Source organism: Xenopus laevis, chromosome 7S, assembly GCF_017654675.1.
Source record: "Xenopus laevis strain J_2021 chromosome 7S, Xenopus_laevis_v10.1, whole genome shotgun sequence".
Classification (NCBI taxonomy): Eukaryota; Metazoa; Chordata; class Amphibia; order Anura; family Pipidae; genus Xenopus; species Xenopus laevis.
The window spans coordinates 31,369,692-31,441,780 of NC_054384.1; the positions used below are offsets into that span (position 1 = coordinate 31,369,692).

The 72,089-nt window shown below is 38.6% G+C and overlaps 1 protein-coding gene and 1 long non-coding RNA gene across 2 annotated transcripts; both read left to right on the forward strand.

The window, feature by feature from the left end:
* Window positions 1–13,380: 13,380 nt before the first annotated feature.
* On the forward strand, window positions 13,381–42,795 carry scd.S (stearoyl-CoA desaturase (delta-9-desaturase) S homeolog). Its single transcript, NM_001094340.1, is given in 7 exon segments — window positions 13,381–13,591; window positions 24,328–24,588; window positions 26,870–27,000; window positions 27,218–27,423; window positions 31,429–31,661; window positions 35,687–40,798; window positions 40,825–42,795. Coding segments are annotated over 5 exon segments (1,020 nt in total). The 5' UTR covers window positions 13,381–13,591; window positions 24,328–24,338; the 3' UTR covers window positions 35,887–40,798; window positions 40,825–42,795.
* Window positions 42,796–65,909: 23,114 nt separating this feature from the next.
* LOC121396135 lies at window positions 65,910–67,879 on the forward strand. Its single transcript, XR_005962852.1, has 2 exons — window positions 65,910–66,923; window positions 67,711–67,879. It is a non-coding gene; the product is annotated as an uncharacterized LOC121396135 (long non-coding RNA).
* Window positions 67,880–72,089: the final 4,210 nt, after the last annotated feature.

Sequence of the window (72,089 nt, forward strand, 5' to 3'; positions counted from 1 at the left end):
GAAATTGACAATATGTCTCGCCCCATGTCAGATTTCAAAATTGAATAAAAAAATCTGTTTGCTCTTTTGAGAAATGGATTCAGTGCAGAATTCTGCTGGAGCAGCACTATTAACTGATTCATTTTGAAAAATTTCCCATGACAGTATCCCTTTAAAACTATCTAACTGCCAAAACAGTCACTTTAGACTGACCACACCTTCACAGCTCTTATTGTGAAGAAAATCCTTTTGCAAATCTCTCAATAGTCAAATCCAATAGCGATGCCCTCTGGAAGAGGCTTTTAGGATTTCAGCCACATCATGCTAGAATTGATGCCAATATTTTGCATATTGATGCCATTTATTAAAGGTACTTGCATGCACAGCTACTGTATGTTTTGTTTGATGCATTGGAGCATATGCATGATTCAGCGCTCAGCTGCAATAACACTGGAATGTAAGGGGGAAAACACTACATTTTTGGAAAATAACGTGACAATTATGGCACACTTCAGTGCGTTTGTAAATGGGACTTCTGCTTTACATATGCATCAGAAAGTTGCCAAGATGGCAGCCGCAAACTCTGCATCAGTGATTTTTTAACAGGTGCCTGCACAACTAAACTAAGGAATTTCATTTAAAAATACATTTTGTTCTCCTTTGTGGGTGGGGGAGGAACAATGGGGTCTGTTGTATGGTAGTCCCCCTACCTGGCCCTTTCTGCAGTTTAAACTTCGTGGCCCACAACAAACAAACAAGCAAGCAGACGGCCACCTTCTTTTGTTTGCTGTTACTCTTACTTTAAAGACTCAGAACTGGCAATGAGACCATATGCCAGAATTTGCAGGATATATGCACAGTACACTCTCAGTTTATCTGTTCTCTGCTTAAAACAAGGAAAGTGAACATGCCACCAGTGTATTTAGATGCCTAAAAACTGGTCCTGGTCAGATTATTTCAGATAGTCCAACTCTATCCAAAAAGTGGCTCAAACAGAAAACAATGTCAGATAAATGAATGAATCCATTGGACAGGCTGGGGCTGTACAAATCTTGAGAAGGAATGCATTATGGCTATGAGCCTGCAGTTTTACAGATCTGATTCAATCACAAATTTCAAACAACCCCACTGTATCCATTTACTATATGGCACTCAGATTTAAGGGGAAAGCAAGAATAACATTTAAATACTTAAAGGCAGGGAACCCTAAATATCTGCAAATAATTAGTGGGGCAAAAGAAAGTTTGTTGCTAAACTTACTGCTTAGTAAGTATCCCCCATATACGCATTACAATAATTGTGTCGGTAAAGCTTGTAATGGCCAGTAGGTGGCAACCAAGCACCATCTCTTGTAAAACACCGCTGCCATTCCTTCATAATAAAGTTCCCATAATCACGTTATCTATCATCTCACCAAAAAGAGACTAAAATATTACATTATACAATAATCAATACAATATTTAGAAAGAAAGAAGCAGATCACCTTGAAATAAAAATTCAGATTATGGTCAGTCGTATTCTAATATAATTTGCAGTTTTTATTTCACTTTTTACTCTGCAGGAATTTAATATGCATTTAAAGGGGGTCACTTAAATAGACCCAGGGTAGAAGTGCAAGTGCACTAGGGGAGTGCAACAGGCCAGCCCTGTCCTGTAGCATTGGGCAGGGGTTAAAGGAACAGTAACATAAAAAATGTAGTGTTTTTGAGTATTATATAAATATTGCAGTGTTGCCCTGCACTGGTAAAACTGGGGTGTTTGCTTCAGAAAGACTATTATAGTTTATATAAACAAGCTGCTGTTTAGCCAGGGGCAGCCATTCAAGCACAAAACAAATTGTAGATAACAGTTAAGTATGTAGAATCCCATTGTATACTACAGGGATTATCGGTTATCAGCTGTGTATCCTGTGCCTTTTCTCCTTTTTCAACTTTGAATGGCTGCCCCCATGGCTACCCCCATTGTCCAGTTTTTTGAGAGACAGCACTGACTGTATCAACAAACTACAGAAAGTTGTTTGGAAGGCATCATATAGATGGGTAACTTTAGATGTATCTACGCAATATTCCTCTATAGACCATCAAAGAGGTACATCTGCTGTTCAATTTTGGCTGGCTCACTATGGATTGTACTCAAGTACTCAGAATGAATTTCTGATGGAGGCCTTACATTACCTCCTCAGTACAAATTACTTCATGTTTAATGGGCCATTTTATTTACAAAAAAGGGGTGCGGCAATGGGGGCGCGTTTCGCACCCTCTTATGCCAACCTCTTTATGGGCCTATGGGAGCGTCAATTCATTTATGATGATTCTAATCCCTTTCGTGATAATATTGTAAGCTACTATCGATTCATTGATGATTTAATTCTTGTTTGGGATGGCGACTCCTCTACTGTGGATGAATTTGTACGTTATTGTAATAATAAGGGTTGGGGCATCTCCTTTACCAGTGAAACATATGCCAATACAATAGCATTTTTGGACATCAAATTTACATCTGAAATGGGAACTATAGATACAGATTTATATCGTAAACCAATTACCCGTAATACTCTATTACACGCTGATAGTAGTCATCCTAAACATGTTTTGAGAGGTATACCTTTTGGTCAGTTTTTAAGGCTGCGCAGGATTTGTACCACGTGGGATTCCTTTAACTCTCAAGCGATGGATTTGTGGGATCGCTTTTCTGAAAGGGGTTATGCCACTGCAGATATAAAAAGAGCGTATGATAGAGCTGTGGGTGCGAACCGCAATGATTTACTAAAAAGCCGACCAAGAGAAAAATTTGGAACACGTGGGTTTAGGAACTTGTATTCAAATAGATCTAATAGATCTGTAGCTCAATTTGTAACAAGCCAAGCTGATTTTCCTAAGATCATCACTACATACTCAAGGGACACCCCCTCTTTGAAGAAAATTATACATAAGCATTGGGGTGTATTGACACAGGATCCTGTTCTTCAAAGGATGTTTCCCCCCCAACCAGGTTTTGTCTTTAAAAGGGGTAAAACTATTGGCTCATTGTTATCTCCGAGTTTGTTTTTGGAAGAGAAACCAATGGGCCCCTCTAGTTGGCTTAGTGTTAAGGGCTGCTATAGGTGTGGTAAATCACGATGTCAGGCCTGTACCTTGATGAATCCGTCAAAGATCTTTGTGTCTAAAAATAATTTGTACAAACATAGTATCAGGTTTTATGCCAACTGTGGAACCAAAGATGTGATATATTTGGCTATTTGTGGCATTCAGTATGTAGGTAAAACTAATAGGCCAGTGAGGAAACGCATTTCCTACTTAACTGCTTTATAGATTGAATTTGGAATTTAAAGTTTTAAAAATTTAAATTTCTTCTTTCTTTTCTTTTTCAGTTCTATAGTATCCATTGCATTGCGACAGCAGCACTTTTTCTGTGTGTTTTTCTGTGTGTTTCTCTGTGTGCTTTGGAGTTGCTTATTTCTCATAGGCAACTTTATTTATTTGTCTATTTACACTATATATAACTCATCAATGTTGTATAGATATCAATATATATACATATACATATTCCCCTTGAATTATATTATTATATTAGAATATATCATACTGACTAGATATGTTTTCATAATATATACTGGGATTTATGTTATTGCGATATTGTGACTATGATGCTTTTAATCAGATTGGATTGATTGAAATCACTTGGTGTTTTTAACTAATATGTATATATATGTTGCCAGTAGGGGGCGCTTCTGGCTTCTGATGAAGTGACCGCTGTAGTCACGAAATGCGTTGAGCCATGCACTCCCCTGCCCTGCTCATCCGGATTTCTGTGTTTTAAGTTTATATAATAAAAGAAGATTTTATACAGTTCATTCATCTAGTGTCTCTATCCAAAGAAGAATCCGAGTTATGCGCCTTCAATATAGTGTCATGTATCTTATTCACAATCAATTTGGAAAGTCCCATGTATAGTTTTGTTTCTGACTTAGGTCATAAATTCCCAATAGTACACTGCTACATTTTCAAATCACTGCTGCAGAAATCTGCATATTTTAGATTTTAAAGAACCGGCAATTCTAAGAAACTTTTTAATTGGTATTCATTATTAATTTTCTATAGTTTTTGAGCTATTTGCCTTCTCCTTTCAGATCTTTCCAGCTTTCTAATAGGGGGCACTGACCCCATCTAAAAACAAATGCTTTGTAAGGCTACAAATTTAATGTTATTGTTACTTTTATTACTCATATTTCTATTTAGGCCCTCTCCTATTCATATTCCAGTCTCTTACTCAAATCAATGCATGGTTGCTAAGGTAATGTGGACCCTAGCAACCAAACTGCTAATATTGCAAACTGCTGAATAAAAAAATCTAAATACGGTAACTTAAAAAAACACAAATAAAATTAAATGAAAACCAAGTGCAAATTGTTTCAAAATATCACTCTCTATATCATACTAAACGTTAATTGGAACAATTGGAATGATATAAACTCACATACCTAGCCATAGGCTGCACAAGCAATTTTGAAAATATATGGACTCCATGACTTGAATCGCCAGCCACCTCCTCCAACTAACGGACAACAAATACAACCAATTTCCCCTTCCCTTTCCTTCTTTACACTTTTCTTTCCCTTCTTTTAACTGTTAAAATTCAATAAAAAGCATTCTAGTAAAAAAAAAAAAAGTTAACTGGAAGGTGAACAACCCCTTTAAGGCCATTCCACGAATGGGTTGTTTATCAAGGGTCGAATTTCGAATTGAAAAAACTTCCGAATTGGAATTCGATCGAATAGGTCCGTATTCGGCCAAATCGTTCGAATCAAAGGAATAATGCATTCGATTGAATTCAATTCAATGTTTTTCCCAAAAAAAACTTTGATTTTTCAAAGTTCACCAATTGACTCCAGATAGGTTCTAGGAGGTCCCCCATAGGCTAAAACAGCAATTCGGCAGATTTTAGATGGGGAATGGTCGAAGAATTTTTAAAGAGACAGTACATGATAAATTTCGATATTCAAATTTGGACTATTCCCTAGTCGAAGTACACATAAAATAGCTTGAAATTCAAATATTTTTCATTCGACAATTCACCTCGACCTTTGATAAATCTGCCCCTAGGTAGCCATACATTTTAAAGAGAATACATTCTGATGAATGCAAAATAGGTAAATGTTTATTTTTACTCCAAATCACCCAATTGCAATTCTTCCTACAGTTATCAGTGTTTATTACAAAAAATCACCCAAAGCCTCCAGTTTACTGGACCTTATATCCCACATATTATTAGACTCCAAGATAAAACAAAACGTAACTGCCAGGAGTCTACTAACCAGTTTGCTGCCCATTGGGCCTAGGCATTTAGCAATTAGAGAGCTGCAGGTAGAACATTTCCTCTAGCATATGAAATGCACTCAGATTGTTAAATACAAACTGTCTGGGTCATCTTTGTTGCTTCATTGTTTGGTTTTCATCATGGTTTTCATGCCAACAAAACTCTTGTTCAATCATTTTTTTTTTCAAACTTTTTTTAGATGGATTAAAATGATCAAGCTTTCCATTCCAACATGAACTGCTAAAATAGGAAGTTATGTGTGTTCTAAAATATATAAAGCTACCTATATGAAAGATTTTTTCCAAAACAGTTCATCTTCACCCAAATAAGCACATTCCAACAGTAAAAAACGTTTTTTATGTATAAATAGTAGGGATGCACTGAATCCAGGATTTGGCCCTTTTCAGCAGGATTTGGCTACATCCAAGTTCCTGGCCGAATCAAATCCAAATCCTCAAAATCACATGACTTTTCGTCACACAAACAAACCAAAAATGTTATCTCTTTAGCACTTGGTGGCTTGGTACCCATTGCTCTATTTCTAGCATATTTCTATTTTTCTAAGGGTGCAGTGGTTAGGTGTACTTACTGGTGTCTTGAAAGGAGCAACTGACACCAAATATTCTCAAATTAGGCACACTCGGCCAGGCACTTCTATCTATGGCTTAGTGGCAAAAGAAGCAGCTTTATAAAAAGAAACATAGGTGGTTCTTCACAGTGAGGACAATGAGGTTGTGAAATGCACTGCCAGCTGATGTTGTGAGGGCTGATTCTGTTAACATCTTTAAGAGGGGCTTGCATGATTTCATGGACAAGCATAATATCCAAGGCTATAGGGATACTAAAATCTAGTATAAATATTGGTATAGAGATATATATATATATATATATATATATATATATATATATATATATATATATATATATATATATATATATATATATATATATATACATTTCACTCTGATACTGGCACTCTCGATAACTGAGGTAAATGTGCCTGGGTGCAGAGACAGCAAAATAAACTAAATATATTCAGTCAAAATATGTGTTTATGTGACACTTTGAGAAAGGTGGGTCGGCGAAAACGTCAGACCGTATTTTAAAAATAAAACTTAAATTTTAATTAGTAAGACCTGTGAGTGCGGATTTTTCTGCACACAGCGAAAGGCATTTATGCCTGTGTGCAAGTTCAAAAAAAACATATATAAAGTTCAACTCAAAGAACCGCACCATCCAGGACTTTCAATGTTCAAAAAAGTGAAAAATTTATTATCAACGTTTTGGATCTGCTTCTTGATAGTTTCAGTGGGTGTGTGGTTTCATTTGAAGGGGTTGAACTTAATGGACTTTTTTCAACTTAACTATGTAACTATGTAAGAAGGTTGTGATGTCAGTTACTGCTATTTTCTAACATCTGTGGCTTTAGGATGGTTTGCTGACAGTTACCTGTTCTTTATAAAGGAGCACCAAACACTAAAAATGTCACCTCGATAACTCTCATTTGTTAGGTCTCCCGTGACTAATGAGTAAGTCTCCCATTAAAAAATCTAATAAAATCCTTAACTCATCTGTTAAATCTCTTACTCTCAACTGGAATCTTTTCTTCCCAGCTTAAACATGCACTTGTCTCCCCTATTTTGAATAAAACCCTCTCTTGATCCCTCCAATCATGGTAACCTACAGCCTATATCTCTGCTACCATTCACCTCAATGAGCGCCTACTTTATAACTAACTTGTTGTTGTTGTTGTAGGTAACAACACTCCACTGAAACTGCCCTAACCCGATTAACTAATGGCTTCTTAACAACTAAAGTCACTGCTCACTACTAATACTGCTTGATCTCTCGGCTGCATAACCCTCCATTCACTCTGCCTTTTTGACCTGTCCTGGTTCTATTCTTACCTCACAATTTCTTCGTGCAGTGTCTCTTACAATGGAGTAACATGTTTTCCCCTGCTGTCTCCAAACTTCTTTCACTAACATCCTCCCGAGGTTTATCTTTTTTAATCCCTTTCACTCCAATGGTAACTCACTGGATCTTATATTTACCAGATCATGCTAGTTTCCAAATATACTAACTCTCCATTACCCCTCACTGATCAGAACCTGCTTACAATTCAGCTCTCACTAAAGCTGGCCATAGATGTAAAGATTTTTAAAAGATCCGATGGCCATCGTGAGACCACGATTATCTTGAAACAATCGTCCGAATTGTCCATCAACTAAAAAGACCATTTCAGGCGATATTGCCAGGAAAACAAAGGGGAGCTGCCTGCTTGTCCCTGCAAACATAGATAGATTGCACTGGGACCGATAAAGATTTTTTAACCTGGCCAATCAATTTTCTGACAGATGTCGCTGGATAAATGGTAAGATGTACGATCATTCGAATCCCAATAACCACACAATAAAATCGGTTCGGCAAGAGAAATCTTTGCGTCCAAGGGGGCCTTAACGCCCTCAACACCCCCTGCTATTCCCCAAACACAAACTCTAATATATCGGCCACCTCCTGTCCTAATCTGGCTACCTCTGTCTACTACAGCACACTCACCAATGCACTTAATGAGCTTGCTCCTGCCAAAACTAAACCCACTAGACCCAAACTGCTTCAACCTTGGCATACTGTTCATACAAAAGCTCTCCAAAGACATTCACATGCACTTGAGTGTCGCTTGCGAAAATCCAGTTTAGAATTGGACTTCTGGAGTTACAGATCTGCCCAACTCTCCTATAATTCATCCATTCATTCACTTACATACATATTATACATTATATAACATATAATTACATGCAAACATACTTCCACACTCATTAACTTCCTTTCAAAAAAACCTGCACAACCCTTCTCTACCTTTATCACTCTTCTTTCCCCTTTCCCACCCCCTCCATGTGCATCTGTCTCTGCTCAAGACATTGCTGAGAACTTCAAAAACAAAACTGACACCATCAGAAGTGACATTACACTACTAAACTCCCCTAGATATTCACCACCCTCCCCAGTCTCTTCAGTGTGCCTTTTCTCCTGTAACTGAGAAAGTCGCAAAACTTTTGGCCTCCTCTCACCTTACTACCTGCCCACTTAATCCTATTCCTTCCAAACTTCTACGCAATGCCAATCCCTGTCGAATCAAAGCCTTAAATCCTCCATTTAATCTCTCTCTCTTGCTCTCAACTGGAATCTTTTCTTCTCAACTAAAATATGCACTTGTCACACCCTATTCTGAAAAAAACCCTCTCTTGATACCACCAATCTTAATTACCTCTGACCTATCTCTCTGCTACCTTTCATCTCTAAACTGCTTGAGCACCTAGTCTATAAACGACTAACTCTATTACTCTTTGACAATAACCTACTGGACCTCCTAAAATCTGGTTTTAGGCAACAACCCTCCACTGAAATTGACGTAATCTAGCTAATGACCTCTTAATGGCTAAAACCAATAACCACTTCTCACTAATGCAGCTTGATCTCTCAGCTGCATTTCACACGGCCCTGTCCCGGTTCTCATACCTAACCAATCGTTCCTTTAGTGTTTCCTACATTGAAGTATCATCTTGTACCCTACCTCTTTCTGTTGGGGTTCCTCAAGGCTCTGTGCTGAGCCCCTTATTATTCTCTCTCTCCTTACTTTCTCCCTTGGTATGCTAATCAACTCATATGGTTTCCAATACCACCTATATACTGACGATACTCATATCTATCTTCTCCTGATCTCAACACTGAGCTTTTAACTCGGGTCTCTTTCTGCGTGTTTTCTCCTTGGATGTCAAAACACTACCTTTTACGAAACCTCTCTAAAACTGAGATGTTTCTCTTTCCTCCAACTAACACCCTTATCATCCCAGAAGGATCTATAATAGCTAACAATTCCACTATCACCCTGTTTCCTCCAGTGCCATAGAGTTATCCTAGATTCTGCCCTGTCCTTCACGCCTCATATCATTTATATATTTATACATAGTTATCAAATCACCCCTTAATCTCTCTAATGCTTTATTTACCAGTAGGTCCTTCCAATTGACACAGGGGCATCCATTCCTATTAGTAAAAAGGAGGCCCCATATACATTTTCAGAAGGTTTTTTTTAAAGGGTAAGCTGTGAAAATGTGGAATTCTTCGGTAAGGATCCAGGGATCATTGTTGCTATTGAGTAGCTAAAACTTTAGGCTGGTGCATTAAGTTCATTAAATAAAATATGGCATTTTTAACCATATTAATTTTAAGGGTTTAGTTCTCCTTTAAACCAGGATGCATAGTTGGCCAGTTGGACATTAGGAGTGATTTGCATGTGATCACCCATAATACCTTATATGAATTTAAAGGATATCTGTGTATGGTGTCTGCCCCCTTTACAGACTTTTGCATTTATGTATATACTTTTGCTTATGTTATGTAAAGAGCACATTGCACAACACTTGCCACTTAAAGATGGCACTTAATCGTGCCGAATAAAAAAAGACGGCAGTTATCACAGAGATATACAATTGTGGAATTCATATAGAGGTAATGCAATGCTGTTAGCAAATTCTGCTCAGCAAACAAACATTCCATTGAAACATAGTAGAATTTCTGGTTTAAATAATATATATATAATTGAAAGAATTACATGTGAATCATTAATGTTTAACAAACAATCTATACCTAAGAACAAAAAGCTTAACTGAAGGAGAACATAGTAGCTGCACAAAATACCAATTTATTAGCTAGCACAGGCACAGGAGTGTTTGTACATTGGATGCAGGAAGGATCATTCTCATTAGTGCTCTATAATTAATGGAAGCACAAAGCATTGAACACAGAGGTGCCTTACACGTCTCCCTTCACAATCTCTTTATGTGACCTCTAACAAGGTCATAGTTACATGCTGCAATTTTATGAGGATGGACTTTTAGATCATGGACAGATCACATGCAGACAGCAGCTTATAAATTGTACTGTATAAAAAGAGCTCTTGGTGGCAGTTGTTTTATATCTGTCATCTGATTCTCTTTACCTGGGAAATTACCGGTGAGTTAACAATTGCTTGAACTTTTATTTATGCATGTTTTAACACAAATCAATTTGTTAACTGTATATATATATATATATATATATATATATATATATATATATATATATATATATATATATATATATATATATAATTAATTAAATTCTGACGCTAGTTGCACTGGGTTCTGTGCTTTTATGTAGTAATTATCTGCATTAATTATTAATCAGCATATTGTGAGTTGGTCCCTAAGCTCAGTAAGTGACAGCAGCACAGAGCATGTGCAGTGAATCAGCAGAAAAGGAGATGGGGAGCTACTGGGCCATTTTTGAAGACACAGATCTTCACTGCTAAATGGCTGTGGTTGCCTTGGGCTGGTACAGAAGCCCAAAACATAATGTACAACATTTCTAGCTACTTCTTTAGTTAAAGTTTAATTCTCCTTTGAAGAAGTAAAGCTCCAATCCAGCAGGATGCTGAATGTTAGGGCACCCTCAAAAGACTGTAATGACATACATGATACCCGGGATGGTGCTCCTGTTAGCAGAAAACTGCACTGACCCAGGGTTCTTGTGAGAGATTTATCCTCTTCCTCCCTTCTTTACTTCTTATAATACAGCGCATGAGCAGTAGAACAAAAAAGCTGGCTTTTTTTTGTTAAAGTCTGGCTTTTAACTCTACTATGCATGAGCACTGGCGACCCTTAACAAATAAGGAAGCAGTTTTCTGCTAACAGCAGCACCAGCCCGGGGTATCAGGTAAGTAATTACAATCCTTGGGGGTGCCCTAACATTGTTTTGGACTTTACTTCTCCTTAAGGGCAGAGACACACGCTGCGATTCAGGGAGATTAGTCGCCCGGCGACAAATCTCCTCTTCTTCGGGGCAACTAATCTGCCCGAACTGCCTCCCCTGCCTTCCCATTGGATTGAATAAAAATCGCCAACTGGATAGCACTAGGAGCGCTTTGTTTTCCATTCCTCGTTTTTGCCACACGAGGAAACTTCTATGGCATCTTACAGCAGCCCCTCTGGCATTTGCCACAACCCACAGATTGCCAGTCCGTGCCTGGTAACAGTGGTGCGGACCATGGGTGCCTATTCTATATTCTCATTTTTTTAAAAGCACTTTCCGCAGTATCTGGCAGCACAGTTGAGGGGAACAGGAAGGAGAGGGGCATGCCTAGAGCAATACTGGCTATTAATCTGGGGCTGGGTAGACTCTCATGTTCAACACCCCAATTTTACCTGGATTGCTCACAGTGGGTCAGCGGTAGGGATGATGCTTTTTTTTTTTACTTGCCTGATAATGACAATGTTTTTTTTAACATGGAAAAAAGATAAAAATATAGTAATTACACCAGTATTTTTTTTTTTCGAAAAAAGTGTAACATCTTAAGGGGAGTATAAACAGACTGAGACTCAACTTAAATACAGAAACTCCTGCTGTAGCTTTTTCCCAGAGGATAAAAGTGCGGGACGCCACTGCTGCACACCCAAGCACTTTCCTCTGCCCCACATGGGACAACAGACTACACAGGCAGGCAGGCGGGTTTTGCACCATCTCGTACTGTCGCAAGTGATAAGCTCATAAGCAGGGTTGCCAGTTTGGTGGTTTTCCAGCCAAATTGGGCTACTAATGTAAAGGTAGGGATTTGGGCTACTTTTTGGGCTTTTGGCTGGTTTGTAAACTAGGCAAAAAAATTTCTTGCCGTAATGTGCCAAGCCTGAGTCTCCTAATGCGTGTTGGGCAATGTAGTTTTTGTTAACAATTTGCCAACTGCCAAATTTAATGTAAGACTACAGTCAGGGGCGTTTCTGCCATAAGCACCTTGCCTCAGACGGCAGCTCCCCAGAAGTTACCAAGGGTGGCAAAAAGCCGCTCCTGGCAACTTTAGGAGCCGAATTTCAGGTTTTAAACCGCAAATTCGCCTTTTTCTAGCGCAGAGAGCGCATGCTGAAATTCGCCTGACTACAACACCAAGCATGCAATGAGACCAACTTGCGTAGAAGTCAGGAGTTACCAGATTTTGGGCTCTGTACCCCAGTCTCCCGTCACTCTTAAGCATTCTCACATTTTCCAGTGACTTTCCTCAATTTCAGACAATGTTGGGGAAAAAATCTGCTGGCCACCAAATGTCTAGAGGTTGAAAAGTTTTACCGATATTTATTGAAATTGTATATGTATTAGGGCCTTATGGGGCCCCTATACACCCTGGGCCCCTCTGTACTTACACCCCTGGTGAATCTGTCCCATTTTGCTTCATGGAAAAATCGGTAAAAGCAAAAAAGGCCTATTTTCACACATTTTCATTTTTTTTATAGACTTTTTTTCACTGCACCTATTGTGCTATTTTTTGGCTACTCTTGAAAGCGTCTCTTGGCTAGTTTTGGGCTGGTTCATGTAGCTGACTGGCTGGTTTTGATGGAGTGTCCCCATTATAGACTACAGAGAGGGAAATGTAGAGCTGATGTCAATCCACATAGGCAATGGACGAGCATAAAAGCTGGACAATTTAGTACACATTGCATTACCGGCTGCAAGCGATGGAAACCCGATGACAGACGTTTTACCAGAGAAATCTCACGGGGCCATATCTGCGTCACCCATGGTGCGCGCAGGAGAAATTGCTTCTCTCAATTCATTTAATAATGCGTGGACAAGGAGCTGTGAAGTACCCACGCAACAGTATGCCATATACTAGCAACATGCTACAAGGCAGGAGTACTTTATTTTCTGTGTGTCTGGGAAACATTTATCAGTGTCCACGACCCCATAATCATACTTGTTTATGAGGTAACTGTAAGACACTGTGACGCATCAACGCAACAAGCCCAACCTGCTTTCTATTTGTCTCGCAACAAACGTTGGCTCTCGTTGCCTTTCATTCAATCGGGGACTGACAGTGCGCATGCGCGCCGGCTGCGGCATCGCAACTGAAGAAGAAAAGTCAGCAGATTGCTGGGGCCCAATGACAGGGGACGGAATGTTGCGCTACCAAATTCCCGTCGGCCAATAGAATTAAGGGGCTCTGATGGAATAAATGAATAGGTATCTTCACCATTTTAATCTTTTCGTCGTTGGAACGGAAGATTAGCAGGGTTCTATAGGGGAGATTGAACTTCATTGTAATTGAGACCAAGCCATTCTGCTGCCTTTCATCTGATAGACTCCCCCCCCAAGTGCTGCAAAGTGTTCTCATCTTCCCAGCAGAGCTGCAGTAGCACCAGGATCCCTGCAGGCGAGAGCTTTCCGTTCTGCACTCACTGCGTAGGCACCGGCTGTATTGCTTCTACAGGTAGGGAGTCTATTATCTGCAATGTTGGGCTTTTATGGATAAGGGGCCTTCTGTAATTTGGATCGCTAAATATTAAAGAAAGCTGGTAAGAAATCCTTTGGCAGTAATGTGGCATTTATCAGCTTAGTGCAGAGAAAAATAAAATGCTTTGCTTATTTATGAATTATTTGCTTAAACGGGCCTCTTTGGAACATGTTCTGGATAATGGGTTCCTGGATAAGAGATCCCATACCTAATAAAAGATAGTGACAGCAATAGACGCAAACAAAAACTGTCATCATTATGGCAGTTTATGGATGACAGTGACACTGTAGCTGCTTTTTATTGAGCTCATTGAATGAATGTTAATTGGTATAGTGCCTCGTTTGGTTCTTTTTATTTGTTTCCATACACTGCGAACTGGAGGTTTATGGGTGAAATACACTGTATCTATAATATAACAAAAGACTTTGCCTATCACTCTTTCTCCCTCTGTTGTTACTTGCTATTTTTATATGCCTTTTAGAGACCATGTAATTGCAGAGACGCAGGCCTTTTTTTCATCGAACGTCTACAGAAGACTGCTGTGTTGCAGTTATTGCAGCAATTCTTGGAAGAGCTGTGATGCAGCTTGGTCGTCGTTCAACCCAACTCAATAAAACCAATCATATTGTCGAAGGATTTTTTTTACTGCAGGAATTATAATGCAAGCGTTGGTCTGCTTTGTTTTACAAAATACCAAACAAAGGGTGTTTGTGATTCCCAGCATCTGCTGTGCTGCAGTTTGTTGGAAGGATCACCTTTATTGCCACATGTTTAATATCTAAATGATTATATCAGTATGCATTGGTATAAAGGCCAATTAAACGCCAACACCTTTATAGCGCAGGTATGAAGTATACAGAGCTGCTTTACAATTCCAATCATACGTCAGCATTATGCAATGTAAATAAAGGCCATTCTGAAGCTTCGTTCCCTTTGCTCCTTTTTGTAAAGTGCTGCCATTCTTTGAACCAATAGCAAAGCAGATTAACTCTGGGGTACTTGGATTTTGGAGGGCGGTAATTACACTTTGCAGAACTGGTATATAACCTAAAGCATGTGTCCCATTGTGGTTTATTTTGAAGGTTGGTTAAAGCAGAGTGGTATTACGGTAACCCCATTTTCAAGTGACATCTATTTTTAATTTTCAAACAGCATCTTTCTAAAACATATAGAAAGATGATAGAGAGAGAGAGAGAGAGAGAGGTACCATACAGAAAGATGATAGATAGATAGATAGATAGATAGATAGATAGCTATGTGATAGATAGATAGATAGATAGATAGATAGATAGATAGATAGATAGATAGACAGACAGATAGCTATGTGATAGATAGATATTGATGTATATGTGTATGCTGTCCTGTATATAGTTATTTAGACAGTTTAGATCCAAAGCCTACTTCACTTCCTCTTTTTATTTTTTTCTTTCAACTCCTTTAGCTTTGTTATTGCCTTCTGTATCTCACCTTTCCAGTCTTTCTTCTCATTGTTTCGATTTGGTTGACCTCCTTCCCTCCTGCCTTTTTATCTTTATCCGACCCCTTTTCCAACATTTTTCAACTCCTGCTTTTGTAGTCTACTTTTTCTTTATATAGTGAATAAAGTACCCCCTCTTGTAAAATATAAGGATATTATAAGTTACCGAGGAGTTTCATGACCATATAAAAACACGAGGCCGAAGGCCGAGTGTTTTTATACAGGTCATGGAACTCCGAGGTAACTTATAATATCCTCATATTTTACAACTGGGGGTACTTTATTTATTATAATACACAAATTTTAGTGACTCATGTGACAGAAATTACATCACTACTCACCGTTTATAACTGATGTCATCACTACTCACCGTTTATAAGGATATAATTTACAAGATATTCATGGCTTTTGTGTATTATATCTTAATATCTTCTGCATCCCACGTCTGTTCTTAATCTCCTCATTCCCCCTTTTCTTCTTTTTACATGTTATGTTCGCCCCACATTCTTTATTCCTTTTTCCACATTCCTCATGTCTCACCCTTTTTTTCTTTCCCTTTTTAATGCTCTCTTCTTTTCACATTCCCCCTCTGATCTTCCTACTTTACCTTTATTATTATTATCTACCCATTTCTGCCTTTTTTCTACTGTGCTATCCTTCTTTCTCCCTTTTCCGTTATTATCTTAATCGTCCTGTGATGAGATTCAAAGCATAAATCCTAAACTGTGAAAGGGACAGAACTTGTGGGTGGGGTTAGGGTGGTTCATGGGTGGTGATTTGGCATTATTTGGGAGTAGCTGGGGCAGATCAGGGGTATGACTGTGCATGCAAGGAGCATGCTTAGGTGACCAGTGTGTCAATAATTTGGGTCCCATGGGGGAGGGACCTACTAACTTATTGGTATGGGGTCTTGTGATTACTGAGGGGGGGGGTCCTAGTGCTCTGGCTCAATCCTGATGTGTGAGGCAACGGTAGTTAAATTGTGCCATGTTCCACTGAAAATTCTTTGATTTACAGTAATCTGTAACTGAATTTCAGGTGTGAAAAGAAAGGTAGAATCAGAAAAAAAATCCCACGTCTGTTTAAATTGTACTTTGAACAATGGTACTTTTCTGTTCTCCTTTCTTTGCACCAGATGTCCCTCTTGATTGACTGCAGATGTCCCCTTTTTCATTGAAAATGTGATAATTGTTTTGGTGGCCTGATAATATAGGCAGGCAGAGCCAGGCCAAGTAGTATTTCCTACCACACACAAGCCCTGCTTACTCATAATTTGTTTCCCCAGTGCAATTGTGCTGGTCATTTTTTCTTTCCAACCACTGGATTCTCACCCACAAACACTCTTCCCTTGTCTTTAGTTCATTCATTAGTATCATTTATTCATTGCACCTCTACCTAATTAAGCACTAAGCCGCTAATTTTAGTTCTGGTCCTGTTCATAGGGTATAGCAAAAGTCATATATCCCTCCTGGATTGTTTGCAAGTTGCCTATATTAAAGTATATGTGGTTGTGGGTAAAAGGGTGTGTCAAGAAAGTGGCCAAAAAATCAGCCATTTGTTGCTTCCAGGAGGTTGATGCCTCTGATTCCCAATAACATTTCTTACCTATTGAACCTATCAAATTGGTCTGCTTAACTACTTAAAGAAATATCATTATTTTCCTTCCTGTATCAGGTTGAATGTAGGTTTTAGTCTTCTCTATAAAAGTTATTCTTATTGCTTTTATTTTAACAATAGTTATTTTTCGTTACCCGCTGGCAGGTGTCATGCAAGTAGGGGAGAACAAGGTGCTCCAGAAGTGTAAAGTAACTCACCAAACAGTGAAAGTGGTCCGGTTGCACCAGCAACAGACCCCCAGCTTTAGGGAGTGGTACAGCAGAAGATAAGGAAGCAGAGTTGACCCGCACTCGAACAGATCCACTGGACCAGAGATATTCAGTTAAAAAATAATTTTATTGGTAGAAAAGTTAAAAATATAGCTGCATCTCCATCCACCCTACGCATTTCGCACCTCTCAGGGTGCTTAGTCATGGGCTCAGACAGAGCCCATGACTAAGCACCCTGAGGGGTGCGAAACAGTGCTTCCATATTCTCAGGTGTCATGCAAACCTGCAAGATTGAGCCTAGGGGTATTGGCAGTAACACCTCCGTGGCTTGTTGTGTTTACAAAGCACTTCAGAATTAAATAGGGAAGGATGGAAGTAAGAATTGCATTTAAGAAAAAAGGCTTTTTTGGCATAGAAGAGGGAAGCTAATTGATTTCTTTTGGAAAAGGTATTAAAAGAGTGTCATGTGAATACATTTAATCCGTAATTAAGTATTTTATTGATTTGCAGATTATTTCTTGTATGTTTTCTTTGGTGCTGTTCCTAGGTGACTAGGCCCCCTTTGATTAACTCATTGAAAATGGTTAAGTGTCAGGTCTCTTGGCATGTTGGCCCATAGCAGAAGTCGGAGCACAGCCATGTAAATGCTGCAAAGGTCTCCTTGTATTACTGTACATGCTACCGAGAGGGTGGAAGCTGCCTCCAGAAATATTAATTTGAAAGGGGTGAAGTATTCACTGGTTCAGGCAGGAGACTGTTGACTACTTGCCGGAGGGCAGTTTTTTTTAGGATACACTGGGTGGGGAAGAGGTTAATAGCAGTGCACTGCTCTGTTGGGGTCAGCTTCGGGGATAACTAGTGGAAAATAGTTCATTTCTGAGGCTGGAAGGAGGGACACACTGCTGTTAGGTGGCCCTTTGCGGTGGCATAGGAGGTGCAATTCAGACTAGGAGATGGGAGCGAAAATCTTCTGCTTGGTGGGGGACAGACAGAGAAGATCCCATACAAAGGACATTGTAGGGAGGAGATACTGCTGTTAAATGGAAACTTGATGTTTCATTAAAGGGAGGCATGGACTGCATACCTATATGCAGGTTTAATCTAGTGCTTTGTGGTAGAGACTGGGTTTTAAAGGAGAACTTAACCCTTAAAATCAATATGGCCCAAAATGCCATATTTTATATACTGAACTTATTGTTCCAGCCTAAAGTTTCAGCTTGTCAATAGCAGCAATGATCCAGGACTTCAGACTTGTCACAGGGGGTCACCATCTTGAAAAGTGTCTCACATGCTCAGTGGGCTCTGAGCAGCTGTCGAGAAGCTAAGCTTAGGGGTTGTTGCAAATCATCAAGCAGAAAATTAGGTTGACCTGTCATATAAGATGATGCTACCGGGCTGATTATTTAATTCTTATGCTAGTTGCACTGATTTCTGTGCTGCCATGTAGTAATTATATGTATTAATTACTAATCAGCCTTATATTGTGACCGTTATATTTGATGTGTACTGTATATTTTGAGTCAGTCCCTAAGCTCAGTACCTGACCCGCAGCACAGAGCATGTGCAGTTAATCAGCAGAGAAGAAGATGGGGAGCTATTGGATCATCTTTGGAGGCACAGATCTTCCCTGCTAAAGGATTGGGCTGGTACAGAAGCCAAAAACATAATGTACAACATTCCTAGCCTACTTATTTAGTTAAGCTTTACTTCTCTTTATGCTTATGTTATGCTTTATACAGTATATTTAAAGGGGTTGTTCACCTTTGAGCTAACTTTTAGTATGATGTAGAGAGTCATAATCTGAGACAATTTGCAATAGGTTTTCCATTCTTTATTTTGTGTTGTTATTGAGATATTTTGCTTTTTATTCAGCTTTTTATCAATCTGGTTGCTAGGGTCCAAATTCTCCCAGAACCATATATTGATTTGAATAAGAGATTGGAATATGAATAGGGGAGGGTCTATATAGAAAGAGAAGTAATAAAAAGTAGTAATAACAATAATTGTGTTGCCTGACAGAGCTTTTGTTTTTTAGATGGGGTCAGTGACCCTCATTTTAAAGCAGGAAATAATCAAAAAACTAAAAGTCAAATAATTAAAAACTATAAAAAATACATAGTGAAGACCAATTTAAAAGTTGCTTAAAAGTGGCCATTCTATAACATACTAAGAGTTACCTTAAAGGTGAACCACCCCTTTAAATAGAGCCAGCACATTTACACAGTGATTCGCAAAGGTTGTTCCTTATTCACGCCATCCCCTGCCACAATGGAGTACAAACTAATACCCCCCACACACACACACAGGTAATAAAATACTTAATGTTTGCATTTACCAAATGCGGGTGACCACTAAATCCTACCTGCTGATACTATAAGTGATTAGACCTGTGCAAATGTTACAGTTTGTTACATGACACTGTAAAAGTTCCCAATCACAGTCACACAGCATAAAAACTAACGGCTAATGGTTTCATCATGCCAGTATATTTTTGGTGTGGGAGTAGCCAGAGGAAATCAATGCAGACATGAAGAGAACAAAGACTAGAGATAGTGGTCAGATAGAACGGAACAGAATACTCCGGTAGTGTCATACCATCCCAATTAACATTCTTTGACTAGTTATTAGTAGGTACAGTATATGAGAGAAAACTGGTTAATTAGGGTCCCTTTATGACCACTACAAGTTCCTAACTTAACCTTTCCCTAGCCACTAAAAATCATCTTAAATATGGTCAACAACAGGTCCATTGTTTAAAACATAGATATACAGATCACAAATGATTACAGTAAATAGAAAACATAGTAACATAGTAACATAGTAACATAGTAAGTAAGGTTGAAAAAAGACACATGTCCATCGAGTTCAACCTTTTTTTTTTTTTGTTTATTAACTACCTATCTGCCAGTTGATCCAGAGGAAGGCAAAAAACCCATCTGAAGCCTCTCCAATTTGCCTTAGAGGGGGAAAAATTCCTTCCTGACTCCAAAATGGCAATCGGATTAGTCCCTGGATCAACTTGGACTATGAGCTATTTCCCATAACCCTGTATTCCCTTACTTGCTAAAAAGCCATCCAACCCCTTCTTAAAGCTATCTAATGTATCAGCCTGTACAACTGATTCAGGGAGAGAATTCCACATCTTCACAGCTCTCACTGTAAAAAACCCCTTCCGAATATTTAGGCGGAACCTCTTTTCTTCTAATCGGAATGGGTGACCTCGTGTCAGCTGGAAAGACCTACTGGTAAATAAAGCATTAGAGAGATTGTTATATGATCCCTTTATATATTTATACATAGTCATCATATCACCCCTTAAGCGCCTCTTCTCCAGCGTGAACATCCCCAATTTGGCCAGTCTTTCCTCATAGCTAAGATTTTCAATACCTTTTACCAGCTTAGTTGCTCTTCTCTGTACCCTCTCTAATACAATAATGTCCTGTTTGAGTGATGGAGACCAAAACTGTACAGCATATTCTAGATGGGGCCTTACAAGTGCTCTATACAGTGGAAGAATGACCCCCTCCTCCCGTGACTCTATGCCCCTTTTAATACAGCTCAAGACCTTATTTGCCCTTGATGCTGCTGACTGGCATTGCTTGCTACAGCCAAGTTTATCATCTACAAGGACTCCAAGGTCCTTTTCCATAATGGATTTGCCTAGTGCAGTCCCATTTAGGGTATAAGTGGCTTGGATATTTTTACATCCCAGGTGCATGACTTTACATTTATCAACATTGAATCTCATTTGCCACTTAGCTGCCCAGATTGCCAGTTTGTCAAGATCCTGTTGCAAGGATGCCACATCCTGGATGGAATTAATTGGGCTGGATAATTTTGTGTCATCTGCAAACACTGATACATTACTTACAACACCCTCCCCTAAGTCATTAATGAACAAGTTAAATAAAAGTGGACCCAATACTGAGCCCTGGGGGACCCCACTAAGAACCTTACTCCAAGTAGAGAATGTCCCATTAACAACCACCCTCTGTACCCGATCCTGTAGCCAGTTTCCTATCCATGTGCAAACGACTTCATTAAGCCCAACAGACCTTAGTTTAGAAAGCAGTCGTTTGTGGGGCACAGTATCAAACGCTTTGGCAAAATCCAAATAGATCACATCTACTGCCCCCCCACTATCCAGAATCTTACTTACCACATCATAAAATGCAATCAAATTCGTCTGACATGACCTATCCTTCATAAAGCCATGCTGATTGTTGCTCATAATGCCATTCATTAGGACAAAATTTTGTATGTGATCCCTTAACAAGCCTTCAAATAATTTGCCCACCACAGATGTCAAGCTTACTGGCCTATAATTGCCAGGCTGAGATCGTAATCCCTTTTTAAATATTGGAATAACATCAGCTTTTCTCCAATCCATAGGCACCATACCAGATGACAGTGAATCTGAGAAAATCAGAAATAAGGGCTGGTCTAAAACTGAACTAAGCTCTCTTAGAACCCGGGGGTGTATGCCATCAGGCCCTGGAGCCTTGTTTACATTAATTTGTATTAAAGCTTTTTGAATCATATCCTGAGTCAGCCACTGACTAGATTGAGCTGAACCATTCGTGCAGTTATTAAGTGAGCCTGTGAACCCAGACTCCTCTATTGTATACACTGAAGAAAAGAACTGATTTAACACATTTGCCTTATCTGTATCTGTTACAACCATACTGATACCATTATTTAATGGAGCAACACTCTCAACCTGCATCTTTTTACTATTAATATATTTAAAAAACTTTTTAGGGTTAGTTTTCACCTCCACCGCAATTAACTCTTCATTTCTTTTCTTAGCCTTCCGGATTGCTGATTTACAACATTTATTACAGTGTTTATATTCATTAAATGCAGCTTCTGTCCCTACAGATTTGTAGTTTTTAAATGCCTTTCTCTTCTTTCCCATTAACATCTTTACCTCTGTATTAAGCCACACAGGATGATTCTTAGAGCTTCTACGTTTAGTCCTTAAGGGAATAAATTGAGAACAGTAATGATTTAATATCATTTTAAAGGACAACCATTTCTGTTCTGTGTTTTTAGCTGAAAACCTAATGCCCCAATCAATGCTCTGTAGGGCAGCCCTCAAGGCACTAAAATTAGCTTTGGCAAAATTCATGGTTTTTGTTGCCCCAGTATATTTTTGTTTTTTGCACCAGACATTAAAAGATATAACATTATGGTCACTATTACCCAGGGGTTCAATGACTTGCACATTTGCTATAAGTTCTGGGTCATTTGAGATCACTAAATCAAGAATAGCATTTTTTCTGGTAGGCTCCTCAACAACCTGTGCTAAAAAATTGTCGTGCAATAAGTTTATAAACTTGCTCCCATTAACTGATCTAGCAGTACCGTTGCTCCAGTCAATATCTGGGTAATTAAAATCCCCCATTATCATTAATTTACCTAAACTAGCAGCCTTTTCTATTTGCATTAGGAGCTTTGTCTCTTCCTCCTCACTTACATTAGGGGGTCTATAGCATACTCCTACAATTAATTTGCTGGATTCTTTACAATTGGTGAAGAACTCCACCCATACGACTTCTGGCCCCTCATTTTCTAACATAACCTCCTCCTTTATATGAGCTTTTAAATCCTGTCTAACATACAGTTGTACAATTAAAAACAGTAAATACGGTGAGATCTAGAAATATTCAGCCTCCAAGGCCAAGCCCACGGTATGCTTTTGTCCCACACCTAACTAGTGGTGTAATAAATAAGAAGTCTTTCAAGTTTCTTTGTGAAGGTGATCAAGTTACTTTATTGTGACAACAACACATAAGCACACACAACCTTTAAGGGTAAACTTAATTCCCTCAAGGTTAAATATATTCAGAATCCTTTAAAAAAAACTTAGATTTTGTGACTTATTTTCTGACTTAGGGAATGTATTTAACCTCTCCTTGCTTCAGGTCACTACATACTTGACTATAAATATGGGCATACATTTATTTGATCTTTACCTTGTGGCCCCCATGTCAGTTATGGGACTATAATGAGGGCTAGGGGAAACTGTGGAGACAGTGGCACATGATACAGTTCTGTTTCAACAGGCAGGCAGGCAAATGGAAGGGCTCTATCTACGGGCAAATAAGCTGCCATCTTGGTCTGGCAGGACTGAGTCTGCTGATTTTATTCACCCAGGTATGGCCACCATAAGTCACTCTGGCCTAAATAATAATATGCAGTTCTGAACAAACCGTAATAATAATATATAAAAGAAAATTAGGAATGCACCCAATCCATGATTGAGACAAATCCTGGCACGTCTCTTCAGCCAGGCTAGATTCTGGGGTAATGTACTAAATGGTCTTAAAGGTATACTGTCATGGAAAAAAAAAAAAAAATTTTCTTCAAAATATATTAATTAATAGTGCTGCTCCAGCAGACTTCTGCACTCAAAAGAGCAAACAGATTTTTTATATTTAATTTTGAAATCTGACATGTGGCTAGATATAGTGTCAGTTTCCCAGCTGCCCCCAGTCATGTCACTCTTTACTGCTGTACTGCAAGTTGGAGTGATATCACCCCTCCCCCCCAGTAGCCTAACAATAGAACAATGGGAAGGTAACCAGATAGCAGCTCCCTAACACAAGATAACAGCTGCCTGGTAGATTAAAGAACAGCACTCAGTAGTAAAATCGAGGTCCCACTGTGACACATTCAGTTACATTGAGTAGGGGAAACAATAGCCTGTCTGAAAGCAAGTCCATCCTAAAGTGCTGGCTCTTTCTGAAAGTACATGACCAGGCAAAATGACGAACTTGACCCGTTTCGTCACGCCAAAAATTTGCCGTTGGCGAAATGTCGCCATCGGCCATTAAAGTCAATGGGCGTCAAAAATGTTTTGACACGTGGCGAAAGTTTTATTTGATGCACGACGCCATAAAAGTCTATGGGCGTCATTCTACGGCGAAACAAGGCAAAAAAATTTTCCCATCCCTAAAAATTACCTGAGATGGCTGCCTACACACCAATACAACTAAAAAAAAAATACATGCTTAGTGACCCACCAATTAACAGCATTTACTGGTCAGCTGTTTAAAAACAAGCACCTGATTGGTTGCTCTAAGTTACTAGATGTGGGCAAACTCAAGACTTTGTATAGATTTGTTTTTGGTTTGTGTAATGGCTTGATTTTTTTCAAATCAGAATATGAAAATTAGTGTTTGGCTTAATTTTTGTGGAGGCTTGCTATTATGTACCCTATTTATGGTTTTTATATATGTTTACTACAGGATAATTAATGCAGAGCACAAGATTTAGGATTAATCTTGCTGAATTAAAATTGCTCAGTAGGTTGCCAGTCTCTGTATTTCCCACTAAATAGTACTAGGCTTTGTAAGAATCATATTGCATTATGATTATTTAAGTTCAATTGTTTTTATTTTCAGACCCTACAAAAATGACCTTCAGGAGCAGTCAAACGGTGTCAACAATAATTGAACAAAGTCCTTCCTTAAAACATGATGACATTGGGGCTGACCGAAACATGACAGATGACATACTTGATACTACATACACTAAGAAAGTGGATCCGAAGCCACCCATTAAAATAGTTTGGAGGAATGTAATCCTGATGTGTCTGCTGCACATTGGAGCATTTTATGGACTGTTTTTTATACCTGCTGCAAAGCCCATCACATTGGCATGGGGTAAGACTTTTTTAAATTCAGAGTTTAATATGAGAATTAAAACTGTCTTGGCACAAACACAAATTTGCAGTATGTAACAGTAGTAAACAGTCAGCAACAAGCTTTGGCCAAATATGTACACTTGTAATAATGAAACCTAACATCTAGTTGGTTACTCTGGTTGCATATTTTCTCCTAATCATCAGGGGAACAGTTGTTATGTTTGTACAATACCTGTGAAGTAGAATAAAATACTCATCAAAGCAAACTAAAATACATTGAATTTTTTGGGAACACAAACCTCATTTGTAAAAACATCTTACCATAGGAGTTACTAAAGCATTACAGCATTTTACTAGTAGCCCAGAAGGTCATAAAGTCACAGTAATAAAGAAGCAACTTTTTTTCCAGCTAGCACAGTGAAGGAATAGAATAAAGAAAACTTCTAAAAAACTACTAAAAATCGTTCGACTATTCGACCATTTGATAGTAGAAGTACTGTCTCTTTAAAAAAAAAAAAAACTTCGACCCCCTAGTTCGCCACCTAAAACCTACCGAAGTCAATGTTTCTTTTTTGGCCGAAGAAAAATCGTTCGATCGATTAAAATCCTCCGAATCGAACGATTCGAAGGATTTAATTGTTCGATTGAACGATTTTTCAATCGTACGAATTGCGGTAAATCCTTCGATATTCAAAGTCGAAGGATTTCCATCCGGCAGTCGAATATCAAGGGTTAATTAACCCTCGATATTCGACCATAAGTAAATTTCCCCCTCAATGTTAAAAAAAAAAAAAGTATCTACTGTATGTTTTGCTAGATATGAGCACAATTTAATTGTCACTGTACAATAAAAAGGACTAATTATTTAGCCACAATAGCAGGTTAGAGCTCGGTCAGGTGAAAAGGATCTAGGGTTTCAATTTAGCCAGTTTTTTTATGTGGACAGGCAATTTTTACCAGGTGCTGCCCAGTTTGAGTGTCTGGGTTTTATAGGTCTGAAAACCGGATGGTATAATATTTACAAACTTCCTGCATTGGGTGTGTACCCAAAGTGTAATCGCTAAATATTGAACTGCTAGGTAAACTGTTACCATATAATGGCCCTCTGATTGCAGTTTCCGAGGCCTCTGCATAGGTTCTACACATTTTGTGGTTGATCTTGGTGATCACATTATGTGACAGATCTGTGATGCAACTTTGGGAGCAATGAGACATTGAGCTACTGAAATGTAAAGGCTGACTGGTATTCAGAATCATGTATGATCTTACTTGCATCACATGTTGTCGGCTAAAAATAGCTACCAGTATATTCTGTGAGGCCCAAGCCTTTATTTTTCCAGTTTATCACATTTTTGCAAAAGCAGATCTGAGATCATACTGTGATCCTCAAAACAAAGGTTTAGGATTACATAGATGTGTAATTTAGTCCCTTCTAAATAACCTTTCTTGGAACCTATGCTTGGGACACACCAAACAGGGCTGCTTTTAAAAGACAAGGAAAGTCTTCTTCACTGGTGGGGGTGACAATTTGTTATACACTCCTAATGGTGATGGCAGGGTTTATTCTGAGGATTTCTGACGCCTGCATGTAAAGCAGCAACTGATCTGTGCATAATGTTTAAGCGGACTCTTAGGGGCACATTTACTAAGGGTCGAATATCGAGGGTTAATAAACCCTCGAATTCGCCCCTCGAATTTAAATCCTTCGAATATTCGAAGGATTTAGCACAAATCCGACGATCAATCTATCAAAGTAAAAATCGTTTGATCGAACGATAAAATCCTTTGAATCGAACGATTTTAATCGATCGATCGAAGGATTTTTCTTCAATCAAAAAAAGCTTAGAAAAGTGATGGCGAAGGTCAGTACTTCGACTATCGAATGGTCGAATAGTCGAACGATTTTTACTTCGAATCGTTTGAATCGAAGGTCGTAGGAAGCCTGTTCGATGGTCGAAGTACCCAAAAAAAATACTTCGAAATTCGACGTTTTTTTCATTCGAATCCTTCACTCGAGCTTAGTAAATGTGCCCCCTAACCTTTACAGTTTGTCTGCAGTTATTAAAAAAAATGGTTTTCTCCAGTAGGAAGACACCAAGCTGGATATAATAGTTATAATAAAAATTTGAGATGTAATTATAACTGCTCCTCATAGCAATTTTACAGCCATTTCATTTATTGATGATTGTGATTACAAGCATTACTCTGTTTTAAGACACTGCACATGTTCCTTTGCACTTTGCTACATTTGAACCCAACTTGCTGCCTTACTGGAGTCATTTTTTTTTTTATTCCTACAGCAACTGTGTGCTTCATGTTAAGTGCTCTTGGGGTAACAGCTGGTGCTCATCGTCTCTGGAGTCATCGTTCCTATAAGGCTAAACTACCCCTTAGAATATTTTTGGCAGTTGTGAACTCTATGGCTTTTCAGGTAGGAAGTGTATCATTTTGTCCCTAAATTATTTCCATTTTCAGGCTTTAAATCTATATTTATGTGTGGACTTTGATGAAGATGTGTGCCAGTAAAGGCCCTGTGGGCGTAGATCCTTCATATGGAAAGGCTGCTTATTTGAACTAATAGCCTAGCCCTATGGGTGGCAGAAAGTTATCTCAAACTGTTACTAATACCTACTTTTTCCAAATTGTAGAATGACATTTATGAGTGGGCACGAGATCACCGTGTTCATCACAAATTCTCTGAAACTGATGCTGATCCACATAACGCTACGAGAGGTTTCTTCTTTTCGCACATTGGTTGGCTTCTCATACGCAAACACCCCGATGTAATAGAAAAAGGGAAGAAGCTTGATCTGAGTGATCTCAAAGCAGATAAAGTGGTCATGTTCCAAAGGAGGTGAGCCTCAAATGTTTTTTTTACCAGATCTACGGTTCACTGCCTGTTGAACAAACACAGATACTATACTATACTTTACTAAACAGATAAAGCTGGGCATTTTCACATGGCCCATCTGGATATGGATCGCCTCTTCAGCTGCAGCATCCTCTAGGATTGACAAAGCAATTAGTTCAATCAGATGGAAGAGATCTATGACATTTCCTTTTTTTTTTTATTGTCTTTATTTTTAGCTCTTTTGTTTGAGTTAATTTAACTTTCCATTTTAAAAAAAATTTGGGAACATTTTAAATTAGTTCATTTTGACGCATCAGGAGCAACTCTCTGCACTATTACACTTTAATTATGGGGGGGAACGCTGCATTATGGATAATGATTTGTGTATGAAATTGCACATTGCACACTGCATCTATGGTAGTAAATAACCCTACAGATTTACTTTGCTTAGCTGTCTTGCAGAATTGTTTCCGAATCAGAGCCAGGAGCTCAGAGAATATAGACAAATACTGTGTTTTACAGCAATTACATTTACAAATAACTTGTGTAATTAATGTATAATGGAAAGTTGCTTAGAAATCCATTTTCTTTCACTACGCAAAACACAGTTTTTGGCAGTTTCCTTATGAGACCATGATAACTATGGAAATCTTTTTCATCTCCAACTATTGCAAACAGCAGTATAATATTATACATTGTTATATAGGAACTCAGGTACCACTATCTGGAAAATATAATGAAATTAACAGTTGCCAATCAGTTTGATGATTATAAACAAGCCCTGGGTCACATGTGACATCAATAAGCATCAAATATAGTCTGCAAACCACATTTACAGACTATTTGTGTAATTGACAAATCCATGCCATAATGTTATCATCCTATGTGCTCCAACTATCTAATTTATACAAAACATGTATTACTGCCTAGAATGTACAGCTGGCAATTATTATGCCTCACATCCCCTGTCTCTTTTCTCTTTCCTGTATTAGAATTGATTACATGCATTCTAAGCAAAATTTTCATGCTGTCATGCACCGGGTGGTTATATAATACAGAGCACCATGGCAATAAATAGCTCAGAATCAATCCCTGTTACCAAGTTTCAGCCTGCTATAAGAATGCTCTTTTAACTAAAATGCTAGATTCAACCAAAATACACAACAGTTGTGATATATGCTATTTGTTAGTGTACACTATTTATTTCAGTGGTGAATAAGAAAAGGGTGCTGATGTTTTATTTAGATAATTTATTAATGCAGAACTATTTATTTTCTTTTTGTGCCATCTTGAGGGGGTGTTAGCTAAGAATCACTGCCAATGGCAGAAAGGAAACATTTGATTCCTCGAAGCTTAGCACTTAAACAGGTTTATGTCTTGCTGTACCCATTTAGGAGCCTTTATGATGTACCCAGTACAGTTTTAATTGCTACTTTTCTCTGCCCCAGAATCCCAGTGGTCAGAATGCCCCTGGCAACCTGTCTCAAGTGAAAGTGTTTAGCCATTAAAGGCATAGTGTCGCGGTAAAACATGTTTTAATAGTGCTGCTCCTGCACTGAAATTCGCTTTTTAAAAGAGCAAACATTTTTTAATATTTAATTTTGAAATTTGGCATGGGGATAGACATTGACATACTGACTGATAAACTTCAGTCATTCTTTACTGCTACACTGCAAGGAGTGATATCACCCTCCCATCCCTCCTCAGCAGCCTTTCAATAGAACAATGGGTAGCTAACCAGATAGCAGCTATCTGATACCTCTGCTGAAGGATTTGTTTGCACTGCAAAATGTGCTCCCAATAGCTGTTCTCTGAAGTACGTGCTCCTTCTCAAAGCTCAGAATCAGGCACAATGCATGAGATGGCTGCCTCCACACCAATATCACAGCTAAAAAAATACATTTGTTGGTTCAAGAATAACATTTTAAATGGTAGAGTAAATTATTTGCTATGTAAAGTTTAATTTAGAAGTAAAAACTAATATTTCTTGTTATTTCATAATCAGTTTATACTGTACGTTCAATTCATATTGAGGTTGAAAGCTACTACAGGTATAGGATCCCTTATCCGGAAACTCGATATCCAGAAAGCTCTGAATTACGGAATGGCTGTCTCCCATAGACTCAATTTTATCCAAATAATCCAAATTTTTAAAAATGATTTCCTTTTTCTCTGTAATAATAAAACAGTAGCTTGTACTTGATCCAAACTAATATATAATTAATCCTTATTGGAAGCAAAACCAGCCTATTGGGTTTATTTAATGTTTAAATGAATTTCTAGTAGACTTAAGGCATGAAGACCCAAATTACAGAAAGATCCGTTATCCGGAAACCCCCAGGTCCCAAGCATTCTAGATAACAGGTCCCATACCTGTATACATAATTCTTAAATTCCACATTATCGCTTATTTACAAATTTGCTCATTACTTGAAGTTTTCTAAGAACAGTTTTTAACGATGATTTCATAATATCTAGGGGATCCATTAATCGGAAACTCATTAACCAGAAAACTCCGAATTACAGGAAGCCTGTAAACCATAGATTCAATCTTATCCAAATAATCCTACATTTTAAATATGATTTCCTTTTTCTCTGTAATAATAAAACAGTACCTTGATCCAATCTAAGATATTATTCATCCTTATTGGAAGCAAAAACAGCCTATTTGGGTTTATTTAATGTTTACATGATTTTCTAGTAGACTTAAGGTACCAAGATCCAAATTATGTAAAGATCTGTTATCCAGAAAATCCCAGGTCCCGAGCATTCTGGATAACAGTTCCCATGCCTGTACTCTATGTCTTCCCTTTAGTAATTATTATGCTTAGTTTTATAACAGTCTGGTTATTTTTGTTTGCCGTGTGGGGGTTTTTGTTTGCAACAAAGATGTTGTTTTTCTCAAGAGAATAATAGAATTGAGGAATGTTGCCTGAACCTTAATTTAAAAGACGCTGAAGAATAAAGCTTTCATTTATAATCTCTAGCAATCATTTTTAGAGCCAGCAGATACCATGTGATCTATATTTGGCTTGCTTGCCATAAAGGAACAGTAACACTAAAATGTCTAATGAAACTAGAATTGAAGCTGAATTATAAATACTTGGTGCTTATACTGCATGTGTTAATTAAAAATCGTAGGTTTATACCTTGTTTGTGTTTCCTTAGCATTGGTTTTCTTAAAGGGGAACTGTCAAGCTAAGAAATATTTCCAAATCCTATTTTATGATGTTAGTCATGCAAAATAAACTTTACTTACACTATATATATAATTTAAAATCTTGTTTCCTTCAGTCTTGACATTCTCTATCACAGGAAATAGGCAGCAGACATTTTGTAAAGACTATTGTTGACACAAGCCTAAGGCATAGAGAAGAGGCAGGCAATATATGATTGACAGCTGAGACTTTTAAATGTGCTAATAAAAAAAAAATAATTTGGGTATTGTGTTTAGTTTTAAAATTACTTTTATTGTACAGATTCTTATGTGACAGTCCCCTTTAAGTGAGAGCTAAACTTGCTCAACCAAACTTTACTCAGTTACTTGCTCAGACTGCAAATCACAGCATACTTTAATTTATTATAATAGGTTTAAGCATGCTGGGAGCTGCAATCTCTCAACATCAGGCTTATATTCTTAAAGCTGTGTACCTCCACAATGCTAAGAAACCCAGTAATGTGCAAAAGAATACTCCAAAAATCCACCTGATCTGTGTAAACTTGGCTCATTTGTCTTTGCACCTGCAGTCTGAAACAATAAAGAAGAACTAGTGTCAAATTTTAGTCAGGGATCCTCTTTACTGACCCCCTTCCTGCTCCCCAACTGCTTCAAGAAACCTCCTAGGATGACCCTGCTCCACCTATTTTGGAAATGTTGAGTTGTATGGTGGATTTGATAGTCTGCTTGTTGTCTGGTCCTCTGCTCTGAGAGTGGTTGAGTATGTGCACTTGAAGTGCTCACCTTCTTTTTAAACTGTTAACATTTTTTTTATCTTTTTTTTTTTTTAGAAACTATAAACTTTCTATACTGGTGATGTGCTTCATTCTCCCAACTGTGATCCCATGGTACTTCTGGAACGAGTCTTTCTCTGTTGCCTTCTATGTTCCTTGCCTCTTACGTTATGCACTAGTGCTCAACGCAACATGGCTGGTGAATAGTGCAGCTCATATGTATGGAAACCAACCATATGACAAGACCATCAATCCCAGGGAGAACCCATTAGTCGCCATCGGAGCCATAGGTATGCCTATCTCTTATCTCATTAAGAAATACAATGCAAATCAATTCTATTGTTTTTAGGTCTTCATTAATGTAGGTGGCCAGAGCAGAAAAGATTTTATTCTGGGACAGTCTCTCGACAGATGTTTGGCCAAGAGTTAATATTTTTTACGGGTTCGTCGTTTCACTTTTCACTTCAATAAAAACAACATTAGTATAGTCTTGGAAATAAAACAGGAATTGAATTTAATAAATAGTGTTCAGTGAAAGATATGTGGAATGCCATGTATTCTTTATAGATTTAATCTTTTCATGCTCCTCATCTAGAGGCTACGGTATAGTGGCATATTTTCAATGATCTTCTATTCAGAGCTAAATAAAGGGAAGCCTAAGGCAGTGTTCAGCGGCAATCAAAGAGTTTATATACGCTGTGATCACATCTGGCAATTTTTAAAACCCCATTGCATGGGCTTAAGGCGATTTATGTAGCATTTTTACTGAAAAGAGACGGTGACCTAATGTTCAGTTGATATAACATGTCTACCTTATGCCTACATTTGACTAAAGTGACTAAATAACAACATACGCAATACTGTATTTTGAATAGTGTAGGCATTTATAAAAACATGGTAATAGCAGCAGGTTTATATAGAAGCAAATATGTAAAAGTTCACAACTGCAGGATCTGTACTTCTAATAGTTTTTTTTATTGTAGTAATTGCCCATATGCGAGTCCTGGCGCATTTCCTTGAACATGAGTGTTACATTAGCAATTATATTACAATTGGGATTTCAAGCGCATATTTGTTCACTTTTAGCTGCTAGCTTTTAACCTGGAATGTTGGTTAGTAGACATGAGGATGTGCTCTGTTGTACTAAAGATTGCTGTTTAGTAGAAGTAGTAGAACCTTTAGGGATTATAAAAATACAAAATTTAAACGTGACATATTCTATTGCAAGTTTATCCAACTGCAAGCATCCCAACAAGAGGGAACGCCTGAGATTCTACACTGGAGGGCACATTTAAGAACACAAGTGCAAAGGGCAGATTTGTGTATTTAAATGCTGTTCCCAAAGGTGGTTGAATCACTACATACTTCTTGCAAATAGGACACTGCAGCAAACCAGTTTAGCCTACTTTAATGATAGACCTGTACTCTTTACTTGGCCATCTGCTGTTCTCCCTGTGTAGTCTCTCTAAAGACCTTATTGCTTCATTATCCCTTATCCCTTAAATATCTCATATATGCAGATGACTCCCCATTATTAACCTCTGACACTCAAACCTAGATATGTAACTGCCTTCTAGGGATTTCCTTGTGGATGAAAACAGTACCAGCTCAAACTGAACCTACCTACAACAGAGCTCATGACCTTCCCACTCAAACCTGTCTCTTTGCCTGTTTTTACCATTACTGTTCATGGTGTAAACATTAGGGCAAGGCCAGACGTGGCATTTTTACGTTGCTTTTTTAAAAAGCCTTGTCGGACATAAATAAGCATAAACTGCACAACCACTGAAATTAATGGAAAATTCACTATGGCAATTTTCACAGGGCGCTTGCAAGCCGAAATCCGCCAGGGGACGCCAGTATTGGCGTTTTTCAGCAGAAACGCCAATACGTCAAGAAAGGACCAAATCAATAGACTATGGGATCTGCTCGTTTGAAACCACACTTTGCGTAAATACGCAGCGTATTTTAAATATGGCGTCCAAATTCTCGCAAGATAAATAACGTTTATATGTTTTTACGGCGTATTAGGCCGGTGACGTAATTACGTTGCGTATTGACGGTAATTCCTGCTCCATTTTGCATGTAAATAGCTTTTCTATTTTCTTTTTCTTGCCAGCAGAATTAGGAAACAAGAAAAATGAGAAGTGCATGTTGGGGAAAGAAACCTACATGCTGAAAAACTAATGTTGACGTTGTGTATGGTTTCAGTGGCGTATTTACGTTTGACCGTGCGTTTTTAAAATGCAACATAAAAACACCATGTGTGACCTTGCACTTAAGCCTGTTAATGCAGCAACCTCAGTTTCCTTTTCTAACCATATTAATGTTTGAATTGCCCCTTTTTCCTATGTGATTTTGCTAAACTATGCCCCTTTTTCACAAGCAACATCTGAAACACTAGTAATCTGTCACTTTATCCCAGTGGCCCACAACCAGTGACTTTTGAGCAACATGTTGCTCCCCAACCCCTTGGATGCTCCCATGGCCTCAAAGCAGGTGTTTTTTTTCAATTTCTGGTTTGGTTGTATAAAAATGATGTGTACTGCCAATCAGAGCCTCCTGTAGGCTGCCAGTCCACATAGGGCTAACAATAGCCAATCTCAGCCCATAATTGCCACCCCCAGGAACTTTTTGCACGCTTGTGTTGCTCATTTCTACATTTGAATGTGCTCACTTGAAAAAAAAAAAAACAAGGTTCAGGATCCCTGACTTATCCTATCCTGCTTAGACAACTACAATCTACTACTAACTGGACTTCTCACATCCCTGCAATCAGTCTTAAACTGCTAGAATCCTCTTGCTCTCTTCTAATAGGGAACCTGTTCATCAACTGATAAAATTCCTATCATGGCTGCCTGTTTAGCAAAGAATAGCATGCAAAATCCTTCTGATAACATTCAAAACCCTTCACTCCTCTGCTCCTCACTACATTTTTTTCACTTGTCTCACTGTACATTCCTGACTGTCTCCTCAGCTCCTCTCAGATCAACTGTCTTTTTACACCATCCACACCCACTGCCATATCTTGTCTCAGAATATTCTATTCCTGAATTTCTCCATAGGGAACACTCATTTTTTTAAAAAAAAAAAGTCAGATCCTACCATTTGGAGAAGTAATGTGGCCATAGACGTAACAATTACTACCTTTCCTGCAACCATTGTTCGCAGTAAATATTTTTGTTTTTACACTTAGGGGCCCATTCACTAAGTTCGAGTGAAGGAATAGAATAAAAAATACTTTGAATTTCGAAGTATTTTTTTGGCTACTTCGACCATCAAATTGGCTACTTCGACCTTCGAATCAAAAAATTCGAACTAAAAATCGTTCGACCATTCGATAGTCGAAGTACTAGGGAAGGTCCCCATAGGCTTTCCAAGTTTTTTCTGATCGAAGGATAATCCTTTGATCGATGGATTAAAATCCTTAGATTCGTTCGATCGAACGAATTGCGCAAAATCCTTCGACTTCAATATTCGAAGTCGAAGGATTTTAATTCGCCAGTCAAATATCGAGGGTTAATTAACCCTCGATATTCAACCCTTAATACATCTGCCCCTTACATTTAAATCATCTGATATACAGGTAAAAACAACAGAATGCTACCTGTATCTGACGATTCAGCACTGACAATGGCTGGTGTTTGCAGTGCGATCAAAATTGTGCCCACCTGTACACCATATCTGTCCCAATCCTTGTACTTAATAGTCAGTGCCCAAAGCTATAAATGCTTTTCCCTTTGATTTGTGTCTGTATGTTATTCATCCTCTTAGATCAGGGATCCCCAACCTTTTTTTACCCACGAGCCACATTCAAATGTAAAAAGAGTTGGGGAGCAACACAAGCATAAAAAAGTCCCTTGGGGTGCCAAATAAGGGCTGTGATTGGCTATTTGGTAGCTCCTATGTGGACTGGCAGCCTACAGGAGGCTCTACTTGGCAATGTACTTAGTTTTTATGCAATTAAAACTTACTTCCAAGCCAGGAATTCAAAAATAATCGCCTACTTTGAGGACACTGGGAGCAACATCCAAGGGGTTGGAGAGCAACATGTTGCTCACGAGCTACTGGTTGGGGATCACTGTCTTAGATTGTTAGCTCTACAGGGCAAGAACCTCTGTGTAGGACTTTATAAATAAAATAATGTAACACAGTAATGACACTATTCTGGTTCTGCATGCAAAATTTATCAACACTGATTCTTATTTTTCCAGTGCATGTTATTATGCTGAATTGTGGGGGAAACACTGTATTATATATTAACAAATATTATACATATATATAATACATATAAACTTTTTTTTTCTTTACACAGGAGAAGGTTTTCATAACTACCACCACACATTCCCTTTTGACTATTCTTCCAGTGAATTTGGGCTGAAGTTCAACATTACCACCGGCTTCATTGATCTTATGTGCCTGTTAGGCCTGGCTAGTAACTGCAAGAGGGTATCCAAAGAGACCATAATGGCTCGGAAGATGCGCACTGGTGATGGGAGCCACAGGAGTGGCTGAAGAGAAGGGATATTTAGTGAAAGATTAACAAAAGGCTGAGAGGAGATATTAATTATGATTACTTTAATACAACCCAGCACAGCGTTCTTTTCAATTACTTAAAGTAATTATAACTCCATGTTTAATGGCTCATCCCTTGTTCCATTTGCCTTCCTTTACATATGTTGTTCTGAAACATTTGTTTTGTTTGCTTTTTGGATACTTTCTGTACTGTATAGCTATTTAAATTGCTGTCTTTTTCTCTCTTCATTTCTCACTTGCAGTTGGTGTTTCGGTCTATGACAAGACCCAATACCTTCTGTAAATGTTGTCTTAAGCACTGACCAAAACTCCAGCTCTCTCTTCAGAGGAATTTGACTGTACTCAGGCTCTCTAAAACAGAATTATATCTAATAAGTGGACAACTTTCAAGTGCCATTTTTAACAGTTTGTACCTAAAGGGAAAAAAGCTAAAGATTTTTTTTTTCTGTTTGTGTATCTATTTGATTTACTCTAACAAGTACAAACAGAGTGCTTTTTCAGCAGTTTATTTTCCAACTGGCAATTACATGAGCTATTGGCTGTGCATTGACGAGATGAGTTTGCATTGGCTGCAGTTGAGGCATTAACCCAGGTCATTGTGACAAAGGCAGTGCTCTATGTATGTTGTCGCTTGTAGTTCCTAAGATGATAGAAATGATTTTCTTCTTCTATCCATAGAAAACAAAATACCCAAGCCACACAAATATAGAAGGCAAATTCTTTTCTCATGGGCTGTCACTTTAAACCCTTGTTGGTTATCAAATGAGATTTGTAGTATTTGTCATCCGCAGTTACCAGCCAGAAACGTAGGTTTCATAGTAGGGTAAAAATGACTGTGAACAACAAATATATATATATGGATATTCATATTATGCATGGTGTGTTTCCCCGCCTGGTATCATATTGTAGCTTTGGTGGAGGAAGTGCTAGTTTATTTGACACTGTGCCCCACTGTATGGGTTTGATTGCCTTCTTTTTAAGTTTTTGATTTGTGAGCAATTTACAGAAACAGTAAGAGCTTATGGAGCCATGTCTGGGATAATATATATACACTTGGGCTAGATAAAAATGTAGTTTATATTATAAATGTGAAAATCTGCATTTACAACTTTGGTTGCATTTGTCGCCATTACACTAGAAATTGTATAGTGGCCCTTTTTTGTGTCTGGAATATATGTTTAGTTTATTTGCCATTTTCAGCAAACTTGTACAATTTCTGTAATCATTTTTACATTATTAGTATATTTGGCAAAGCCACCTGTTTGTTTTTTACTAAATATTCCCCAATGTGATCTACATAGCTTTATCAGTCACAATTTGTTGCTGCAAAGTCTGGTGTTGCCCCACACATACTGCTTTTTGGTGCCTGCAGCAGTGAGTAACTTGATTTCCAACTTCTTGCAAATTTTACTTTGCCAATGGATTCTGGGAATTGTAGTTAAACTCAGCTGGGGTAACTGGTCAGATTATTAGTTCATTGAACCAACATTGTAAATGCTGGGACATTGCTGCCTTTTGATACTGTAATCATATCTTATTGTACTGTAAGTCTCAGTAATATGAGGAATAATGTAAATTGCTTAAGTTTATATCCTAAATGTTCTCTGGACTGGAAAACTGCATAGGCAGCCTACTGCATTGCCTATTATATATCAGGCAGTGTCTATGTAAATAATGCTTAGCAAAGTCTGGTCATGGCCACTATAGATAAGACATACAGTGCATGAAACAGTTATTGCAGGTACAGTATAGTCTTTTTAGAGTACTTACTGACACTCATATTGACTAATTGGAGCTTTGACATTATTATTTCTTTATACAGAGTGTTAAATCGCCCTCATTGCCTGTTGTAAAAATCATATGTAAGCACTCGTACCAGTGTTTTGCCCAGCTCTTAGAAACATGTTTGTCAATATTCCAAGCAATAGTTAGCTGGCAAAACTTGCATGAGAATTTTAGTTGATGGCCTAACAATGATGGCAATTATACTCTCCCATCCTACTAAAAAACATGGGCACCAAAGTGCCTAAAAAAAGCCCTATATGCTATCAACCTAATATCCGGGCCTTTATGCCAACAATATTCTCATTCCCAAAATGAATTAAAATTAAACTATGATTTTAATGGGTAGTATGTTTTGGCTGACTTAGGCAAAGAGCAGGGTGATGATGGATATTACATACAAAACAACCCAGTTTCTAAGCCTCTTAATAGTGTTTCCCTCAAAATACACCCCCTTGAAACCCCACTCACACAAGAAGTTTGGCTTATTTCCTAGCCGTCCCCCCAAAAATAGTTTTTTATGAATATTTTCAATATTTTGCTGTTTGGATGTAACGAGTGAGTAATGTAGTTTTGAATTGCTTTAAAATATTTATGGATTGAAAATTTGGTTTGCAGCGTTTTGAGGAGAATTTGCAGTGAAATAAAATTGCCTTAAAGCTTTTTGATGGTTAGTTTAAGTATGAATGGCCAAGAATGGATGGCATTGTATAACGGAGGAGCACTTACACTGCATTCAGAGAACAAAGAAAGATTGCAGTTTTCTGGTTTGACTCAAGTAGTTCCCTACTTTTATGTTATATATGTATGAACATCAGCACTTAGACATTAAGCACTTATTTGGAATTCTGTTGGGGATAACTGAAGATTGTGAACTTATTTGGAATTATATTTGTTCATGATTTCTCTATAGAAATAGAAATAATTGGTAATATGTTGGCCATATAATATATACAAGGCTAGAATACTCTTGTCATATCAAAATTAACATAATGGGTTTGAAGGCAATGCCATAAGCTATAGCACACAGGACCTTTAATACAATAGGAAGTACTGTAAGTATCTCAATGCCTACAGTCACAGGCCAGGAGCTGATTTTGGCCCGTTTGTCATTGCTTAAAAAGGATATGAAGTGATGTAGCCCTTAATGTTCTAATGAATATACCAGGACTGCAAGAAGGATAGTAGTTACCCATGACCTCATATATTTTGATATTCTCCAATAGAGTTTGAGCTATGTATTCATACAAACGCATTTAATTAAACACTGTAGGAATCAATGTTGTACCTCGTCTTAGATGTTCTGCAGTACGTTCACCAAGTTCCTCATTTACTTTGATATGTTCCCAGTGCTGAGACTCTTTGCTTCTGGCACAGCATTGGAGCTTTGTGCATTGTCCTGTTTTGCACAGAACCCTGGGACATTTGATACCTGGGACTATTAAATCCTTGTTTAGTTGGCCAATAAAGATATCGCTTCTGTACCATTTGCAAGATCTTTCATATAACAAGAGTGTTAAGCTTTTGATATATTATAGGCCATACATTTGAATATTTAAACCAAATATGTTTTGTTAAAGTTAAATGGCAAATAAACGATAACCAGACAAACTTTTTCTGTCGTGTTACTGACAGCGAGAGAGTTTACTGTTTTTATGATTTATTAATGCTGTGTTGAGTAAAGAGAACATAGCATCAAAAGTGGCAAGTATTTACTGTTTACCAGCAATAAATATTGAAAATAATTTGGTGATTATAAAACAATTCTGAGTGTAGCTGTCATTTGGTCCGATGGGGCCCCGTACATCTTGAGTGTAGTTGCCATGTGCACAGGTGGGGCCCCAAACACCTGCCTGGTCATGACCTTGAACCACCCAAACCCCACCTCAGATTTGTTCAAACCCAACCCTTTCTTGGCAATCCAGAACAATAACGATAAGAAAGGTGCTTGCCACACCTGTATTTTCCCAACATATGAAGAACCCAAAGCTAATTAGAACAGATTCACTTGGACACAGAACAAGTGCAGCAGGGAGTGTTTATTTAGAGGAAATACTTATCCCCACGCAAGGACTCTCCCTGCTGCACTTGATCTGTGTGTTCTATTCTAATTGGCAGTCCAGAACCCCATTTACTCTGTGTCCCACCCAGTGGCAGCACCTGAATAATGGGATCAGATGAACTTTGAATATTTCAGATTTTCAGCATATACAGATTAATAAAAGTCTTTAGTTTTCTAGAGATCAGATGTGAACAAGTATAATTCTATTAGAACTTTAAACTTCCTGAAGGCCTCTTAGACAAGGGTTTGGAAAAGGGCAAGCAGTAAAGAAAACTAAAATCCCCCAATTTTTTTATTTTTTTTGGCTTACTTTGTTTTAGGGGCAGTGGCACATGTCTGATATGGTACTCCTGCCATAAATAAGCTTAACAAAGATTTTAGATTTTTGAGTGCATTTTAATGTAATGACAGAGACCATTAGACCCTTTTGAAAGGTTTTTATTATCTGTGATGATATATCTTGGTAATAATTGAGGACTAATATTTAAGTTAAAGGGGACCGGTCACCCTAAGAAATAAATTCCAAATTCTTTTCCGCCATATTAGTTGAGCAAAATAAACTTTACTTACACTACATTTATTATTTACATTTTGTTTCTTTCAGTCTTGGGATTTCACAATCACAGCAAGCAGGCAGGGGCCATTTTGTGGCAATTTGTTATTAAGACAAATTTTTTATCACTCCAAAAATCTTGTATGCACCAGAATGGGGGACCTAATGCCCATGCACAGTGCCCTACATAATTAAAGAGCGTTTGGAGAGAGGGGGAATGTGAGGAGGTTAGTGATATGTAGGAAGTGCTGAATGAAAAGTGAAAGTAATTGACTTCCCCACTTCTATGCCTCAGGCACAGAGGTGGGGCAGTAATATTTGATTGACAGCTCAGATATTTAAATATCTTAACAGGTATGGATGTTTCAATGAAGAAAAGAATTTAGGTTCCATGTTTAATTTGCAAAGGACAATTAGACAGATTTGTATGTGTAGGTGACTATTCCTGGATTGCTCTATCTATTTATATTTCTATCTTTCTCTATATATACAGTGTATGTATATATATATATATATATATATATATATATATTTAAAAAAAAGTAATTTTATATAGACAGTTAACTTAGCAGCCGGGGTATAAATAGAAGATGAATAAGGGAGGATCTTAATAGAAAGGCAATTAGCATGTTGGTTGTTAAAGTCTGTGATACGATCTTAAATTGCTAGCTAAATTGATGTGAAATAAAAAGACAAACAATTAAAAAGCTATATAGAAATTGAAGACAAATTAAAAGCTGCACAGAATAGGTTAATCTTTAACACACCATGGGGCCTATTTATTCAAACACCTTAATAAATTTGCCATTTATTTTCAAACCGTTTTTTGAAGAATGTTGTTTTACACAGCATAATAAATATGGCAGCAAATAAGTGTTTACCCAATATAATAACCATTTTTACCTTTGAACTGGGCTTCCAGGAAAAGAGTTTTCCAACCCCAAATATCTCGCTAATTGAACCCCCTTTAAGCAATTTGCTGTGCTCCAACTAAAGCGTCATTCCCACAGTTTAATAACCGTAGCTTTTTTAAGTCTACAAAATAATTTGCATGATCCAGCTCATGTGTACCTTCAAAGGGGTCAGAAAAAAGTATTAAGTATATGAGAGGACCCTTAACCTGCCTGCTTGATACTGCAGACCTAGATATAATAAATCTGACCACTTATCCCTTTAATAACTTCTCATGTTGCAGATTTAAAATCTGCTGAATAAAAAACGAAATATTTCAAAAACCACAAATAATAAAAAATGAAAACCAAATGCAAATTGTCTCAGAATATTACTCTCTACATCATACTAAAAGTTAACTCACAGGTGAACAACCCCTTTAAAAAAAATGGAAGGCCTTAACCTTCAAGGTATTAGGGGTGAAACATGCAAATTACTCATTTATGCCCATTGGCTCTCTGTGCTATTAAAGCAGCAGTTCTGGATGCATAGTTGGGGACAGGGATATAAGGGAGTCATTTTCACTTCTTCGCACATGAGTTTTCTAGCAGAAGCCAAGAAGATACATAAGTGGCTCCAGATAAAAAGTGACCCTAGTGGATGTTGTATGAATGTCATAGGGACCTTAAGTTATAAACTCCATTGGGCTTAGAATGATGAATTTCTGTATTAGATCCCATCAGCGACGACAAAACATAAGAAATCGCAATAAAATGTGAGTTTAAGGGAAATTATCAAAGCATTCTCCAACTAATTTAAGCAACGATGACCGAAATTGTAAAAAAAAAAAGTGCCGGAATAGAAACAACATAGAATTCTTTTTTGTTGTGCAAAATATTGGCGTGTTGTGTGAATACTATAACTTGGCACCTCGGCAGAACATGCCATGTTGCCCTTTGATCAACACCGCACTTCGTAATAGTAGTTTTGAAAGACAACATCAGAAAATTGAAAGGAATTCTTATAGGAAGAACCACTTGGGGTATTATTTACAAAAGGGATGCCCAGTCTGTGGCGTGCTAGCTGTAGTAGGGGATGATCAAACAGTAACATCTGGAAGGCCATAGCTTGGATCTGTCTGACTTCAAGTAATCATGAAAGCTGTATATATTCAGAAATCAAATAAGACGGAGTACAAGGAGCTCTAGTGCATGCTATTCACCCATTCATGATCATGTATTTATATTGTATGTCCATGCTGTTGTTTAATAATGACTTCTGTTTTTCTCTCTTTCTAAAAATCTTTATTTCATGTGACCACAACCCATATAGGCTGTATATCTATAACATACAGAATACCGTACACTAAATCTCTGAGCATTTGCACCCTCAGTACTAAATCCTTTGGCAGAAATGAGTTATCTTTATCTTTACCTATACAGTGCTGGCTACTGAGATCCATCAGCTAAAAGGTAGCATCTTATTGCAAAGTTTGTGTATGTCAATGTGTGGTGTTACAAATGTAAAAGGAAATATAAGAAGGTTTTAATTTGCATTATTGTGATCATGTCCTGTGTTCTAAAATAAATTTTTAAAAATAGTTCTGTTTTTTGTTATTGTGTTCTTATTTGAGAGTGGGTCCAGCCTCCTGACTAAAAAGTGTAAACTTGCACAAAGAACTCCATGTATTCTTGTTAATTTAATGACACGCCGCCTTATATGAGTCACTTATTTACTGTTCCAGGGTAAAATGTTGGTCATTAAATATTCAACTTGGTAGTTTAAGGTTTTTTTGAACTACAACTTGTTTAACCCTAAGGGCAAGGCCAGACATGGTGTTTTTGCGGCGTTTTTACGTTGCGTTTACAGCCAGGCGTAAATACGCATAAACTGCACTACCACTGAAACTAATGGAAAACGTACTATGGCAATTCACACTGGGCGCTTGCAAGCTGAAATCCGCCTCAGGACGCCAGTATTGGTGTTTTTTAGCAGAAACGCCAATACTTCAAGAAACTACCAAATAAATAGACTCTATGGGATCTGCACGTTTGAAACCACACCTTGCGTAAATATGCAGCATATTTTAAATATGGCGTCCAAATTCTCAATGAAAACAATGAGAAGTGCACGTCTGGCCTTGCCCTTAAGCTAGTAGAACACATAGCATTTGCTTGTGCGGCAGAAGAAATGTCCGTCATTGCTCATTCTGCTTGTCACAGACTTGAATGACAATCACCCTGATTATTTTTACATAAACTCATTTTTTTTAACTCCTTTAAGTCACTACTTATAATGTTCTCTATGCTCCCTCGGAGATGACTGGATAGAAACTAATAGTGGTTCTTACTGTAGCATTTAAAGTATGCGAGCAAAAGACAAGACGCAGCTCTGTCCATTCATTGGCTGATACTTAGCAAGTATGTTTGGCCTTGGTATATGTGCGAGTACTGTCCTAAGAAGATAGACAGAGTAAAGTACTTAAAGGAGAAGTAAAGCCTAAAAATTAATATGGCTAAAAATGCCATATTTTATATATTTAACTTATTGCACCAGCCTAAAGTTTCAGCTTGTCAATAGCAGCAATGATCCAGGACTTCAAACGGGGTCACCATCTTGGAAAGTGTCTGCGACACTCACATGCTCAGTGGGCTCTGAGCACCTGTTGAGAAGCTAAGCTTAGGGGACTTTGCAAATTATCCAGCAGAAAGTGAGGTTTGTCTGTAATATAAATTGATGCTACAGGGCTGATTATTAAATGCTGATGCTTGTTGCACTGGTTTCTGTGCTGCCATGTAGTTATTATCTGTATTAATTACTAATCAGCCTTATATTGTGACATTTCTATTCTATGTGTATTGTATATTGTGAGTGGGTACCTAAGCTCAGTAAGTGACAGCAGCACAGAGCATGTGCAGTGAATCAGCAGGAAAGAAGATGGGGAGCTACTGGGGCATCTTTGGAGACATAGATCTTCCCTGCTAAAGGGCTCTGGTTGCCTTGGGCCGGTACAGAAGCACAAAACATAATGTATAACATTTCTACCTACTTCTTTAATAAGACTTTAGGTCTCCTTTAAAGGTGTGGGCTAAAAGAGCCCACATTCTGGCTAGGGATAACAGTTGTTTTTTTTAAAAAAATTCCCCCGCCAGCAGTAGGCCACCTGCAGGGAGCTCCCAGATCGAGCAACCATTTTGGGGCACATGCATGTGCATAATGAGAGAATTACATATCTTGTTTATTATCCAAAAAACACAAAGTAGTGCTACACACACACACTCTCACCGCTCTTTGCAGCGTCGGGTGCCGTCTGTGACCCTGTCTGCCCAGGTCTGGTTCACGTACAAAGAATACTTCAGCAGCACTCCGATTATGGTGAAAAAATTGGTACTTTATTCGTGCCTCAAGCTAGCTTAGCTTAGCTTGAGGCACGAATAAAGTACCAATTTTTTCACCATAATCGGAGTGCTGCTGAAGTATTTTCTTGTACATATCTTGTTTATTATGCACATGTGTGTGACATCAGAACCGCGCTATGTGCATGACCGACTTGGCCCCTCGCAACGAGAGATCCCTCCCAGTGCAAGTGTCCTAGCGCTGGCAGGGGGAATTTTTAGCCTGCTTTATTAGCCTGCACCTTTGATTGCGGATAATATTTTTTGGCAACAGGTACCATTTAAAGGAAAACTATACCCGCAGAACGAATACTTAACCAACAGTTTATATCATATTAAGTGGGCTATTAAAGAATCTAACCAAACCGGAATATATATATATATATAATACACAAAAGCTATGAATATCTTGTAAATTATATCTTTATAAATGGTGTCATCAGTTATAAACGGGGAGTTCTGATGTCATTTCTGTCACATGACTCACTGAAACTTGTGTATTATAATAAATAAAGTACCCCCAGTTGCAAAATATTAGGATATTAGAAGTAACCTCGGAGTTCCATGACCTGTATAAAAACACTCGGCCTTCGGCCTCGTGCTTTTATATAGTCATGAAACTCCTCAGTAACTTTATAATATCCTTGTACTTTATTCACTACATATATATATATATATATATATATGATATTACACCTTTAGCATCCATTATGTGATGGTCTGTGTGCTGCTTCAGAGATCACCTGACCAGAAACACTGCAGCTCTAAGTGTAACAGGAAGAAGTGTGGGAGTAAAAGGCGGAAATTGTCCAATAATTTTCTATTTAGGATTAACCAACGACACATACTACATAAAATGGTTTTGGTCTCTGTATTAATAAAACAGTACCTTGTACTTGATCCCAAGATATAATTCATCTTTATTAGTGGAAAAACAATCTTATTAGGTTTATTTATTGTTTAAATGATTTTTAGAAGACAAATTACGCGGGAAAACTCCAGGTTCCAAGCATTCTGGATAAAAGGTCCCACACCGGTATGTGGCTTTCCCAGAAGGTTATGTGGAAGCTTTGATTAAGACCCTATATAAATAGATTTGGCTAATATTTCTCCTTGGTTAAAGAAGACAGGCTCCATATTGATTTTGAGCTATCTTTTAATTAAAGGGTATAGCAAGTTCATACGGCGCAGTTTTTGTAATCAGCTGCTCTGGTTGAAGTGGGAACATATTTAATGGTTCAATGTGTCTCTGATGACAGAGCAAAACAAAGCACGGCATGTTTGTTTGTGTGTCAGATGCAGAAACCCTGGGAAAGATGTTTACAGGCAGATTGCTGGCAATGGAGAATATACTGTAGCTACTCAGAAAAGCATCTTGAAAAAAGCAAAGCTCTTAATTACTTTAATGATATGTCTGGTGGCTTGTCTGTAAATAGATCCAGGACGCTCGCACAAACAGATGCAGCAGCCACTGATAACAAGACACATTTCAAATGTCTTGAAAAACCAATGAGTAAATTGAAGTGTAGTACAATACGATATACTCACCACCCTCTTCATATCTTCATTCAGAATTAGAATAATGAGATCAGCATAATTTAGCCATCCCTGGCACTACTGTTATTTAGCAGATGAAACCATATACAGGTATGGGACCTATTATGCAGAATGCTCGGGACCGGGATTTAACAGATAAGGAATCTTTCTGTAATTTTGATCTCCATTCCTCAGTGTACTAAAAAACCATGTAAACATTAAACAAACCTAAGGAGATTGTTTTACCTCCACTGAAGATAGGGAGGCCCATTTATCAAAGGTTGAATTTCGAATTCATGTGAATTTTTTTTAATTCGAATTTACTCACAATTTGACTGGGAAGTTATTTAAGAAAAACATTTAATTTCTATTATTCGATCGAATAATATATATTCGATTCATATTAGATTGTACGAATCGAGTTTTTCTCCCGAAATAAAACGTGTATGCTAGGAAGGCTATTAGCATCTCTTAATGGCTCAATGGACCTCTGCCACTGATTTGCCAGGTGGCGAATATTCACATTAGGATTGTTTCCATGGTCGAGGTGTGATAAATCTCCCATTTCAATTTACATTCTATAAATCTCACATTCTAATTTACATTCCAGTAGGGGGATTAGAATTTGAATGGGTGAATTTTGACACTCGAAAATTTGAATTTACTATTAGACGCTTGATAAATCTGCCCTCAATGTATCTTAGTTTGGATCAAGTACAAGGTTGTGTTTTATTATTATAGAGAAAAAGGAAATCATTTTATAAAAAGTGAATTATTCCATTATAATAGAGTCTATGGGAAATGGGTTCCTATAATTCTGAGCTTTCTAGATAACAGGTTTTCGGATAAAAGATCCTATACATGTACATAAAAAAACAAAATTCTATTGTTTCTACCTGTATGTCTGAGTATTCAGCTCTAAGGGACTAATTTATTAAGGGTCAAATTGAAAATTCTAATTTTCTAATTTTTTTTATGGTCAAAACTCTCAAATTCAAATTGTGAATTATAAAAACTTAATTTGAGCTTTAATTTGAATTTGAATTTCAAGATTTATCATACTCTGGCCCTTTTAAGAACTCCAATTCGATTATTCACCACCTAAAACCTGCCAAGCTCATGTATAAGTCAATGCCAGAGGTCCAGGGAGCAATTTGGCCATGTTAGTAGCCTTCCTGACATTCGAGTTTTTTTCAACTCTAGTCGAATTTAGAGTATATTCGAATTTAAAAGAGTTTTCAAAAACCCACATAAATTCAAAATTCGACCTTTAATAAATGTGCCTCCCATGTCTGTATTGAAAACAAACTATCTTTCCTGAGACCGATTGTAATTGTTATGTGTATGGCCAATAGGTCTGACCAATTACAATATGACAACTTTTTTGTGGTTGTATACAGATAATACCATTTTGAAATACCTTCTGTTACGGTATATAACAGATGGGGTGAGGTTTGAGGTCAGGTGTAAAGTTTGCTATTATTCTAGTAACCTATAACACCTAACCAGGGCACTATTTAAAAAGTGTGTATGTTTTTCATTGTGCTTGTGTGGTTTCCTCAGGGGTTCCTACCATACTCCAAATACATACAGGCAAGTTAATTGGCTCCTGATAAATTCACCTACTGTTTGTGAATGTGATATGAACTTTACATTGTAAGCTCCACTTGACTGGGATTGATGCGATTGATTTATATTTTCTATATTAAGAAATATGGGTTACGAGACCCGGGTTATAAGCGGGTTTTAACCTGCTACCCCAAAATATATTAAAGGGAACATATATTTTCCAGATGATACAACACAGATATGGGATCTGTTATATGGAATGCTTTGGACCTGGGGGTTTTCTGGACAGGGCCGCCATCAGGGGGGGACAGGGGGGACAAGCGTACCGGGCCTGGGCATGAAGGGGGGCCCGGCAGCGCTGCATTTTTTGAAGTTCCGGGCCCCCCTTATGAGCGCCCGAGCCGTATGTCCTCCCTCTGCGTTGCTGAATGCGGAAGTGCCGAAAAGCCGAAGCCGATGCGCAGAAAAGACCTGAAGTCACGGAAAAAGCCGAAGTCCCGAAGTGCTGAAAAGACCCGAAGTCACGAAGCGCCGAAAAGACCCGAAGTCACGAAAACAGCCGAAGCTGAAGTCCTGAAACGGCGCAAAGACCCGAAGTCACGCAAAAGGCGAAGTTGAAGTACTGAAGTCATGAGTTCAATTCTACAGAACACCAGTTTGTGTATTTTTTTTTTTTTTAATCCCCTGGTCACCAATGTATTATTTTAATATTCTATAGGCACCTGCCACCAATCTTTTTGTAAAACATTTTTTTTTTGGGGCCCCATTTTTTTTAACTTGTAAGGGGGCCCCTGCCACTTTTTTTTTTTCAAAAAACTTTTTTTTTTTTTTTTTCAAAAAACTTTTTTTTTTTTTTTTTTTTTGGGGCCCCAATTTGTTTTTAACTTATGAGCGCTTTTCCGCGGCAGGGACAAAGATAACAAATGTATCAACCTAATGTATCCGTTTAAAACAGTTACAGAATTGGCGACCTCCCCCAGAGCTGCTTTAAAAAGACATAAGAAGGTGAAAAATTATTCTTTAAACGTCAATATTAGAACGACGGTTGCAAACAGAAAATACAAAATAATTGGAAAAAAGTATTTCTGGCAAAATATCTAAAACCAACTGAACTGGAAAAAGTGTTGGAAGGTGGACAACCTCTTTAATATGGCATGATATGTTATTCTGAGTTTTCTGGAAATGGGGTTTCCCATATTTATACTGTTCATATTGTACATTGATTAAGTTGGTTATGAACAATTATGAAGCAATATATATTGTAGGCCATTTACTAATATGAGCATGTCTTGTGCCTGTATTTTGGCCCTGCTTAGGCCACATTGATGCTGAAACTCTGGGAAAAAGATCACATAGTATTTGAAACATGGTTAATTGTATTGACATGTTTGTACTTTGCATTTAGCTCCATTTACTAAATGAACCACAAATTGTCTGAAGAGAGGCTTGGGAGAGGCTGAAGTACTGCATTCTTTAACATTAGAATCATTTAAGAAACAAAAACACAGCATTTACTGCTAGAACATTTTCCAAATGTTGCTTTAAGCATCAAACATAATTCAAACATGCAAAAGATGAGCATTTGGGTTGTTTATACATATGGGACCTGTTATCCAGAATGTTCAGAACCTGGGGCTTTCTGGATATGGGATCTTTCAGTAATTTGGATCTTCATACCTTAAGTCTACTAGAAAATGGTTCTGTTTCCAATAAGGATTAATTAGTTAGTTTGGATCAAGAACAAAGTACCGTTTTATTATTACAGGGGAAAAGGGAGTAATTTTTGTAAATTTGGATTATTGTGGATATAATGGAGCCTATAGGAGAGACCATTTTGGTAATTCAGAGCTTTCCAGATAAAGGATTCCATAATTGTACAGAACTCAGGATCTCTTTTTAAACTAACTCAGCTAATCAGAAGGGAAGTAGTAACTATGACATAACTAGGGATGCACCGAATACAGCATTCGGTTTGGGATTCGGCCTTTTTCAGAAGGATTTAAATTTGGAACTTAATCCGAATCCTAATTTGCATATGCAAATTAGGGGCAGGGAGGAAAATCACTTGACTGTTTGCTGCAAAACAAGGAAGTAAAAAATTTTCCCCTTCCCACCCCTAATTTGCATATGCAAATTATGATTCGGTTTAGTATTCGGCCGAATCTTTCAAGAAGGATTCGGGGGTTCGGCCGAATCCAAAATAGTTTATTCAGTGCATCCCTAGAAATAACATTAAGTTCCTTAGCCTTTAAGTTCTTATTATTTCCCTCATAATGAAAATAGTTCTTGGCTGCCTTTCAGTCCCCATGTCACATGTGTCAGTCAGGCTTTTCTGTTATTGCTGCTCAAGCTGTGACATCAGGACAGGACAAAGGCTTGATAGGCTGCAACACTAATGTAAATATCGGGGCTCATTTATCAACACTGGGCACATTGCCTGGGCAGTAACCCATAGTAACCAATTAGTGGTGAGCCAGCTGGATGTAAAATAATGAAAGGGAAAATGTGATTGGTTGCGATGGCTTACTACCCAGGTGCAGAAATGTCAACTCACCTGTCTTTTTCACCCACAGTAATAGGTTTGTTACCAACTGCCAGTAATTTGCAACCAAAACCTCACTTACCTACTCAACCAAAATGTAAAGGATCATCACCTGAAGTCCAGGGCCAGGGCCAAACAGGGTGTGGCTGGGCTGGAGTGGGGGACAGAGCAGGTGGGCCAAGATGCACCTGGATTAATTTGGATCTGGGTGGCTTTCCATGGGTACAAAATTGCCTTGTGTTGATAAATTAGCCCTCATAAATGTTCTCAAGCCTACTGGGCCATACTGCCCAACATAACAAAATTGACCATATTAGTTTACATATTGGAGTTGTAGGATTTTCCTTTATTACAAAACCAGGGTAGAGCTCACAACTAAGATTCAGAGGAAGGCAGGGATGGAAGGGTACAACCTTTGACATACGTTATAAAACAATCTATCTATATTGAATTTTTTCTCTCACGTAAACCATTTCTGCATCTTTAAGATGTAGCAATTTCTGTATTATATATTAAGACATAAAAAGCTTTTCTATGGTACTTATGGAAGTGGTTCCTGACCTCACACCACATATTTGTGGTGTTCTTGACATTAAGGTGCTTGAAAATATCAAATCATCATCAATGTATACAAATGATGTATACATCATTTAATGCCTCCCCATTAAATGCCTCCAGACTGTTATACAGTACAGTGCATTCCTGTCATTGTGACACCCATATGCAATAAATATGGATAAAATATTTACATAAATGCTAAATTTAGAATGTATTTGATTAGAATATAATAAATTACATATAAACATTGATATGGCAAAAATATGTTCACTTAACTAGAACATAATAGATGTGTTTTCTGTCTGTGCTGCTTTACATCATCAGTTTCCATAAAATCAACTAATTATGCAGCATTTTACAATCATTTTGTAACAAAAAGGGGTCTTAAGCTGGCCATAGACGCAAAGATCTGATCGTACGAATCGAGGATTCGTACGATTTTCGGAACATGTGTGGAGAGTCCCGACATTTTTCGTCCGGCGGAGATCGGTCGTTTGGTCGATCGGACAGGTTAGAAAATTTCTGTCGACTGCCGATAATATCTCTGCGTGTATTGCCGATCGTACGATTTTCAGTGGCAGACTGTCACTAGCTTTGGTTGGACATAGATATCGTACGATTGCTGTCAGGGGCAGAACATTGCTGATCTGTTCTTTAACTAATCTGACTGGTAAGACTTTGATCTGAATGGTTAGTGGCGGGTCGGGAGATGGGAAAGTCCGATCGTACGATGATTCGTACGATCGGATCTTTGCATCTATGGCCAGCTTTACAGTGAATGAACACCCTACGGTCACAGAATGTAAGGTCGAAAAGAGGTACAAGCAGCAGATATTTTTCTTCTTTATTATGCATAAAGTCATGATGGGTGAAAGATACCCGATTTGGGCAAACAAGACCTCTCTTTAAATATATACAGGAATGGGATCCGGAAACCCGTTATACAGAAAGCTCTGAATTACGGAAAGGCCTTCTCCCATAGACTCCATTTTATCCAAATAATCCAACTTTTTTTAAAATGATTTCCTTTTTCTCCTGTACTTGATCCAAACTAAAATATAATTAACCCTTATTAGAAGCAAAACTATCATATTGGTTTTATTTAATTGTTTACAGGTTCTTCTATTAGATCTAAGGTAAGAAGGTCCATATTACGGAAGATCCATTATCCAGAAAGCCCCAGGTCCCAAGCATTCTGGTCCTAAACCTGTACTGTGTCTACTGCCAGAATATTCATAAATGTTGTTTGTACGCATTTACATTGATAGAGTTCTAAAAACTGTGTGCACAAGGCAAGAATTCTATTCTTTAAGGCTAGCAGTGGGACTGTAAGGCTAGAAGTGGGACAGATGAAAAAGGAAGATTATAAACAGGTAATGCAAAAAATGGTGCACAGTTTGCTATTGGTCTAGTAACCCATAGCAACCCATCAGCAGGTAGCAATTGCTGCTCAGCTGATCTTACTGTTTTGTAGGGGCTGCAAAACCTGGTCAAATGTTACCCTTTTAATTGCATTACTCCATGGCAGAATAGCTACTCACAATGTTAGAGGCCCAACTGCCTTTGGTATGAAAGCATCCTAAGCACCAGGTATCTGCTGTTGACAGGTGACTGATAGAACAGATGTAGTGTACTTGTTGTACTGCACTAGATTATGGGCCTATAACACCCCATTTATAATTATAACAACGTGACAGTTTGTTGGTCACTAACTAACTCTCTCTATCGCTTCCTCTTTCTCATATGTTTTGTTACCAGCTGAGTTTTTTTACTACATGCCAAACAATTTTTATAAATGTAGTTATTTAGGGTCATTTCCTAAGGGTAACTTTTCATTTACCTAGAAAAACTATATTATAATATTTTTTACAGGATGACCAAAGTTTTAAAGGAGAAGGAAAGCTACTGTGGCAGTTTATTGCCAATAGATTAGCCACAATAGTGCAAGCTATACCATAATATTTATTCTGATGAATGCAGAAATGCATATATGTTGAGGGGGCGTGGCCGCATGCAGAGCGGGTAGCAGGCACTTTCTAGTGCTCCAGACCGGGACCCACAAAACGGTCCAAAATAGTGCATCCTAAGGGGCCAAAAGTTACCAGCGGGTCCCTCTTCGCTTTCGGAAGCCGCCCAGCACCGAACCGCATCACGGAGATGCGCAGAAACCGTGAGCAAACCCCTAAACAGAAGCGCTCGCAAGCGGAGGAGGGGAAACAAAATGGCGGCCGCAACCACGCTGCAGTGCTAACAGCGTCTCAGCAGGAGCAGCGCGGCCACACTATAAGCACCAGGGCGGCGCACAAACTGGAGAGATTTGTCAGGGAGCCTAGAGACAGCACGAATAAAACCAAGGCTGACTCTCCTACAGCAAGTGCAGCAAAGACAAGCAGGCAAGCACAGCATACCTCTCCTGCTATGGAGGACAGCAGGGAACAACATGAGCCTGGGGGATTGGAGACCGACACACTGGCAAGTACCTCTTCTTCCATACAACCCCCTTTAATGGACCAGTACACTCTGGCAGAAATAATCTCATTACTAAATAGCAACCATGCCACCACTATTGGGAAGATAGATGAGCTCCAGTCTAACTTTAATATACTCCGCCATGATATCCAGAATATCAGGGAGCGTACCCAAGAAGTGGAAAGGAGGGTGGGAGATCTGGAAGATGCAGTTAACCCCTTCCAAGCCCAACTCCACTCCATGGAACAACGGCTGACCTCCACTGAAGCAAAAGCAGATGACCTGGAGAACAGGCTCAGGCGCAACAATATCAGAGTGCTTGGTCTGCCAGAGAGAGTGGAAGGGGGTCAGCCAGAGGCTTTTCTAGAAAAATGGCTACAGGACACTTTTCCTGCAATTTCTTCACCTACCTTTACAATTGAACGTGCCCATAGGGTGCCAGGCAGGCCGCCTCCACCGGGCTCACAGGCGAGACCAATGATTGCTCGGCTACTCAACTACAGAGACAGAGATAAAATTCTGCGGGAGGCCCGCACTAAAGGTGATCTCCTGTTTGAAAATTCCAGGGTCTCCATATATCCTGACTATTCCATTGAAATCCGCAAACAACGGATGAAATTTACGGATGTAAAGAAACGCTTAAGACAACTTCAACTGCCCTACGCAATGTTGTATCCTGCCAAACTGCGAGTGGTAGAGAATGGGCACACCCACTTCTTTTCATCGGCTCAGGAGGTGGACACTTGGCTGGAGCATAATGCCAGGAGATCTCCTCGCAGATAAGTATGAACGCTGCCCATTGCGGGTTCGCTAGGCCCTATAACACCTGTAGACTATTCTCTTAGGATGCACACACATTTATCCTGTGAGGGTGCCGGCACGGGGACAAAATCCAAGTCCGTCACTGAGCTATATGTCTTTACCCATTGAGACTCTGGTTATGTCACTTTTCTTCACTCATTTGGTTACTGGGATTCAGATCCGCTACGAGTTGGGGGTGGTGGTGGATAGGGTGGGGGTAATGGGAGTTTGGCACTGCTTTGATGGACATGATTGTAATACTCTGGGATTCGACTCTACACACTGCACAGCTACTTATGATTGGGACAAAAAGGAAGCTGACGAGGTCTGGCCGGTCAGACGGGGCATGGGAAAGTATATTGCATTTTCTATTTTGTATTGTTGTCAATGTATAACATTAAGATAATGTCTTGGAACGTTAGGGGTCTGGGAGATCCGATTAAAAGGGGTCTGGTTACCAAATTCTTGCGGAAGCAAAACCCGCAGATTATAATGCTTCAAGAGACGCATTTAGATGGGAGCAAACTCATGACTTTGAAAAAACCGTGGATGGCGGCTGCATACCATGCGCCATATTCCAGTTATTCCAGAGGGGTATCCATACTCATAGCTAAATCATGTATGTATACCCTACATAATGTCATATCAGACCCTGGGGGAAGGTTTTTAATACTGCATCTCTCTATTATGGGTAAACAATGGACCATTGTCAATGTCTACATCCCACCACCCTTCGTAGATAATATACTGTATACAGTAATGAACAAAATTTCCACACTGCCTATGGCCCCTATAATACTTATGGGAGACTTCAATAATGTAATTGACAAGGAGTTTGACAGATTGCCTATACCCACTAGGAGTGACCAGGCAATGCGGAAATGGATGGATACATTTCACTTAACTGATTTATGGAGAGCCCGACATGAAGGGGTTACACAATTTACCTGCTTTAATTCTGCCCACAATACCCTCTCACGCATTGATCTCGCCTTAGGCTCCCCTGAGGTAGCCCGTGTAACTACGGGGATTCAAATACTGACCAGGGGTATCTCCGATCACTCTCCCATTAGTCTGTGTCTACAGGTCAGTCCAGAACCCCAGGACAATGTGTGGCGCCTGAGCCAACATTGGATTACTCACCCAGAATTGGTAACACCTATGACCACCTCAATAACTGAATTCTTGTCCCTAAATTCAGGTACTGCAAGTGACCCCATAGTATGGGATGCCTTAAAGGCGTATGTTAGGGGTGAATACTCCATGATGATACGACAGGTAAAGAATCTGGCCACGGCACATATTGATGGGAAGCAGCAGGAATTGGAGTCTACTGAGGCCCAATACGTAGCTAATCCAAACGCAGATAATATGATAACATGGAAAAAGGCGCAAGCAGCACTCCTTTTAGCCCAAACCGCAGCAGTTAAGAAAAACATACTGTATCACAAAACTAATGTCTTGGAATCAGGGGACAAATGTGGCAAACTACTAGCATATCTCAGCAGAGACCCCAACCAATTGACAACTATACCTGTAATAAAAACGGGTTCGGGAGATCTTACAACAGTCCCTAGGGAAATAAATGACACATTTCGGGAATACTACTCAGCTTTATATGACTCAAAACTAAGGTTTGACTACGATGACATTCTGAGGTACTTAGGGAAGGTGGACATGTCCACCTTAGATATGCAGGGACGGCTATTGCTGGACGCTCCCATTACAGCCCATGAAATTGCAGATGCCATAGCTTCCTTCCCGAGGGGTAAAACTCCGGGGGCAGATGGGCTCCCAATGGAATGGTATTCGACATATCAAAAGGAGTTGACCCCCAGTTTGGTTAAACTATTTGATGACGTTAGGGAGGGCACACCTCTGCCTGCATCCATGAATAAGGCCCTAATTATAGTCCTCCCGAAACCAAACAAAGACTTGAAGGAATGTGCATCATATAGGCCGATTTCTTTAATGAACTGTGATGCCAAGATACTGGCAAAGGTCCTGGCTAGGCGTCTCAACACAGTTATCACGCAAATAATTGATGTTGATCAGTCAGGCTTTATACCCATGAGAACCACTGACATAAATATCAGACGACTCTATACAAATCTCATGATTGATCATGGTAATTCCAAAGCTAGGGTCATAGCAACCCTTGATAATGAAAAAGCATTTGACTCAGTTGAATGGCCATATTTGTGGGCAGGTATGAAGTGTATGGGGTTCCCTGACAAATTCATGAAGTGGGTGCAAATGTTATATAGTGCTCCGGAAGCCTCTATTCGCACAAATTCCAACTCTTCCAAGCCGTTTAAACTTTATAGGGGAACTAGGCAGGGCTGCCCTCTCTCCCCACTACTCTTTGCAGTGGCCATGGAGCCCTTGGCCTGCATGATACGACAATCAGCTAGGATAGAGGGGCTCAAGATGGGGGGGATAACAGAAAAAATATCCATGTTTGCAGACGATACATTACTATACCTAGCTAATCCAGGCCGTGACCTTGAGGCAGCTTTGGATATTATTAATGTCCACACTTCTTATTCAGGTCTTAAGGTTAACTGGACTAAGTCCGCTCTTTTCCCAGTAGACCCCTTGCCAAACCCTTTACCGGTACTGCCAGAAGGCTTAAACTGGACTGATAGCTTCAAATATTTGGGTATTAACATCCATAAAGACCCAGGCAAGTTCGTAGAGTTAAACTTAATGCCCTTGATGCAGGGTCTGGAACAGAAAATTAAAGTATGGACTCGCTTACCTTTATCCCTGATTGGACGCATTAATTTGTTTAAAATGGTAATGTTACCCAAGTTTACATATATATTTAGGCAATCCCCTGTAAGGATCCCAAATACTTTCTTCAAAAAAATCAGGTGTCTACTTACGCAGCTATATTGGCACCCATCTACACCAAAGATTGCCATGGCAAAATTACAGCTCCCAACAAATGCAGGGGGGTTGGCAGCCCCAAATCTGTTCTTGTATTATCTAGCAGCGAAGCTGGCTACAGCAAAAGGGTGGGTGACCCCTTGCTTGGACAATCCTGCCACACGCTTAGAGGCACAAACTATTGGGTCATATGAGGAACTCAAGAATCTCCTCTATAGAGGTTGTACATATGCAATACAAGCAACTACACCTGTGAGAGAAGTAGTTTGGGCATGGAACACTGCTCATGGTCTTCTCCCCAAACCGGAGGGTCACTGCTCAGGGCTCATCCCTATTTGGTGCAACCCCAAATTGCCACATATGCAGACTGTACCGGACCCTCAAGCCTGGGCAAACTACAGAATAAAGTACATTCAGGATATAATGTCAGATGGTAAACTAATGGACTTTCAAACACTGAAAGAGAGGTACGATCTCCCCAATAAAATGTTTTTTAGGTATATCCAACTAAGACATGCCGCACAAGCCCAGTTCAAAGGAGTGATACTGAACACCGAGCCTACGCAGATAGAAAAAAGGGCACTAGCTAACGTACACACCAAACACCTGTCCAGTTTCTATGCCATCTTGATTATTGCGGGGAAGTCTCCGCTGGGTAAACTACTTGGGAAGTGGCGTAATGATATCCCTGAGTTAGACACTGACGCCTGGAAAGAGGTCCTCGATTCTATTTTTGACCATATTGTTGCTTCCCGGGATAGAATGATACAATATAAGTTTTTGCACAGAGCTTATCTTACCCCTAGTGTACTAGCCAAAATGTCCCCAACCCAGGTGGATGAATGCCCCAGGTGCCATCTCTCTCCAGCAGACTTCATGCACATGGTTTGGTCGTGTAATAAGATACAAAAGTTCTGGAGGGAGATAGCACAGTATATGTCTGACATGATGGATACACCAATTATGGTGGAACCCCGGGGTATGCTTCTGAATCAGGTTGCGGATCTAGCTCCCACGGTAGCGGAGAAAGCATTGATTTCCATACTGTTTGCTTATGCCCGTAAATCCATCACCTTGCAATGGAAGGCGTCTCAGGCCCCAACTATACAATTCTGGGAGACGCAGATTGCACATGCAGTACCACTGTACAAACTTCTCTATATAAGACGAGGTTGCCCGGCAAAGTTTGAGAAAATATGGTCCCCTTGGATTGACGCACACGATAGTCCCGATTAGAACCAAGGCAATTACCCTAGTGTTTCCAAGGATAACCTAAACAGACAAGGAAAATATACATGCCTACTCAGACACTTCCCCAACATAGGTAGAGTGCGATACAAACATAATGAAGCAGTGCACAGTTGAGTTTAGTTAGGTTTATTGGTTATCTAGTAACAGAGTAATTAAGGTAGTACATACAAGGTATAAAAGCTACAAACGTGGTATATGGATGTCATGGCTATGGTAAACTGATTACAACGCTGTAATAATGTTTGTGTTACATGTATACACTGAGTAAACTTGTATCTCATCCATGTTAATGTACCGTATTGAACTAAATAAAGAAACTTTTGTTAAAAAAAAAGAAATGCATATATGTTAAATGGATAAATATGTCATTTTACTCAAAACTTCTGCACTGCAAAGCCTTGCTAAAAATAGTTTTTTTATGAAATGGCAGAGCTTTAAAACTTGAAATTTACATAACTTATCCCCTACATGTCTCTAGGTAAAAAGAGAAAACATTACAGATATTAATGCCAGGGGTCTTCTAAACCATTTGATACCCAATATGCATAACATTATAAAACCCAGCATTTCCATTTGCAAAAACAAATAATCGAGAACAATGCAGAATGCTACAAATACTCTATACAATTAAATGAGAAAAGCAAGTATGTGTGCACAAGTCATATTGTGTGTGTTGTGTGTAATGTATGGATTTTATTGTGTCTAAAAGCCCCCACCCCAGAAAGTTTGTGTGTGTGTGTGTTTGTTTGCATCACTTTCTTGGGTCTAGGCAGGTTCTTGATGGTCACAGAAACACAGTGGGGCTCATTTATCAACACTGGGCAAATTTGCCCATGGGCAGTTACCTATAGCAACCAATCAGCGATAAGCTTTTTAAAGCCAGCTGCGAGTAGAACAATGAATGCAGCAATCTGATTGGTTGCCATGGGTTACTGCCCATGGGCAAATTTGCCCAGTGTTGATAAATGACCACCACTGACAGCTGCAAGTGCTGCAACTAGTTGTTTTCACCAGAAATAACGACTTTTTCCAATGACTTTCTATTTTCTATGTGTGACCGTTTTTCTAATATTGAAGTGTAAAGTGTTTCACCTTCTAAAGCAGCTCTGAGGAGGGGGGTCGCCGACCCCCTAAACTGTTCTAAATTGATACATTTAGTTCATACATTTCTTATCTTTGTCCCTAAAAACAAATGCTCTGTTAGGCTACAAATATTTTGTTATTGCTACTTTTTATTACACATCTTTCTATTCGGGCCCTCTACTATTCATACTCCATCCTCTTATTCATGGTTGCTAGGGTAATCTGGACCCTAGCAACCATATTGCTGAAAGTACAACCTGGAGGGCTACTGTATAAAAAGATAAATAACTCCAAAACCACAAATAATAAAAAAAATGAAAACCAATTGGAGATTATCTCAGAATATCACTCTCATATTGATATGATATCATACGAAAAGTTAACTCAAAGGTGAACAACCCCTTTAATTTGTCAGTCGCTTGCAATAGTGATTTCATGTGCTAAAAGAAAGCAAAACTGTGTCCGTCAGTGTGCAATATAAATAGTATACTTATTATACTATTTATTATTACTATTATACTTACTTATTATACGTTTAGTCTCAGTGTGGAGCAGCTACACTTTCTGCCTTTGTGCAGCTTATTCTATGGGGTATATTTATCAAAGAGTGAAGTTAGAGATGTCACAGTCCTTAAGAGTGAAATTCCACCACTCTCCATTTATTTCAATGGGATTTTGAAAGGCATATTTATCAGAGGATGAATTTTCACCTATTCATAAATACAGTTTTAAAAATCTCATAGAAATGAATGGTGAGTGGCGGAATTTCACTATAGAGGCTGTGGCGACCTCTAACTTCACTCTTTGATAAATATACCCCTATATCTTTAATAGCATATATGGCTAAAGGCAATGCTCTGTATCTGGACAGCCAATGTGTAAAAGAAAACGGATCCGCACACACACCGATTAGTGCAGTCGGGGATTATCCCCTTTTATTCAGCCACCAAACATCTTAATAGCATATATGGCTAAAGGCAATGCTCTGTATCTGGACAGGCTTTAAGCTCAGAGTGCAAGCCCAGGGGAACAAGGTGCATTGGGGGCCAAAAACGAACTGCTTTAAAGGGGAAGGAAACCTAGTTGGCGCAAAAACCCTCCCCCCTCCCGTGTGTTGCCCACCCTCCCTCCTCCCCCCTGGCCTACCCGTCCCGCTGGGCAAATGCCCCTAACTTGTTACTTACCCTTCTGCGCAGGTCCAGTCCAGGGAGTTCACAGACGACATCTTCTTCCACGCGATCTTCTTCCTGCTTTGAACGGCGTATGCGCAGTGGGAGCATTTCGCCGGTACGATCTACTGCGCATGCGCCAAAAGTACTTTGTGACTTTTGGCGCATGCGCAGTAGATCCGTACCGGCGAAATGCTCCTACTGCGCATGCGCCAAAACGCCGTTCAAAGCAGGAAGAAGATCGTGTGGAAGAAGATGTCATAAGTAACAAGTTAGGGGCATTTGCCCAGCGGGACGGGTAGGCCAGGGGGGAGGAGGGAGGGTGGGCAACACACGGAAGGGGGGGAGGGTTTTTGCGCCAACTAGGTTTCCTTCCCCTTTAAGATATTAGCCCTGTTGCCTTTATTTGTGAGGCTTTATATTATCTCACTGATTTAGAGAGCTTGCAAATTACCAGCTCCTTATGGCATTGTTCCTTAAGGCTTAGCAAAGTGCCCCAAGCTTTGTGCAATTTAGCATTAATCACCGCCGTAGAGGCAAGTGAAGTGTAACACCAGAATTTCATGTTCCACACCTCTCCAGTGAGTAGTAATACAAAGAGTGCTTCTTTTACTGGCTGCTGGGGAACAGGCCAGACTGTGCTAGTCACAAGCAAAGAGAGTAATTGGGAGACCTGCCTCTATTGAGGGTTAAGGTAACTGTCGGTCAATGAGTTCAGTCTGTAACAGCCTACATTCCCAGCCAATCAGGAGCTCCCTAGAAAGCATGACATACTTGTCTGATTCTTATTAGCCAATAAGCGCTTGGTGCTTTTTCCCCCCCCCCCAACCTTTCTGTGAATCTGTACACAGCTGCTGGTTGCCGGCTCGTCTCTAACATATCATTTACTGGAGAATACTCCCATCATGACAAGTTTTACATTACATTCTGCATTAATTAAGTATGGCGTGATCGTATGCATAAACAAGTAGCAAAAGGAGTGTAGAGCAGAGATCTCAGACCTGCAGCTTCTCAGCTATTACTTATACTATGATTCAACCCCACAGATCTTCAAGTCTTTATGTTTTGACTTCTTATCACACATTTAGATAATGTAAATCAATATAAATGATTAAAAACCAATTACTTGAGTGTCCATTAAACAGTGATGTTATTGAGGTAGGTAAAACGTTTCGTAAAAAAAAGCACTGTGAGACTGTTCTGGAATTCTGGCAAAATCAAATGTATTGGACTGGTCATATCTGGCAATAACAGAACTAATAGTTCCTGGCTTTCCTCACCGATTTTACACCAGCATATCTGGCAGGTTTTTTATGTGTAGATTTTAGTAGCAGTATGCACAAAATGTCGCTGTCTTAAATATATTGATAATGGGTTGAGTGCAGAGGACTCTTGTATGTGTCTATATGTATTTTGTGGTCACAGCCTCATTGCACCCCCGCCTAATGTTTTTAAAAAATAGTGGTGAGCACAACTTTCCCTTGTTTGTTATAGTTATACAAGAGCAGTGACCAGCTCTATGTTGTAGCTCCCACCCTTCCCAGCTATAGTCAGGTGATCCCACTGGTGTCTAATAAAAGGGCAGCCAAGTATGGAGGTTTACTTTGAAAGCAGCTAGTAAGTTGCAGGTAAAACCTAGTCCCTTTGTAAAATGTATAATGAAGCAATAGAATTCTTAATGAATCAGATGAAAATTAAGCGTAGGACTGGCCAGATATGGGATGACTTTGACGTAGTTGGCCAGCTTAAATATATTGCAATATATGGACAAACAATCCCTGTTTTGTTTAAAGGGTAAGGCATTTTTTAGTAGCAGTATGCACAAAATGTCGCTGTCTTAAATATATTGATAATGGGTTGAGTGCAGAGGACTCTTGTATGTGTCTATATGTATTTTGTGGTCACAGCCTCATTGCACCCCCGCCTAATGTTTTTAAAAAATAGTGGTGAGCACAACTTTCCCTTGTTTGTTATAGTTATACAAGAGCAGTGACCAGCTCTATGTTGTAGCTCCCACCCTTCCCAGCTATAGTCAGGTGATCCCACTGGTGTCTAATAAAAGGGCAGCCAAGTATGGAGGTTTACTTTGAAAGCAGCTAGTAAGTTGCAGGTAAAACCTAGTCCCTTTGTAAAATGTATAATGAAGCAATAGAATTCTTAATGAATCAGATGAAAATTAAGCGTAGGACTGGCCAGATATGGGATGACTTTGACGTAGTTGGCCAGCTTAAATATATTGCAATATATGGACAAACAATCCCTGTTTTGTTTAAAGGGTAAGGCATTTTTTAGTAGCAGTATGCACAAAATGTCGCTGTCTTAAATATATTGATAATGGGTTGAGTGCAGAGGACTCTTGTATGTGTCTATATGTATTTTGTGGTCACAGCCTCATTGCACCCCCGCCTAATGTTTTTAAAAAATAGTGGTGAGCACAACTTTCCCTTGTTTTTTATGTGTAGATGACAGGTCCACTTTAACCACATATAGGCTGCTGTGATGTGTGACCTGTTTATATGTAAAAAGCTGGTGACCAGGGCCCATCGTCTCTACTGGACAGTTTCCAAAGTCTGACGACCTTTTGTAGTCCAGCCAGTGGCAGATCTGAATGATGCACAGGTCCAGACTGGAAATCAAAATTGGCATTTCAAGTAAACATAGGCCCCACCAGTCTCCCATACACCCAATAAATAGTGACTGTCTATGGCATCTTACAGCAGCCCCTCTGGCATTTGCCACAATACACAGATTGCCAGCTTTAGCCTGATGCACATCTAACTACAGCAGTGGGTGTGACTGCTGATGAACTGCAAATCTCAACATATACTGTATGTAGAAAGAAATAAGGCAACAGTACTTAATCAAAAGTGATTTATTGAACAGTAGCAAAGGTATTACCTGAGTACAGCAAAAATCTGAGAGTGTAGTTAATCAAGTTGCAGAAGGTCATGTACCACTACCTGTAGGAGATGGAAATTGTGAAGCAATTTGCTCACAAGTAGAGGCTAGAGAGTAGGAGAGACAAATTAATAAAATGGATCCACTTTAGAGGAAGCCTCTCAGGGAAGAAAATTGATTTTCATTCCAGAGTGTGGTCATGTGACTCAAAAGCAGGGGTTCACAATCTTTTTTTACCCCTGAGCAACATTCAGAGGTAAAAAGTGTTGGGTAGCAACACAATCATAAAAACATTTCTTGGAGGTGCAGAATAAGTTCTATGATTGGACATTTGGTAGTCCCTATGTGAACTGTCAGACTACAGGAGGCTCTGGTGTTCATGAAACCAAAACTTGCCTTTAGGACACTGAGAGCAACATCTAAGGGGTTGGTGAGCAACCCCACTGGTTGGGGATCGCTGCTCCCCTGGTTCAGATTTGGTTCTTCTGAATATTTAGTATTCAGCTAAATACTGCAAAAAGTGCATGCACTTGGCTACATTCCTAGTGAAATCCAAACCCAGATGATCTCCAGATGGTACTTTACATAGGTAACAACTGGAAGAAACACAATAGTAATCAGGTCTGGACTGAGAATTAAAATAGGCCCTGGCATTTCAGGTACACAGAGGCCAAATTAGCCCACACAGAGGCCCAAACAGCCCCCACCAGCCCACTAAATACTGACTTTCTATGGCATCTTATAGCAGCTCCTCTGGCATTTGCCAGAACCCACAGATTGCCAGTCCGGCCTGTAGTTCACATTTACAGATGACAACTGCTTGGGGCTCTAGCTATGCTCTCTTTTGCCATTATGGACATCAGCCCAGGTTCTTGGATTAGTTATATAAAATATTGTGTGGTTTTCATTTAAAACTTACACAATGTGTAAGTCAATACAACAGTCCAATAGATTATAACAAAATAAACATGTGCAACACTGCTGAAAAGACATCTTACCAACATATATGGTTAATTGAGGCCAAAAGCTGAACATTTCATGTTTTATAGGAGTGTAAATGTATTTCTCGCTGTGGGACGCATCGCATTTACTGATTCTGGGCAAACGTACTCTAATGTAGTTGCCCATAGCAAGTAGTTAGAAGTTAGCTTACCAGGTTCACTGCAGGTATATTTCCAAAAGCAGAGCTCTGTTCGCTATCGGTTACTGCACAGGGCTAATCTGCATAGTTCTTGTATATGAGCCCTACTGACTTCAATTTGGAGAAGGGAGTGCAACCAAAAAGAATATCCCTGGATGCAGTATTGTGGTAAAAGGATGTTCCGTATCGCCTGCATTTTTGCTATGTGATTTTCTGAACATTGCAATAAAACAGCATCAAGAACACCAAGTCAAATTTCATCTCATATGGAGTCAATACAAGCCCTTAAACAAGTTAATAAAGAAATATAAAGAGGCATCTTATCAACAGCGCACTAGGTCTTCCCAACCTAATCATACCAGTCCTGATAAACCTGGAATAAAATTAATCTATATATAAAATGCGGAAGATAACATGCAATCAAGGGCAGATTGCATAACTCAACTCTCTTCATATTCGATTAATGTGAAACTGTAATCAATTTGACAACCATAATATAGTAAATAAAGTATCCCCCTCTTGTAAAATATAAGAATGTTATAAGTTATCGAGAAGTTCCATGACCATATAAAAACACATTTCACAGGCTTCAGTGAGTCATGTGACAGAAATGACATTACTAAGCTCTGATTATAACTGATGACATCACTAAACACTCTTCATAAGGATATCATTTACAGGATATTCATGGCTCTTGGGTATTATAAACAAATAGATGAAGATACTGTTGAGCAGGAGATACAAATGATTCAATAAGAAAGCACACCCTATTAGCTATTTTAACCTAAGGCTAATGCCACATGGGGGCTGATTCTAGCCTCTGTGCTTTTCCACATGCTGATATTGACTTTCTTCTTTGGACCATTGCACTGGCCTATGTGCAGGCACATACGGCTGATTTCATCACCGAAATACATGCTCATCCGCTTATACAATGAAATCCACCGCATGTACCTTTTCCTGGCCTCAAATAATGGTTCCAGGTACAGGCTTATGTTAGAGTAGAGGCTGATTCTCGGCCTGTGCTTTTCCACAGGCCGAGATTAGCTCCCTTTATGTATTAGCCTTAGGTCGGCTTGGAATTACATTGAACTCCAGAAGAACCAAAGTATCATTTAACTAAACAGCCAGCATTGAGATTATTTCTAATGCATAATGCTTCACTCTGCATGCCATTAGTGGAAAGTTTAATCGGCGCCAGAGCACCTAGTGGTAAGCTGGAGAGCACCTGTCTTGCTGAGATTGTTTCGCCTTTCACTTCCTCTATAACTTGTCTTTAAAATATAATTATTTTTGTGAGGTGACACCTCTAAGTTGCCATCTATCAGATGATCTTAGGGGGACAATTGGTGTAATTAGTTTATCGATAACTGGTCCCTTATATCTCCAGATCAGACTACACTTGACAAGACTTGACTGATCCAAGAACAGGAAACTGAAATTGCTATAACCTTTCTTTAAACTTGCTGGTTTAAAAGTTGTCACTAAACATTTTGCCATACTTCAAGCCCTGAAAGGTTGTAAAAGAGAGGGTAAAAAGTTTGGCACTGTTGAAACAAGTGATTTACTCAATCGCCAGATCTTAATATGAGACTGCTCTGTTTTCTGCTGCATTTATCCTAGTGTTCTTTAGGGCCATGAGAATCAATGAGCTGGCACCTCTGAGTAAAGCAAAACATGATGGTTTATTGGCAGAGGACTTTATTTTAGGTGAGGGTTGTCTCCAGTTCCGCATCAGGAAACCTAAGGTGGATATTTATGGTAAAGTTGGGTGACACTGAAAAAGTTTTGAAAATTTATCATGTTTCTCTTGTCCCTGCAACTGCCCCCATGAATGTAAGTTTGCTCTGGAAATTTTATCTAGCACAAGTTACAAACAAATTGCTGTCAGACTAAGGGAAACGTGCTTGCAGAATGAGCACCAATGGGTGCACTTTGGCACTTTTTCCCCTGGTCTTTCCTGGTGAAACACCTGATGAATGGAAGTAGAACTAGGGCTTATTCTCAACATGTCCTACCACCAATGAGGACTTGGTATAAGGCAAGAGCCAACAGTACCAGTTCTGGGTGTGGGAGCTGGTGTGTGAGAATAATGGATCAACCGCAGCAAAACACACATGTATAGCTTTTAGTAGTTTCCTATTTTAAACAGTCCCCATGAGAAAGTGTTCATTTTACATCTCCATCCTTTGCAGAGTCTCATGAGTTATTATTAGCCAACAGGCAAACAAGCAGTAACCTGAACTGCACTCTCACCAACTGTTCAGCCTGGCCTACTACCACATGAAAACGACTACACCCCCACAAGTGCCACTGCTAATTTTTCTTCCTGCTCAGTGGAGAAGCCATCACGGGTTTTTGACTAAGAGGAGCCAAAGAGCCTTTCTAAATGTACGACATGGACTAAAAGCCTTAAATCAAAAGGTATTTACGTTCCTCACACTACACATAGCATTGCCTTAAAACAAAAAAGGATACGGTGTCATGCAAATGTCTCCTTAATAACCCTGTGGCGATCAGTGCACCTGGAACTGATGCTTTAATAGCTTTTTACAGCCTAATTATTCAGAGCCATAAACTTGCAGACATCCTGTTTTAATCTCTTTCGTCTCCTCAAACCTCAACCTGTTTTCATCTCTTTAGGTATCAAGAAGTAAACACAAAAAGCCAGACTGAACATCATAATAGGCTTCATGCTTTGCTGGGCTCTCTTTCAGTCACAATGAGGCCCTGCCATCACCTCCTGCTTTAGGACACTGTGCTTAGCACCTTGTGATGGATTATTTATCCAGCACAAGTTGAAGAGTGCAGTCAGACCTGAGGAAGAAGTGGAGCCTGAGTGAGCAGTAAGAGGCAAGGTCATGTGCTCTTGCGCTCTTACCTATGTCTTTGCCATGAGCCCCATTACACTGCTTGCATATAAGCATCAAGTTCTTTCTGCAAACTATGACTTCATCATGAGTCTATCAGCAATGGCAGAGTAGGAGTGATCATACAAGCTTACTGTTAAGATCTTCTTGCTCCCTTGTATGTTGTACTGTAGATATAACCCTATTACTGTTGTTGAGGACTGATCCATGCAGATTTTCTCATTGAAAAACTGTTAGTTCCACTTTTCCCTAAGCCTCTTATTCTTTTCAAAACTTTTTTATTAGATAACAATACAGCATTTACTTTCGTCATAGCTGATTTTTATACATTTTTCTTGCAGGGAATGAATTCTCTCCTACGCAGAGGAGGACATTATCATCATATTCAAGTACCCTAAGGATCAAGAAATAACTGTCATCCTCGTCATTTCTCATAGTTGTACAGCATGGATCAAAACATATTGACATTGGAAATTGATCATCAATAAAAGCTAAACTAATGAACTTAAACAACCGTTTTCGTGTTTATTATAGTGTTAAAGTTTAATTCCTAATTCAGTGTTTATAATTACATTAGATTGTATCCTGTAGATTTCAACTCTATCCAACTCTATCCAACTTTACCATTTAATCCTTATTCTTGATTATACAAATATATAGCATAAATTCCTGCTGGGCATTTGTATTATAAGATAGCATATGCTATCCAAGGCACCCAGATTTTAGTGTAAGTGGTATATTTGTCTGCACTTATACTCAGCATTCTCTCATTTATCATTATCCAGTTCATTTTAAGACGGAACATAATTATAGGAATCAAAAATTTTTTCCAAGATATAGCAATAGTCTGTTTTGCCGCCGTGAAAATAAATTGTATCAGTTTGCGGTGATACTGGAATAACTGCATTAAGTAGTACTATCATAGGGTCTTTTTGAAGTTTAATCCCCATAATGGAGTCAATTAACATAAATATCCTGGACCAGAATCTGAACACTTGCCTACAGTGCCACCAAATATGTAACATAGACCCTTCCATTCCACAATTTCAAAAACAAAGTGAACTACAGCTAGGATAATATTTATGCAATTTCGTAGGAACCATATACCATCCAGATATCACCTTATATAGTGTCTCTTGTGCCAAAATATTTATTGAGGTCTTGGGTGTATTTATCCAAATTTGTTGCCATGTGGATTCATCTAATATATTTCCCAGTACTCTTTCCCATTGTTTGGTGTAGATCAGGGGAGAAGGAAGTGATGAATTCAGTATTTCTTTATAGAGTATAGATATTACACTTCCAATATAGGGAAATTTTGTACATATTTGTTCCCAGGCGGAAGAGGTGAGAACATTAGTACATCCTTTGATCACTTTGTTAAGATAATGCTGTATTTAAATATATCGAAAGCATTCTGTTTCTGGAGGGTTATTTTGCTCAATTATAGTAGACCACTTCTTAAGGCCTTGAAGACCAAGAAATTGAGTTACATATATCATGTTATGTGTTTGCCACCAATGAAAGTCTCTGTCTTGTATCCCTGGTTTAAACAGAGGGTTCCCAATCACAGGCATAGCTGGGCAGTGGGGTGATTTCAAAGGCGTGTTTTGTGTGACTTGGTCCCAAATGGCTAATGCCATTTTTAACACAGGGGTGGAATTAGTTGGTCTTTCTTGTTTAGAAATCCATGGTAACACTGCAGGGTTTAATGGCTTTAGATGAGCCACTTCAATTTGAGCCCAGAGTGGGAGATTGGGTCTATAAAAATGAATTAGTGGCATAATTTGTGCGGCTTGGTAATAAAAGAGTAAGTTAGGAACACCCAGTCCACCCTTGTTTCTGGGTAGTTGTAACGTTCTTTGGGAAATCCTTGATTTTTTTCCACCCCAAATAAATTTCGTAAATTTTGATTATATTTTGTTTAGGATAGATCTTGCGATTTTTATCGGCAGGACTCAAAAATAATACAATATTTTAGGTAACAGTACCATCTTGATGGCATTTATTTTACCAAACCATAATATATGTAATTTTGACCAAGCCATAAGCATTTTATCAATTTCTAGCCAAAGTGGGGGATAATTGGCTTGATACAAGCCCTCAAGAGTTGAAATTATTTTTACCCCTAAGTAATTTAACTGTTTATCTCTCCATTGCAAGTCAAAATTAAGTTGAATCAATCTTTTCTGTGAATGATTAATGTTCAAAGGTAAGGCTTCAGACTTCGTTGGATTTATCTTCAGCCCTGATATCAGTCTAAATTGGTAAAGATTATTGAACAGGTGTGGCAGAAATGTGAGCGGTTTTGTTACCGTTAACAATATATCATCAGCAAATAACATTTGGTTATGGATCTGGTGGCCTATTGATATCCCATTTATATTTGGATCCTGTCTGATCAATATTGTTAAAGGTTCAATTGCTAAGATAAATTATAGCGGTGAAAGGGGACATCCTTGCCTTGTCCCCCTATGCAGGGTAATTGTATCAGAGGTAAATAAGCCCCATTTTGGGAAAGCCTGTGGAGTGTTATATAAAGCTTGAATGGACAAAATAAATTTGTCACAAAAGTTCTATTTTTTAACACATATAAGTCAAACGCTTTCTGAATATCTAATGCTAAGATCAATGCTGAAGTTTGTGCAGAGTTAATGGTATATATTATTTGTAGTAGACATCTTATATTTTCACTGCCATCTCTATTAGGGACAAATCCTACCTGATCAGGATGAATTAGAGTCGTTAAAAACGAGTTTAAACAAGTGGCCAATATTTTTCCTAATATTTTAACATCATTATTTAGTATTGAAATGGGGCGATAATTAACGTATTCTAATGAATCTTTATTAGGTTTGGGTATTAATGCAATTTGTGCTAGTATAGAGTTTGAGTGCATTTTACCTCCTCGCATTAATCTATTGAACATATTCATAAGATGGGGGGACAGAATAGGGGCAAACTTTTTATAATACATTATTGAAAAGTCATCTGGGCCTGGTGTTTTAGAATTTGAAAGTAGCTTAATTGCTAATAAAGTTTCCTCTATCATTATCCATTATCTGTTTTTGTTCAGGAGTTAGAATAGGTAATTGCACTGTAGAGAATAGTTTATCTGCTTGAGTCACATTCAATTTAGACGGGGTTTGATAAATCTTGGAGTAATAATCTGTAAATTCTTGTAAGATTCGCATTGGATTGCCTGTAATGGTACCAGATTTAGTTCAGATCTTATGCAAAGGAGAATTTGGGGTCATTACTGAATTTAAAGTTCGTGCTGAAGGGGTGTCTGGTTTATTTCCTTTACTATAATGTCTGTTAACTTGCCATTGATTTGCATTTTCTATGTCTTGTGTATATTTCATATCTAATTCCCTTTTGACATCTATTATATTTGTTTGTATTTTAGGAGAGAATTTCGTTTTGTTTTGCATTTCTAAATCCCATAGTGTAATTGGTGAAGTTACTGTACCTTGATTTAGAGCAAAATATTGTTGAATATTGCCCTCAATTTGAGACCGTAATTGAGGTATGGTCAATAAAGCATTGTTTAGTCTCCATCTAAATTGTGTAGGTTAAATTAGTCTCCATCTAAATTGTGTAGGTTTACATATCAGCGATCTTAGTACGATCAGTACCAAGGAGTGATCTGACCACGTTATTGGTACAATCTTAGCCATATTCAAATTTGTTAATATCGCTTGTGACAGAAAGATATGATCTATTCGGAATATATTTTACGTGGATTGGGAAAAAAAAGTATAGTCCTCAGTTGTAGGCCATCGTTCTCTCCAAGCGTCTATTACCAACAGTGATTGTAATATATCTAATATCTTTTTAACTTGTTCCGACTCCGTGACTGATTGCGAGATTGCAGAGGTTGGAATCACCTCCTAATATTAAATGACCTTTGTAATATGTTTGTATTATCTCTCTAAATCTTCAAAAACAGTTTGAAGTTTAAATTTCAAGCCTTTACTAAAACATATTGCTACAACATTTCTTTTTACAGGACCAGCTGCCAAATAATATATTGGAAAGTAGGATGACAAAAAGGAGGGTGTTGAATCTAAGGAAAAGTGTGTTTCCTGCAAAAATAAAATATCTGCATGGATATAGCGATAATATTTAAATGCCTTTGACCGCTTTTGCGGGGAGTTGAAACCTTGGAGATTGTGTGTAATGACTTTTAAACTAGCCATAGTATCACATTAATATATCTCATTATTGCATATAGTTGTAGCTGTTTAGTGATTGGATTTTGATTTAAAGTTCGTACACTGAAAGGAGTAAAGTTATATTGCACATGGATTTGGATTAAATAGAAATAAATCAGTATTTTAACTAAGAACATAGTTAAACAATTATAGAACCTAAACATATAATTCAAAACAATATGTGTTTCACACGCCACAATTTTGTGACGTCTCATATTTTAATCCTGTTGTGAGTGGACTAACCGACTTTTCTTCAGAGCCTAACATGTTTTTAAGGTTATCATACTTACACATAACTGTCACTGATAATACAGAATTATTTAAACCCAATTTAGTTAGTGAAGAAGCTGTAAAGCAAGAAAGATTAGAACAGTTTTTTTTATCAAGTTCCTCTATTAAGGTTACCACTGTCCAGAGTTGCTTTTTCAACCTTCCTCTCTGAGTTTGCTCAGAGTTAGCGGATCTTTGTTTGAGCTGTAGTTGATGTAACAGTTCAGTTGCTT